Source organism: Macaca fascicularis, chromosome 6, assembly GCF_037993035.2.
Source record: "Macaca fascicularis isolate 582-1 chromosome 6, T2T-MFA8v1.1".
Lineage (NCBI taxonomy): Eukaryota > Metazoa > Chordata > Mammalia > Primates > Cercopithecidae > Macaca > Macaca fascicularis.
Window position 1 is genome coordinate 170227183 of NC_088380.1, and position 72089 is coordinate 170299271.

At 40.0% G+C, this 72089-nt stretch overlaps 1 protein-coding gene across 3 annotated transcripts; it reads left to right on the forward strand.

Annotated features, from left to right (window-relative positions):
* Window positions 1-5620: 5620 nt before the first annotated feature.
* MAT2B (methionine adenosyltransferase 2 non-catalytic beta subunit) lies at window positions 5621-22334 on the forward strand. 3 transcript variants are annotated; one of them, XM_005558464.3, is made up of 7 exons: window positions 5621-5760; window positions 14576-14770; window positions 16446-16560; window positions 16734-16886; window positions 19695-19888; window positions 20734-20847; window positions 21364-22334. In XM_005558464.3, the coding sequence occupies exons 1-7, from the start codon at window positions 5731-5733 to the stop codon at window positions 21532-21534; spliced, it is 972 nt and encodes a 323-aa protein (XP_005558521.1). In that variant the 5' UTR covers window positions 5621-5730; the 3' UTR covers window positions 21535-22334. The 3 variants fall into 3 exon arrangements, with proteins under 3 accessions (XP_005558521.1, XP_005558519.2, XP_005558520.1); XM_005558462.4 differs by lacking the exon at window positions 5621-5760 and adding an exon at window positions 7848-7982; XM_005558463.3 differs by lacking the exon at window positions 5621-5760 and adding an exon at window positions 7903-8073.
* Window positions 22335-72089: the final 49755 nt, after the last annotated feature.

Genomic DNA, 72089 nt, shown 5'->3' on the forward strand with positions numbered 1-72089 from the left:
GTCTCTTCATCTCTAGCCACAGTAACATTCATCCATTTTCCAACCTGTTGTCTCTTCTTTCATTGGGACTTTGTAGTTTTCAAGAAAAGGAGTGAAAGGCAAACTAATTATCTTTAACAAGTGAATAATTATATACATATAGCCAACTGATTTAAATTGTTTAAAATCAATTCTCTTTTCTGGGAGAAACAATTTAAAAAAGTATTATCTTCATATATTTACACACTTAAGAATTTAATGATCTGAGGATAAAACAGATTCATCTATAAGTCATGCTTTTGATTTTGATTATACTGCATTTCATTTATTCATTCATTTATATATTCAAAAATATTTATAAAATATTCATCCTGTGCCAGGGACTGAATTTGGTGCTGGTACACAGAGGAGAACACGACTTTGGCCCTTAAGTTTTTAAATGAAAGGTGACAGATGTGAAGTAAATAATGGTCACATACACCTTTTAAATGCTATAAAATACAGGTATAGGATACTATGAGAGAGGAAAACATGAGAGTCTAATTAAGATTGGGGTGTATACTATTTGAGGAGAAGGGCAGACAAGGAAGGTGGAGTCAAAGATGGGGCACAGATCCTGCAGGGCCTTGTAGATGGGAAGTTACTGAAAGGTTGTAAGCAAGTAGTAAAATAAGCTGATCTGTCTTTAAAGGATTATTCAGTCTGTGGCAGATATCTGGATATGCCAAAAGTGAAAGCTGAAGTAAGTCTTTCCAGTGGCCCAAAAGGCTCTAACAGATCTACAATCTCACACTTCCACTCGCTTCCCTCTCTGGCTTTTTTCCTTCTCCTTCTCCATTTATTATTTATTTATTTATTTATTTGAGACAGGGTCTTGCTCTGTTGTCCAGACTGAAGCTCACTGCAGCCTCAATCTCCCAGGCTCAAGTGATCCTCCCAGTTCAGCCTCCCAAGCAGCTGGGACTACAGCTATGTGCCACTACGTTCAGCTAATTTTTTTTGCATTTTTTTTTTTTAAATAAAGATGGGGTTTCATCATGTTGCCCAGGCTGGTCTCAAACTCCTGGGCTCAAGCAATCTATATGCCTCAGCCTCCCAACGTGTTGGGATTACAGGTGTGAGCCACCTGGCCCAGCTTTCCCTATTTTATTCTTTTTAGCCACACTGGACTCCTTACAGAAGCTTGAGCACATCAGGCTGAGTAGGCCTATCTTCTGTGCACTTGATTCATCTGCCTGGAATGTTCTCTTATATATTTTTGAAGCCACTGAAGGGAGGAAGCTCCCTGGACCTGCTTGCTGGGAAACTGTGTGATGCAGAGATCTGGCTGACTTCTCTGATGTATAGCCCGACTGAGAAGTAAAAACTTTCTAAGGTTAAGCACTGTGATCTTGGATTTGCTACCCTAGTGTAAAACTAGCCTATCTTGACAAATAAACACCATAGTTAACAAAGTAGACAAAAATATTACTTTTTTAATAAAAAGCTTTAGTCTTTAGATATTTTTCAATCTGTTAATTTAAAATATTGTCATTTAATTTTCATTTTCTTGACTACTGGTAAGTTCCACCATGTTGTCCTGTGTGTTTTTGCCTTTTGACTTTTATCAACTGTGAATTGCTTTTCACATTTGATCTTATTTTCCTTCAGTTTGTCTTTTGACTTTGTTAATTATCATTATTGTTGTTGTGCAGCTGTTTACAATAATCTATGTGGTTTAATTTATTGATATATTCCCTTTTGGTTTCTAAATGGCATAATATGCTTATAAAAGGTTTCCTCACATCAAGATTATTTTATATATACTCTTCTCATGCTTTTGTTCAACTTTTTAGTTTAACTTATTTTTAACCATGATAAATGAAACAATAGTTCAACTTTTTAAATTTGTAAATAACTTATTTTAGTATAATTGAATTAGAATCCAGTCTTATTTTTTTTCAGTTTTCACACAAAGCATTGACAGCCTGATTTTTTTTTAATGATCCATTTTAAATTTACTATCTTTATCCCCTAATAAATTTTCATATGCATACTTGAATCTAGCTGAGTTAATCAGTATAATAGTATCTTTCAGACAAATCTGGGAGGTTAAGAGGAAGATTAGGTTTGGGAGACAAGATGATGATAAATTAATCTATTTTAGAATTTCACATAAGTAAAATCATACTTTTTTGTATTTAGTTTCTTTTACTCATCATAATGACTTTGAGATTCATTTACACAGTTCATTTCTTTGTATAGCTAAGTAATATTCCACAGTATGGATATACCACAATTTGTTTACCCGTTCATCTGCTGATGGATGTTTATGTTGTTTCCAGTTTTAATCTGTTTTGAATTAAGCTGCTGTGAATATTCTTGTGTGAGTCTTTATAAACATGTATTTTATTTATCTTGGGTAAGCACCTAGAAGTGGAATTACTGGGTCATGGAATAGGTGTATGTTTTTTGTTTGTTTGCTTTTGGTTTTTTTTTTTTTTTTTGAGATGGAGTCTCTCTCTGTCGCCCAGGCTGGAGTGCAGTGGCACGATCGCAGCTCACTGCAACCTACGCCTCCCGGGTTCAAGCAATTCTCCTGCCTCAGCCTCCTGAGTAGCTGGGATTACAGGCACACACCACCACACCCGGCTAATTTTTGTATTTTTTTTTTTTTTAGTAGAGACGGGTTTCACCATGTTGGTCAGGCTGGTCTCACACTCCTGACCTCATGATCCACCCTCCTCGGCCTCCCAAAGTGCTGGGATTACAGGCGTGAGCCACTGTACCTGGCCAGAATAGGTGTATGTTTAACTTTATTTTATTTTATTCCTTTTTTTTTTCTTATTGTTCTTATTTCTCTGAGGCATACATGTAACTTTATAAAAACTTTCAATTTTCTAAAGTGGTTGTATCATTTTATACTCCCTCCAGCAATAAGAGTATTCTAGTTATTCAAAATGCTTGTTAGTGAAGGAATTGAGAATATGCTATCCCAAAATATGCCACCCTGGCATTTTGACTATTTTAAGTTAAAGACACTTAAAAAACAGCAGGCACAATAAGATCACTGTGACTTTTCTGTTTCTTAAAAGCAGGAGATGACATTCCCGCATGAAAGATGCCCTCCCATACTAGAAGTAAAGTAACATTCCTATCACCAAAGACAGGAAGTGAATGCCAGATAATTCTGTACCAACCTAATTAAAATAACTGATCTTCTAGCCTCAAAAATGTAGTTACTTTTTCACAATTTAGTACTCTGTCTAATTTGGTGTTTAATTGCAACTCTAACTGCATCTTTGGGTCTTCACTTTCTTAGGAAGGACCCATGCCACATAACGCTTGTATAAAATAGATTTGTATGCTTTTTTCCTGTTGATCTACCTTAATTTAATTCTTAAGTCTAGCTGAAAAACCCTGAAAAGACAGAAGTAAAATTTGCCTCCCTTATATTATCATTTGATGCTTTCAGTCTTTAACTTTGGCCATTCTGTTAGGTATGTAATGGTATCTTCACGTGGTTTTAATTTGCTTCTCTAATGTTGAGCATCTTTTTATGTGTTTATCGGCTATTCTTATATCTTCCTTTTTAAAGTGTTGTCCAGGTCGGGCGTGGTGGCTCATGCCTGTAATCCCAGCACCTCGGGAGGCTGAGGTAGGTGGATCATTTGAGGTCAGGAGCTCGAGCCTGAGCAACCTGGTGAAACCCTGACTCTACTCAAAATACAAAAATTAGCTGGGTGTGGTGGCATACACCTGTAATCCCAGCTACCCGGGAGGCTGAGGCAGGAGAATTGCTTGAACCCGGGAGGCAGAGGTTACAGTGAGCCGAGATCATGCCACTGCAGTCCAGCCTGGCAGACAGAGTGAGACTCTGTCTCAATAATTAATAAATAAATAAATAGCGTTGTATGGCAGATCCACCTGACAGCAATAACTTTAAGCCTACCCTGAGAATGACCCTGTGGTCTAAGAAGAATGTGTGCTTGGAGCTAAAGAATCCAGGAATGGCCAAGGCGAATATTCACTCCTTATCGATGGAGGACATGGGAGCCCTTGGTTCATCCCTTGCAACACAAGCTATACAGGTGATGGAGGCCCTTTGTTATGGGTTAAATGGAGGTTGCTAGGTGGAACATGCTAAGTAAAAATGCTATATAAACCATACTTTTTACAAACGGCAGTGGTTCTCCCGTCCACCCACTGCCACTGGACTGTCCTTGTATTTAAGTTCCCTCAATAAACCCTATATCTGGTTCACTGTCTCTGGGTCTTTTCTTCAGCCTCTCATACACGATGCCATTCCTGTTGGAGTCAATAGAGGTCTGACATGACAAATGTCTGTTAAAAACTTCTGTCCATTTTAGAACTTGTTTTTTAAAAAATTATCGAGTTGTGGAGTTAATTGCTCTGAATATTAGTCCTTTTCAGATATATATATATATATATATATAGAGAGAGAGAGAGAGAGAGAGAGAGAGAGAGATTTCCCCTCCCAATAGCAAGACCCTGTCTCTAAACACACAAAAATATTTTTTTAATTAGCTGGTTGTGGTTGTGCACGCCTGTGGTCCTAGCTGCTTGGGAAGCAGAGGCTGTAGAATTACGTGCGGCCCAGGAGTTCCAGGCTGCAGTGAGCTGTGATGGCACCACTGCTCTCCAGCCTGGGTGACAGAGGGAGACCCTGTCTTGAAACAATAAAAATAAATACATTATGCCCAGTTAGCCACTTGGGATCCATCTTGAAAGACTGGCTTTTTCAGGTTCACATTTGTTCACAAATGCAAACACACACAACAATTCTTCATAATTTATATTAATAGATTTCTCTGAATGCCTCTTAGAGTTTACCATGTGCTGTGTGCTCTAAATGAATATAACATTAAAAGTTAGATGATTCTTTTAGTTCAATTCGAATGGCAATTTTTGATGTTCTTAAATTGGTACAGAGCCATAATCCAGAATAGCGGTGCAAAGCTCACTGAGCACATTCATTACCCTTCAAAGTCTTCGAAAACAGATTACTGGGCTTCACTCCTAGAGAATGATTTCATTCCTTAGGTTCTGTGGTGCAGGCAGGTTTGGAAATCACTTATCTAAAAGTCCTTAATGCTTTGTGAAACTTAAGTCCACTCCATCTACCATTTTCTCAGAGGGCAGGGTAGTATTAATGGAAATGACCCGTTGCATTTTACTTCTTGCGTGCTGTTACCACCACCGCCTTTTACTCTCCTTTGAAATAATTAAAAAGCACTGGGAAGGGAAAGCACTGCAGAATTTTACTAAACATAATCTGTTGCAATAAGATGTAACTAAATAAAATGACAGAAAACTGTGCCTTTTAGAACAGGAATCAACTGCATGATCTGTGTGCTTTCCAAAAGCGTGGCTCACTCTTCTTCCGCAAGAGAAAACTACAACCAGTCTTGACAGGAAGTTGTTGGGTTTTTGTTTTTGTTTTTGTTAAATAGTTCTACCAAATAGTTTTGCAAATAGACCCAGGCTTGACTGGCAATTAAACATGAAACTTCTCATTGGGTATTTTCGAGAGTACCACGGGGAATCAGCTACCAGCTTACTGCCATGTGGAAAACTGCACGAGATTCCGGGATCGGAATCAAAATGCTAATTTAAAAGGTCAAGTGAAGCTGCGCCTCACGTTTTGGCGTGCCTGCGCTCTCTGCAGGCAGCAGCGAACAAAGACCCAGCAAGAGAAGGCAGAGGCTAAGACCCATCCCGTATCTGCTCTCCTGAAATAATTCTGGAGTCATGCCTGAAATGCCAGAGGACATGGAGCAGGTAAGAACTAGCAATTCAAGAAATGAAGCATTCTAGAGTAAGAGATGCTTTAAAAGCATTCCAGTGAACGCCTGCTAAAAACAGAATTGTTGTGTAAAGAAAATAGAAACGAGAGTCATTCATTTCCTTAAAACATAACCTCGGGACAAGGAAGAATAAGCCAACTTTAGTTACTGACCTAGAGAACCAGGTTATGAAGAACTCAGCTAAGTCTCATTAGCCGACAAGAATAAAATGCAAGATAGAACTGCAGTTTCATTTACCATTTTAAATGCAATTATGTATATAAAGTTTCTACATAAATAAGGTTTTTATCTATAGTTGTGTGTTCCAGATGTCTTTGTATGAATTTAATCTGCTAACATAACTTTTAGTTTCAGGCTGCTCTCTTTAAATGTATAGACTTCACCACCACACCAAGTTGTACATTGTCTATGTAAGAATAGCGTTGGATTCGCATAGACCCTACAGAAAATGATTAAAAACCATATCCAAACATATGCCCCTAGAACTGTACCCAACTTTTACGGGGAAAGTATCAAGTCAGATTCTCGAAAGTAGCCAAGTTAAACTCTTTCTGTTCCTCAAGACTAGGCTGCTCTGAGAATCAGAATGCTAATTGCACATGCTTGCCCTTAAACCTTCTTCTCGTTGACGAAGGAAGAATTAATTTTCTTTTCTCCCATAGAAAGGTAAGATTACATCATGTGTTGCGACTAGAAACTTGAAACCGAATTCCCAGTTTTTAAGAGAGGAGTATTAAGATGATCTTGGCTGCTCCCCCGGCTCTCCTCCCGCCCTCTTCTTTGTTGTCCCGGGCTTATACTTGTTTAGCGCTGGGGCAGTCCTCAAGGATTCCCTAAATAATGCTAAACTGATGAACAGTAATAGCCTGTATTTAAAAAAAAAAAATCGGAACAGAAGAAACCTCAGGCTGCCTTCGATTACTGTTCTAGAGAAACTTATGTTTACACGAGTGAGGAAATGAGTTTTTGTTGGGGATAGGGGAGAAAGGAAAGTCTCGGTGTTCTGACGTGGAAAAACTTCTTTAAAAGGCTGCTTAGTCTTTAGTTTGAAAATAAAGCAAAAAGGATTAGGAGACGGGGAAAGGCCCTAGGAAAATCCAAGCAGTGGTCACGTTTGTGGGCGACGTTTAGAGCTTGCTATCCTGGGCACACAAGAACCGTTGGACTATTCGGTGCAAAGTTGGCGAATCCTACACGGCCTGTGCCAGGGTTTACTTTCTGCATACATTTCACAGGCGTCCGACCCGGGTGGGGACTTTTTGCGATTTTGAACTGGAAGGGAAATAAGTCGGCATCAGCACTTAGGGCTGATTGACTTTTAAAAGGTGGTAGAACGCCCAGCATTACACGCTGCTGCTTAAAGTCTCGGTGCTTACCAAGGCTGGGCTCGCGTGGCCCAATCCTGCAGTCCCCGAGGCGGTGTTTCTCAAAGGGTAGGCTTGATTCTGGTTAAACCCGTTAAGAAGCCGGACCCTGGGCTCGTTTCTCATTATATAATTATGGGTAAAGTCCAACGACCTGCGTTTTGAAGATTTACCTAAGTAATTCATCTTCCTTTCCCCCACAACTTTTTAATTTTAATTAAAAATAGTTTTACATTTTTGAAATCTCACACACAGGTTTTTTCTTTTTTTAAGCATCCAGGAAGACAAATGGCTCAGACGCCAACCCTTTTCTTTTTATTCCTTGTCTTTTCTAAATCTTTAAAACCCACACCTAGGGCTCTAGAGATGTGTCCATTATGCTCTACCCACCTCCGCCCCCGCCCCCATGACTTTAAAATGCTTTTTATTCTACTTTATATACTGCTCAGTCGATCCTCATGCACTAAGCAGTCTGCAAACTTGAAACTCAAGGCGATGCAGTTCAATCTCTTCCCGAGTCAAGAAAAAATAGAAAAAAAGTAGACGAAGAAAGCACACAAATAAAATCTCCGAAACAAAACCTGAGTTCACTGCCTAAGGTCAGGGCCTTTCTTTTGTGTGTAGCTTTAACCACCGGCGCGTGGGCTGGGGGCGGACCGCGCGTGCCCTTCCTCTTTCTGGGGCGTCGGCAGAACGTGGCCAATCAACGGGCGCGGCTATGGCAGCGGAAGCCGGAAGCGGCGAGCGGGGTCGTTCTGGGCCTAGGGAAGGCGGGCTGAGGGCGTCTGAGCTGAGGCCCGCGTCGATCCTGGGTTGGAGGAGGTGGCGGCCGGTGAGGCTGCGGCGTGAAGACGGCGGGCATGGTGGGGCGGGAGAAAGAGCTCTCTATACACTTTGTTCCCGGGAGCTGCCGGCTGGTGGAGGTGAGGGAGTCGGCCTGGGCGTCTCCGGTGGGAGCGGGGGCGCCGAGGGGAACGAGCCGCCGGGGCTCGGGCGGCTTTCCAGGCGTATTCCGCCAGGGTCAGAGCCTCCCGCAAGGAGTGGTCTCACCGCCACCCTCCCAGCCCCGGATCCGAGGGGGGCGCCACCGAGTTTGTTTATCTCGGCGCACACGGGTCAGTGTTTTTTTCTTCCAGCCACTGCGGCAGGAAGCAAGTAGGTGGAGATTTTACTTTCGAGTTCAGTCTCTGCTCCTGACGGCGAAGAGGTTTTTCAGAGTTGTGTCTGTTTTGATTTTGTTTTTCCCCGTTTCTTCATCTTTGGTTCGTATTCCTCGATCTTACAAGTTCGTAGGTTTGAGAAAGAACAGGAAAAGGTGACTTCACACAAATAGCAGTGCTGGAGATGACAACTTACGGAACTCTTTAAGTTCTCGGCACTGTTATGCGCTTGACGGGCTTTACTTTAATCCTCCACTGTGAGATACTGTTATTGCCTCATTTTAGAGATGAGAAAACAGGCATAGAGGGTGATACATTGGCCCGCGTTCATTCCGTAAGGTTGGAGCCTGGAATTCAGATACAGGTTTGTGTGACTGTCTCGGGCTTTGAACCACTACGGAGTATCCCTGAAGGAAGATTATGATGATGATTGGAAGATCCATCTCTGGTGCCCCTCGCACCCCCGCCCCATCTTGTTCCATTCCACTTAAGGGCTTCCAGCATTAATCTGACAACAGAACATATCCAACCCTGGGGATAAGAACACTGCTATTGCCCAGACCATGTCTTTTGGAGAGAAGAGAGAATATAGGAGATGGCTGTTTTTGTTAATGCAGTTTTCGTGCTTCCAAATGTATTTAGGGTTTAGGGTTTTCAAATCACGTTGGTTCTTTGAGGGTAAAGTTAGGATAAATGGTCTGTTAAACCTCTATGTTCCTAGGTCCTCCAGACGGTGCTGAGTGCATGTTACGTATTGTATGTTTACATTTATATGTATGCATTCGTATGTGTACGTGTGCATATAAAGCTTAATCTACTTTCACAAAAAGAAGTTCAGTATAAAAATGAAAATAGCTTTTCGTGTTTTCCTTCATTAAAAATGAAACAACGAAGAGCTTGGCACAGACTTACTGCTGTCAAAACCTGTAGAATTAAAGCTTACTGACTCATGAGAACGAGAACTGTCTCATAGTTAATGTTAGAGAAGCAGCCTAGAGTGGTTCCTGTTAGTAATACTGTCTGTGGGGCACAGTAGGAGTTAGACCAGTCCCACCTAAGTAGTTAGAGAATCTTAAAAAGTAAAGCCCAGTAATGTTTACTTAAAAGGTCTGTTTCTGGGGCATTAAAAAATAAACATGAAACTGTGCCAAGTTTTAAAGTTTCCAAAAACGACAAGGCATTTACCACTGAAATTTAGGGAAGCCCCCCTCCACATATTAGTAATAGTCCATTCTTTACTTTTCTAGGCATTTTTAGTAGACAGTAATGCAAGTGTGCTACAGTAGAAATCACTGTCCCAGAGAACTGTGTTGGACCACTCAGAAAGAGCCATATATCTCCCATTACCTATACAATTTGGTATCATTGGATTAGAATAATAACAGTAGCTCCACATTTATTTATATGTATTTCATTTTTCAAGAAATGTTTTCTTGGTGTCCATAAATCTGGTCCCTTGGAGTGGTTGAATTCCGTACTTCAAAGTTTAGACAATAAGAGGCAGATACGTTTAGAGTAACTTAAACTGATACTAAATCTACTTTCCCCCGTATAATAAAAGTTGAGAAAAAGTGGACTTCAGGCAAAGTATTACCAACTCTTTATTGTGCCTTGAGTGAACTAGATAGCATTTTGTTCTTTCATTCTGAGTTTCTTAAAGTGTTTAGCCATATCTTCCTTGTGCACAGCTAAAAATAATTTATGGAGTGCAGGTCCAAAGTAGTTTTTAGAGGGATATTTCTTTTTCTAAAGAACGAACCAAAAAGCCCCAACAAAACAGTGTAAGAGGCAGAGTACTGTTTATATAGGAGCTCAAAATTAGAGATATTTGTTTAGCATATTTTAAATTTCGGAGTAATGCTTATTCAGAGGAAAAGTTACCTTGTTTAACTGAACGAAACTATTCGGACTCCTTGTGGTAGGAATAATATGGAAACTGTTAGAAATGTAGAACTTTAAAGCTGAAAGAGCCTTAGTCATTTTGTCTAAATGCCTCCCGCATGTACCAGTGAGGAATTAGATCAATAGAGATAGAATAACTTCTTAACACCAGTTTGTGGCAGAACAGATAAAACTGTAATCATTCATGAAACCAAATATTAGTTCAAAGGATTCAGACAAAATGCAGTGTATTTGACTTGACCAGAGAAGCAAGAAGACTCAGATTCTGGTTCCAGCTTTTTTACTGTAGACAAAACCTTTAACACCGGACTTCTTGTTCCTCGCTTTGGAAATACCTTTTCTAACAAGCTTTTTTTTTTTCCTTCTTGCTCAGTCTCCCAGTCTGGAGTGCAGTGGCTCAATCATTGCTCACTGCAACCTCTGCCTCCAGGGTTCAAGCGATTCTCCTGCCTCAGTCTCCTAAGTAGCTGAGATTGTAGGCGCCCACCACCATGCCCGACTAGTTTTTGTATTTTGGGTAGAGACAGGGTTTCACCATGTTGGCCAGGCTGGTTTTGTACCCCTGACCTCAGGTGATCCGCCCACCTTGGCCTCCCAAAGTGCTGGGATTACAGGTGTGAGCCATGGCACCCGGCCTCAAACTGCTGTTACTAAAAAAACAAAAACAACTAACTATGATTATATACTCATATAACATGTTTTCTTTTTTTTGTTTTTTTGAGACGAAGTCTCGCTCTTGTTCCCCAGGCTGGAGTGCGATGGTGCGATCTCAGCTCACTACAACCTCCGCCTCTCGCGTTCAAGCGATTCTCCTGCCTCAGCCTCCTCAGTAGCCGAGATTACCTAAAATTACCTTAAAAAATATGAAACAGTGTACAGTACCCAGCGGTCAGATGTCAGTGCTGAAGATTTTTATTAAGAGTGCGGATCTGAAGTGCAAGCATTTACTGAAATGAAAATGATACTGCACAACATTCTGTTTGAAAATTAACATGAATAGGCGGGGGGCGCACTGGAGGCCTTACATAGTAACCTAGGGGTATAAGGATACAAAGTTGCATTTTCTCCTGCAACTCCACTTCCTTTTTTAAGTTAAGCCTATTATATTCCCTAAAGAGCCTTATTCTTCTCTATACTTAACACTGCATCAACTCCAAAACGCTCTTAATTATAATAAGATCATCTGGGCTCTTATTTAAGTTGCACTAAGTTAGCAAAAAATACTGCCAAACTATGACAATTCTTAAGATTTATTTTTTTAAATTCATTTAACAGAGATGTTAAAATGAAACAAGTGTACTTCACAGAATCAGTGAAGTACGCAGATCTTAATTCACTGTTTAGTAACTTGTGGATTGTATAATGCTTTGGCTTCTATTTCAAGTTCTCTTTTTTAAGGGGGAAAGATACCGTTGTCATTTTGAGAAAGGTAGATGGCACTTTTTGTTTTGCTTGTATAAGAGAAACAGATTTTTATGAAAGCTTTGAACTTTCCTGGAGTTCAGAGTACCCTTGTCCTCTAAGTGCAGTCTCCAAATCACAATGATCAGCATCACTTGTTGGAACTTGTTGGGATTGCAAATTATCAAGTCCCACCCCAGACCTTTGTGATCTAAAAGCCCTCCAGGTGATTCTGATCCACACTGAAACCTGAGAACCACCGACCTTGGAAACTGTGGTTACCTGTTCTTTGCTTCCCTACGGTGAACTAAAAAGTGAGAAACTCGGAAGAAACCAAATTCTCTCTTTTATAGTATTTTTTCAGGAATCTTTACAGTATTTAACCTGTGTAAATTGTTTTGTCTGTTGTATCTGTACTAGACTTGGCATGTTTTCTCCTCTTTACAGTTCAATCTTTGTAGAGCTGTTTTCTTGCCAAATTTCAAAGAAAATATTTTGTTGGCTGAAATCCTTGTTTTCATAGATCAATTGGTTTAGAGCCAAGTTTTGCAACGCAGCCTGAATGAAATTGCTTTCAACTTTTAAAATGTCTTGAAATTGGTTGAACTAAGGAAAAATAATCCTAAGAATTTACCTTTATACTATCTTTCCCTGTTAGTCTTTTCATTTTAGGTTTTTGATATGCTAGAAATACTTGATTTTGGTGTCTTTTTTTTTTTTTTTAATGTATGTATTCGGCTAAGTCATTTAATTGAGCTAAGGGCTTTAAACAGTCTTTGGTTATTGTATATGTATTTAAAGTTTTTGGTAGCTCAGAATTAGGTGACTATAACAACTCTTGAGATAAAATAACTGGTTTTTTTTTAATAGTAAAAGTTGACTTTATTCAAGATCCTGGTGGGAAACTTGGTGTTACCCGTCTTGGGAAGAAGGGACATTTTTGGAACTATGCTTGGAAACATAGAATTTAAATTGTTTCCTAAATAATGGTTCTTTTTCATTTGTGTGTGTAAGAATTTATTTGTTTCACAGTAGCAACACAGATCTGCTTAAAATATTTTTTCTTATCCTTTGTGTTTATTTATTTTAGCTTTTTTTTTTTTGGAGATGGAGTCTCGCTCTTGTTACCTAGGCTGGAGTGCAGTGGCGCGCTCTTGGCTCATTGCAACCTCCGCCTCCCGGGTTCAAGCAATTCTCCTGTCTCAGCCTCCGAGTAGCTGGGATTACAGGCGCCTGCGACGATGCCTGACTAATTTTTTTGTATTTTTAGAAGAGGTGGGGTTTCACGGTGTTGGCCAGGCTGGTCTTGAACTTCTGACCTCAGGTGATTTGCCCAGCTTGGCGTCCCAAAGCACTGAGATTACAGGCATGAGCCACTGCGCCTAGCCAATTTTAACTATTCTATGTAGGTAAATTTAGGGTTAACTAAGGAACATTTACCAATTTGGTTAAACTTAGAAAGCATTTAAGTGTTGTAAGGACCAAGTTTTTTTTCCTCCTCATAAATTCCTTTGAAATGTTGATTAATTCTCTACCTTGGGTCCATCAAAGTATGATAAATCATTGAGACTTGAAAGAATATTTGGGATTAAAATCTGAAGACCAGAAATGTCAGCTTGTAAATATATTGGCAGATTTGACCCAAATACTAATCAGGCCTTAAAATAGGTAAACTTGGCCGGGCGCGGTGGCTCAAGCCTGTAATCCCAGCACTTTGGGAGGCCGAGGCGGGCGGATCACAAGGTCAGGAGATCGAGACCACAGTGAAACCCCGTCTCTACTAAAAATACAAAAAATTAGCCGGGCGCGGTGGCGGGCGCCTGTAGTCCTAGCTACTCAGGAGGCTGAGGCAGGAGAATGGCGTGAACCCAGGAGGCGGAGCTTGCAGTGAGCCGAGATCGCGCCACTGCACTCCAGCCTGGGCAACAGCGTGAGACTCCATCTCAAAAAAAAAAAAAAAAAATAGGTAAACTTAAAACACATTTCTCTCTAGATACTCAAAGAGCACCTTCAGTCATATCTATAGGAGCAAGACAAATTGTAAAGTCTTACAAACTGAAAAATGTAATGTTATTTACTATTTAGGTATTTGGAGCAAAAGTATAAAAAAAGTTGCTGTTTATTCATTTGGGCATTGTCAATCATAAAACTAGGAAATATAAATCTACATAATTCCTTGCATATCATCTTGTGTTCTTTTCCTTGGGAAAGATTATTATAACTTTTTTTTAATTAAAAAAAATTTTTTTTTGAGACAGGGTCTCACTCTGTCCCCCAGACTGGAGTGCATGTCATGATCTTTACTTATTACAGCCTCGATCTCCCAGACTGAAGTGATCCTCCCACCCCAGCCTCCCAAGTAGCTAGGACTACAGGCATGCACCACCTGTAGCTCAGCTAATTTTTGCTTTTTTTTTTTTCTTTTGTAAGGATGGGATTTCACCATGTTGCCCAGGCTGCTCTCGAACTCCTGGGCTCAGGTGATCCATCCGCCTTGGCCTCCCAAAGTGCTGGGATTGAAGGCATGAGCCACCATGCCTGGCAAAAACTTTTTCTTAAGGGATACAGTTTTTTTATATGGTTTGATTAATCATTGTTCTAACTTTATTTATTACATTTTTAAGTGTGTTTTCTTTTTATTTTAAAAATTTATTTTTATAAATATAAAGTATATTTTTACTTTTTTTTTTTGTATTGAGACAGGGGTCTCACTATGTTACCCAGGCTGGTCTCAAACTCCTGGGCCCAATGGATCTGCCTGCCTCACATTCCCAAAGTGTTGGAATTACAGGCGTGAGCCTGGTGCCCGGCTCTAACTTAACTTTAGAATTGGCTTGCAGATATGGCACATGAACCGAAATACGTAGAATTAAGAAATTTAGGGAACAACGATGGTGACTAATTTATTTGAGAGAATTATTTTCAAAGTTAGTAACTCTTTCTTTCCCCCTTCACCTTTTAGGAGGAAGTTAACATCCCTAATAGGAGGGTTCTGGTTACTGGTGCCACTGGGCTTCTTGGCAGAGCTGTACACAAGGAATTTCAGCAGAATAATTGGCATGCTGTTGGCTGTGGTTTTAGAAGAGCAAGACCAAAATTTGAACAGGTTAATCTGTTGGATTCTAATGCAGTTCATCACATCATTCATGATTTTCAGGTATGATTTAGGTTATTTTAACGTACACATGAACACTATTAAGAATTGTCTGGATGATATAGAAAATATCCTTGCCCTCAAGGAAATTACTATGCTTGAAAGCTCTAAAGCTCTAACTTATTATGCAGTAGCATTTTTTTCAGTTAGTATGACATGGCATATGTAATCCTTAAAGTTAAATTTTGACACGTTGACAAAGACAAATATGAAGCATTTTGTAAAAAGCTTAATGTTTATTTATTTTATTTTATTTTTTTGAGACGGAGTCTCACACTGTTGCCCAGGCTGGAGTGCAGTGGCGCGATCTCGGCTCACTGCAAGCTCTGCCTCCCGGGTTCCCGCCATTCTCCTGCCTCAGCCTCCTGAGTAGCTGGGACTACAGGCGCCCGCCACCGCGCCCGGCTAATTTTTTGTATTTTTAGTAGAGACGGGGTTTCACTGTGGTCTCGATCTCCTGACCTTGTGATCCGCCCGCCTCGGCCTCCCAAAGTGCTGGGATTACAGGCTTGAGCCACCGCGCCCGGCCAAAAGCTTAATGTTTATAGAGTGCCTTCTAAGTAATACTTTCTCTGCAGATGGTTTTCAGATGTTACTGTAAACCTCACAATACTGCAAAATATATCATGTTCATTTTAGAGCTGAGAAAGCAGGGTCAGGTTTTTGGTATCACTGATACTATTCTTCCTTTGACATGGATTTATTAGATACTTAAATCATGTTAATTGCATTAATGATAGCTCTTTCCTCCTGTCCAAATTGGGGGATAAAACTTGTTTTGATTTAGAAACACTTTTGTTTTAATCTGTTTTGTTTTGTTTTTGAGACGTAGTCTTGCTCTGTTTCCCGGGCTAGAGTGCAGTGGTGGAGTTTCAGCTCACTGCAGCCTCCGCCTCCCAGGGTTCAAGCAGTTCTCCTGCCTCAGCTTCCTGAGTACCTGAGACTACAGGTCTGCGCAACCACACCTGGCTAATTTTTGTATTTCTAGTAGAGATGGGGTTTCACCATGTTGGCCAGGCTGGTCTCGAACTCCTGACCTCAAGTGATCTGCCCTCCTCGGCCTCCCAAAGTGCTGGGATTATAGGTTTGAGCCACCACGCCCAGCCTAGAAACACGGTTGTTTTATTTTCAAACGGGGTCTCACTCTGTCACCCGGCGTGGAGTACGATAGATCGATCACAGCCCACCGTAGCCTTGAGTGCCTTGGCTCAAGTGATCCTTCTGCCTCAGCTTCCACAACAGTTAAAACTACAGGCTCACGCCACCACGCCTGGCTGATTTTTAGTTTTTTTTTGTAGAGATTGAGTACCACTATGTTGCCCAGTCTTACCTTGAACTCCTGGCCTCAAGCAGTCTCTTACCTCAACCTCCCAAAGGGTTGGAATTACATGCATGAGCCATCACACCAGAATAAAAATACAGTAGTTGACAGTTTTTTTTTTTGGTTTGTGTCTACATATTATGAAATACTCTTTTCAGTCCCTATAAATATTTTAAGTTTGAACCTTGCAGGGAAAAGAAGCAGCTTGACAGAATTACATTAGAAATTACAATGATTTATTCTTAGTTGAAGGAATGTTGATTTAATGCGCATTTTTCTCTGAATTAATTTTAAGAAGGCTGTAATACCTCTTTCATTTTATTTTGAGTTAAAAAGACATCAATGCTTAACTTCCAGCCCCATGTTATAGTGCATTGTGCAGCAGAGAGAAGACCAGATGTTGTAGAAAATCAGCCAGATGCTGCCTCTCAACTTAATGTGGATGCTTCTGGGAATTTAGCAAAGGAAGCAGGTAATGATGACTTTATAAAATTTTCATAAAATATTAAGTGATTGCTGAGTTTTTAAAAATTAAAGTTTAGTAGATGGTTATTCTTTTTTATATATCATGAAAAACCATTCTAAATTCCATGAAAGAGTAATGTCATGTAAAAATTTAATGGATTTGTCTTATTTTTTTTGTAGCTGCTGTTGGAGCATTTCTCATCTACATTAGCTCAGATTATGTATTTGATGGAACAAATCCACCTTACAGAGAGGAAGACATACCAGCTCCCCTAAATTTATATGGCAAAACAAAATTAGATGGAGAAAAGGCTGTCCTGGAGAACAATTTAGGTAAGATGTAATCTCTTTAGCCCCTGATTGTTTTTTAACACTTTAAAAATCTTTTATACCTATACATATAAATGTTTTTAAATTTAAAATGTTAGTCAATGAATATGACTCATTAGAGAAAATTAAAATATATTTAATAAAAAATAAAAAATTCTAAGAGATAACTACGTGAATCCTTCAAGACAGTTTCCACTATCAGTGTTTACATATTCATCTTTACACATAGAAAACAAGTCAGGTAATGCAAGCTTTTGTAACTTGTTTTCAGAAAACAGGGCAGTATAATAGAGTGAGATATTCTGTTACATGTATATGTATTCTTTTATATGTATGTTATTCTGTTAATACATATATGTATTTTGTTTTTATGTATTCTGTTATATGTGTTAGCATTCTGTTATATGTATGGTGTTTCTTTTTTCCTATATGTGAGTTTGTGTATAATACACATCTCCTTATGTAAAAAGTATACACTCCTTAGAAAAAATGTAAAATTACTAAGAATAAAAATTCTCATAAATGCTGCCTCAGAGAGAGAAACACCAAATGTGATTAAGTGTGGAAGCATTTTTACGTATTTTCAAAAAATGTATGCATGTTGTTTCATAACCTGTTTTTTTCTCCCTCAACATCTTTGCATTTCAGTACAAGTGGAGCGAGCTCTGGGATATCTTACTCCTATCAGTGGCTGCATAGAACTTAATTTAATGAGCCCCTGCACTAAAACTACTGCCTTAGACTGTACTATGGCCTTGAGAAGCAGCCCTAGCATAGAATACCTTACTAACGGACATTTAGGTTTTTTTTAAAGTTTTCTTGTATCACAAATTATTCTGTCGAAATCATCCTTGAATACATTTGTCTCAGTTTATTTCATGCTGCTCTAACAGAATACCAACAACTCAGTAATTTATAAAGAAGAGAAATTTATTTCACACAGTTCTAGAGGCTGAGAAGTCCAAGATCAAGGTGTGAGGATCTTTCTGGCCCTCAAGAGGGCAGGAATGCTGTGTTCTCACATGGCAGAAGAGCGGAAAGGGATGTGCTCCTTCCTTCAAGCCCTTTTATAATGGCATTGATCTATTCATGAGAGCAGAGCGCTGATGACCACCTAAACACCTCCCAAAATGCCCCACCTCCCAACACTGTTGCTTCATAGATTAAGTTTCAACATGGATTTTTGGAGAGGACAAAAGCATTCAAACCATAGCAATATCTAAGTTCTCTTGTCATATAATTTAAAAGAAAATGTTTGATTTGCAGTTAAAATGTTAACTATTATATACCATCAGCAGGGACCATTATATAATCTAAATATTAATGAGTGGTTGTAAAACTAATATGAACGCTCATATACCCTTCACATAGATTCACAAATTTTAATGTTTTGTCACATTTGTTTTATACGTATGCTTTTGCCAGACCCATTGATAATTAGTTGAATTTCATCTCCAGATACTTCACCTTTTATCTTCTAATACCAAGAATGTTCTTTTTTTTTTTTTTTTTTTTTTGAGACGGAGTCTCGCTGTGTCTCCCAGGCTGGAGTGCAGTGGCGTGATCTCGGCTCACTGCAAGCTCCGCCTCCTGGGTTCACGCCATTCTCTCGCCTCAGCCTCCCAAGTAGCTGGGACTACAGGCGCCTGCCACCACGCCCGGCTAGTTTTTTGTATTTTTAGTAGAGACGGGGTTTCACCATGTTAGCCAGGATAGTCTCCATCTCCTGACCTCGTGATCCACCCGCCTCGGCCTCCCAAAGTGCTGGGATTACAGGCTTGAGCCACCGCGCCCGGCCAAGAATGTTCTTTAAATAATTACAATGCAGTTATCATACATTGGAAACTTAACATTAATATGATACTGTAATCAAATACAAATCTATTTAGGAATTTTCTCATTTATGCCAAAAATGTCCTTTATTGCTTTTATTTTTTAATGTAGCATCCAAAGACTATTAATTGCATTTAGTTGTCGTGATAGGTTTTATTTTTAATGATCATAATAATGTAGGATTTTTATATATAAAAACTAGTCCAAATGACAGAAGATACTTAGCAAATGTGTTTTTGAGTTTTCTTCTTTTTTTGTTTTTTTGACACAGAGTCTCAGTCGCCTGGGCTGGAGGGCAGTGGAACACAGCTCACTATAGCCTTGACCTCCTTGGCTTAAACGATCCTCCCACCACAAATGGCTAATATTTTTACCTTTTGTAGAGATGAGGTCTCACTATGTTGCCCAGGCTGGTCTCGAACTCCTGGGCTCAAGTAGTCCTCCTGCCTTGGCCTCCCAAGTGCTGGAACTACAGGCATGAGCCCCACCACACTCAGCCTTTGCTTTTAATTTTATTTTTGAGGCAGGGTCTCACTCTGTTGCCCAGGCTAGAGTACAGTGTTGCAATCATAGCTCATTGCAGCCTCAAACTTCCAGGCTCAAGAGATCCTCTTGCCTCACTCAGCCTCCCAAGTAGTTGGGACTACAGGTGTGTGCCACCATGCTCAGCTAATTTTCATTTTAATTTTTTGTAGAGACGATTTTTGCTATGATGCCCAGGCTGATCTTGAACTCGTGGCCTCAAGTGATCCTTCTGCCTTGGCCTCCCAAAGTGCTAGCATTATAGGCATGAGCCACTGCGCCTGGCCTTGACTATTTTTACATTGCATTGTCACAAGTGAGCTGTGTCATTATGCTTTTTTTTTAATTAAAAGGCAAGGTTTCTACTTTGATATTATTTAAATCCACACCCTTGTATCTTACATCAAAATTTAAGAGCCAGTCAGCTTTAAAATATTTGCTTTTATTCTTCTCTAGGAGCTGCTGTTTTGAGGATTCCTATTCTGTATGGGGAAGTTGAAAAGCTCGAAGAAAGTGCTGTGACTGTTATGTTTGATAAAGTGCAGTTCAGCAACAAGTCAGCGAACATGGATCACTGGCAGCAGAGGTTCCCCACACATGTCAAAGATGTGGCCACTGTGTGCCGGCAGCTAGCAGAGAAGAGAATGCTGGTAAGAAGGATTCCTGAGACCTGTCTTAGCGAAGGTCCACTTTGTCTTTTCCATGCTTGAACTTTCATAGCTATACTTGGAGTGTTACTGAGTGAAAGCCAGAAGTGCTTTTTTAAAACTATTAGACCAAATAAAAGTGGTTTATATATAGTACACTGTATTCATGAAGAATAAAAATAGTATGCTCTTCTGTCTGCATTTATTTCTTATGTACTATAGACCCCATCATTTCTTTTATTGCAAAGTGTTAGAAAACTTCAAAATAATCACCTAATGTCTGTTAAGAAGGTACTCTTTGGGGGCTGGGCATGGTGGCTCACACCTGTAATCCCAGCACATTTGAAAAAGTTAGTATTAAATATAATATCCATACAAAGAAAGATGAGACTGATTTAGTTTAGAATATTAATAGAATGACCACAGTGTTTTAATATATGAGAATTATATTTTGTAATACATAACATGACAATATTTAAGAAAGTTTAGCTCAACTTGAATGGTTCTATTAAGTTTTTGTTTTAGGGTAATTAAAAATACTCATTAAATTGGACTGTTTTCATAAAAATCTGTAATCACATTTTATATTCCCATCAATTAAGTAAAACTGGAGCCTTTTTTTGATTTTAAAAATTCTTAAGGTTTAAATTCTAGAAATTGCTCTTTTGTGTTTTGCTGGGAGTATTAGTAGGAATTTGATTTTAGATATCTTGGTGAGAGCTTTCCAGAAAAAGAGGGTTGCATTTTAGTTCCTAGACCTTATTCTAAATAAGCTTTTTTGTCAAACCTCTTATTCTACTCAACTCAAAAAGTTGAAACTATTGAATTCATTGTGTCATTGTTCTTAGGATCCATCAATTAAGGGAACCTTTCACTGGTCTGGCAATGAACAGATGACTAAGTATGAAATGGCGTGTGCAATTGCAGATGCCTTCAACCTCCCCAGCAGTCACTTAAGACCTGTAAGTACATGGCTTTAAAAACCTCTAGATCCATCGCTATGGTATATATTATTGCTGTGTTGGGTAACTTCATTTCTCAGTACTAATCAAAGTGAACTTTGCTTGTATGCTGGCTGTTCATAGTGCTGCTTTTCTCAAAATTATCATCTATAGAGAAGATCATGAGTATTGAAGTTTGTAGAAAATGTATTATTGTCTTGATCGTGACAGGCATTTGGTTTATTTTTCCAGGGACTATCAAACCAGATTTCTTACGCTAAGAGCAAAAATGAGTAGCAAATATAAAACCTCAAAATGGCCAGGCGCAATGGCTCATGCCTGTAATCCCAACACTTTGGGAGGCTGAGGCAGGAGGATCCCTTGAGCCCAGGAGTTTGAGACTAGCCTGGGCAGTGGAGGGAGATCTCATCTCTGTTTAAAAATATATACATATTAAAAAAAAAGGTCGGGGGGAACAAAGCCCTCAAATATAACCTTTTACTTACTTTTGATTTTTTTGTTTACCTTTCTTTAAAGATTACTGACAGCCCTGTCCTAGGAGCACAGCGTCCAAGAAATGCTCAGCTTGACTGCTCCAAATTGGAGACCTTGGGCATTGGCCAACGAACACCATTTCGAATTGGAATCAAAGAATCACTTTGGCCTTTCCTCATTGACAAGAGATGGAGACAAACGGTCTTTCATTAGTTTATTTGTGTTGGGTTTTTTTTTTGTTTTTTTTTTTTTAATGAAAAGTATAGTATGTGGCACTTTTTAAAGAACAAAGGAAATAGTTTTGTATGAGTACTTTAATTGTGACTCTTAGGATCTTTCAGGTAAATGATGCTCTTGCACTAGTGAAATTGTCTAAAGAAACTAAAGGGCAATGTTGCCCTGTTTGCAGTAATTTTTCTTTTTATCATTTTGTTTGTCCTGGCTAAACTTGGAGTTTGAGTATAGTAAATTATGATCCTTAAATCTTTGAGAGCCAGGATGAAGCAGATCTGCTGTAGACTTTTCAGATGAAACGCATTGTTCATTCTCATAACCTCCATATTTTCAGGATTTTTGAAGCTGTTGACCTTTTCATGTTGATTATTTTAAATTGTGTGAAATGGTATAAAAATCATTGGTGTTCATTATTTGCTTTGCTTGAGCTCAGATCAAAATGTTTGAAGAAAGGAACTTTATTTTTGCAAGTTACGTACAGTTTTTATGCTTGAGATATTTCAACATGTTATGTATATTGGAACTTCTACAGTTTGATGCTTCCTGCTTTTATAGCAGTTTATGGGGAGCACTTGAAAGAGCGTGTGTACATGTATTTTTTTCCTAGGCAAACATTGAATGCAAACGTGTATTTTTTTAATATAAATATATAACTGTCCTTTTCATCCCATGTCGCCGCTAAGTGATATTTCATATGTGTGGTTATACTCATAATAATGGGCCTTGTAAGTCTTTTCACCATTCATGAATAATAATAAATATGTACTGCTGGCATGTAATGCTTAGTTTTCTTGTATTTACTTACCTTTTTAAATGTAACGACCAAACTTCTAAACGAATTGTTCTTTTGTTGCTTTAATTTTTAAAAATTACATTCTTCTGATGTAACATCTGATACATACAAAAGAATATAGTTTAATATATATTGAAATAAAACACAATAAAATTAACACTTGATCCAGAATGTGAACTTACCACCCCATCCTAGAATGTTACAGATACTGTATCTATTTGTGCCAGCTGATTTTTTTTAACTAAAAATTAATAGCTATATAATCTTGTTATATAGTTGACCCTTGAACAGTATGGGTTTAGGGGCATCAACCTTGCACAGTCTAAAATCCACTATAATTCTTGACTCCCCAGATACTTAGTAAAAACCTGTTGACCAGAAGCCTTACTGATAAACATAGTCGATTAACATATTTCTATCTTCTGTGTATTATATACTATATTCTTAAAGTAACCTAGAGAAAATAAATGTTAGGAAAATCTCAGGGAAGGGAAAGTATATTCATTCATTAAGTGGAAGTAGATCATCATAAAGTTCTTTTTTTTTTTTTTTTTTTTTTTTTTTTGAGACAGGGTCTCGCTATGTCGCCCAGGCTGGAGTACAGTGGTGCATTCTCAGCTCACTGCAACCTCCGCCTCCTGGGTTCACACGATTCTCCTCCCTCAGCCACTCAAGTAGCTGGGATTACAGGCGCCTGTCACCACGCCCATCTGAGTTTTGTATTTTTAGTAGAGATGAGGCTTTGCCATGTTGGTTAGGCTGGTCTCAAACTCCTGCCCTCAAGCAATCCACCTGCCTCGGCCTCAAAAATGTTGGCACTACAGGCATGGGCCACCACACCTGGCCTGGATCGTAATAAAGTTCTTTATTCTTATCTTCATATTGAGTAGGCTGAGAAAATTAACTGGGGAAATTTTACTGATACCCGGGTCCTACCCTGGGCTTACTGACATACATTTTGGTAATTGAGGCCTTTTAATTTATTTTTAGATGTTTTCCAGGTGAACCACTAAGTTAAAGCATTTTGTTTTATATTTTAAGTTAACTACATTTCATATAGTGCAAAATTAAGTTTCAGAGAGTAGAAAGTGTAATTCTTCTCTAGCCACCCATTTTTCATCTGTGGAAGAAATCGATGTAGATCAGTTCCTTGCATACATTTCTAGAGGTACTCTGCATATGGAAGAATGTAATCACAAAACACACATGTCCACGCTCTCACTCTCCGCCCTCACAAAGAATAACATACAATTCTCTGAAGTTTTTTTCATTTAGAATTTGTTGTATATTTAAAGAATGTCCTTTTTTTTTTTTGAGACGGAGTCTTGCTCTATAGCCGGGCTGGAGTGCAGTGGCGTGATCTCAGCTCGCTGCAACCTCCGACTCCCTGGTTCAAGCGATTCTCTCCTGCCTCAGCCTCCCGAGTAGCTAGGATTACAGGCACGCGCCACTACACCCAGCTAATTTTTTTATATGTTTAGTAGAGATGGGGTGTCACCATGTTGGCCAGGATGGTTTCGATCTCCTGACCTCATGATCCGCCCACCTTGGTCTTCCAAAGTGCTGGGATTACAGGCATGAGCCACCGTGCCCAGCCAAGAATGTCCTTTTTTAAAAACTTAATTTAAAAATTTCAATCTTGCAGAAAAGTTGCCACGATAGCGTAAAAAATGCTTATATTGGCCGGGCGCGGTGGCTCAAGCCTGTAATCCCAGCACTTTGGGAGGCCGAGGCGGGCGGATCACGAGGTCAGGAGATCGAGACCATCCTGGCTAACACAGTGAAGCCCCGTCTCTACTAAAAAATACAAAAAACTAGCTGGGTGAAGTGGCGGGCGCTTGTAGTCCCAGCTACTCGCAAGGCTGAGGCAGGAGAATGGCTTAAACCCAGGAGGCGGAGCTTGCAGTGAGCCGAGATTGCACCACTGCACTCCAGCCTGGGCGACAGAGCGAGACTCCGTCTCAAAAAAAAAAGGGAATGCTTTTATTTCCCTTTCCAGATGCCCGAGTTGTCAGTGTGAAGCACATCTACCCAATCATTTTCTTTCTACATGCAGACCACATGTGTATACTGAACTATTTAAGAGTAGGTTGAAGATAATGATGCTTCATCGCTCACTTAGTACATAAACCTCAGTGTATATTTTCTAAAAATAAGGATACACATCTACATACCCCATAATGTAATCACAATCAAGAAATTACTATTCAATTGTATAGGATCCCATTCAGATTTCATCAGTTGTTCCAGTTGTCCTTGATAGGTCTATGCAGTCCAAGATTACTCGTGTGTGTCGCCATGTTGCTTTAGCTTCAAGGTGGAACATTTCCTCAGTGTTTGTCTTTCATGGTTTTGACCTTTTTCACATTTCTTTGCACAAGAAACCGTAAGTTGACATCGATAGCCCCAATTCCAGTCTTGTTCCACAGCGTTTATTTTGGCTCTTCCCATGTTTGTGGCACCTTTCTCTGACAGCAACCTAGTTCTCATTTTTTTTTTGAGACAGGGTGTCAGTCTCACCCAGGCTGGAGTGCAGTGGCACAATCTTGGCTCACTGCAGCCTCCACCTCAGTCTCCTGAGTAGCTGGGACTACAGGCATGTGCCACCACACCCAGCTAATTTTTGTATTTTTAGTTTCGCAGTGTTGCCCAGGCTGCTCTCAAACTCTTGAGCTCAAACGATCCACTCACCTTGGTCTCCCAAAGTGCTGGGACTACAGACATGAGCCACAGTGCTCAGACCTCATTTTTTAAAAATTTTTTTATTTTTTTGAGATGGAGTCTCACTCTGTCACCCAGGCTGAAGGCGCAGTGGCGTGATCTCAGCTCACTGCAAGCTCCACCTTCTGGGTTCATGCCATTCTCCTGCCTCAGCCTCCTGAGTAGCTGGGACCACAGGTGCCCACCACCACCCCCGGCTAATTTTTTTTTTTTTTTTTTTTTTTTTTTTGTATTTTTAGCAGAGACGGGGTTTCACCCTGTTAGCCAGGATGATCTCGATCTCCTGACCTCGTGATCTGCCCACCTCAGCCTCCCAAAGTGCTGGGATTACAGGCATGAGCCACCGCACCCGGCCTCGGCCCTCATTATTCTTATATTTATTCATTTGCTTCATTCATCCATAAGAATCATTCTGATGACACTAGCCAAGCCTTCCTCTGCTCCCCACTTTACACAGGCCTCCGCGCCAGCTGATCATTCCCAGACCCATGTGACCTGGCCCTGATGCCAGTGACTACTGGGACCACTGTACCTGGTCAAGGATCCTCCCGACCCATAGAGCACTGCACCAAGAATCACATGTGCCACTATTTACCAGCAGAGCACCAAAAAGAAGGAACTCCTTCCTTTTTTGGCTGCATGTATCCCATTGTGTCAATGAGGGAATCACAATTTAATCTATTGGTGTACAGATGGTCCCTGACTTACAATGGTTCAGCAGGATTTTTTGACTGCAATGGTGTGAAAAGTAATCACATTCAGTAGAAACCATACTTCAAGTACCCATACCACCATTCTGTTTTTCACTTTCAGTTTAGTATGTAGTAAATTACATGAGATATTTAACACTTTGCTGTAAGATAGGCTTTGTGTTAGATGTTGCCCAATTGTAGGCTAATCTAAGTGTTCTGAGCATATTTAAGGTAGGCTAGACTAAGTTGTGATATTCAGTAGGTTTATGTGTATTAAATGCATTTTTGACTTACGATATTTTAAACGTATGAAGGATTCATGAGGATGTAACCCCATTGTAAGTTGGGTATCTGATTGGAATATAAGTTAATTATACCCCTTTGGCAGTCAAATCATCTATCTCATCAACATTAAATATAGCAGTAGGCTGTTTTTTTTTTTTTTTTTTTTTTTTGAGACAGAGTCTCACTCTGTCGCCCAGCCTGGAGTGCAGTGGCACGGTCTCGGCTCACTGCAACCTCTGCCTCCTGGGTTCAAGAAATTCTCTGCCTCAGCCTCCCAAGTAGCTGGGATTACAGGCACCCACCACCACGCCCGGCTAATTTTTTGTATTTTTAGTAGAGATGGGGTTTCACCATCTTGGCCAGGCTGGTCTTGAACTCCTGACCTCGTGATCCACCCGCCTCGGCCTCCCAAAGTGCTGGGATTACAGGCGTGAGCCACTGCGCCCGGCCAAGCTTTTTTTTGTTGTTATATTTTTTGGTGCAGTAGGTTTTAATTCAAGGGTAGGCTACTCAAGATAATTGTTTTACTTGAAGGAAGTATTATGTATAGTGAAAAGAAACAACTCTAGATTCAAAGGTGATTTTTTTCACATGCTAGTAGCAAGTTGCTTTTCCTTTCAGAGCTTGAAGTCGTTTTTAGAGTTAAATGAAAGGAATACCACCTATTTCACACATCTGTCATGGAAATACTTGGAACAGATAGCAAATGTAGCTGTGGACTTAACAAATGCCCAAGGGTTGGGGTATGGGGGAGAAATGGTGGTCTTGTAATATTACCTTCACTTTCAGCTGTAAGATATTAGGAGTTTTCTCTCATAAATAAGATTACTAGTGGTTTTTCTTTGTGATTTTTAAGTATTTTCTAGATTTATTTTTAGTATTTTGGAAATGCATTTAAAAATATTTCAAAGAAGATAAATTATTTTTGTAACTTGTTTTACCTAAGGACTTCTGAAAGTTCTTTTCTGTATTTTGCTACAGAAATAGCCAGAATAGTTGAATTTGTATGCATATAAATGTATCTCTGGAAATTGAATACATTCACTCCATGTATTTACTTGCAAGTGATTTACATGGAAAGATGGCCATGAAACTGCCCAGCTCTGTCTACAGTTAGTTTGCTTTCCGTAGTCCCCATTTCAATTCTAATTTTTGACATATATACACACTACATATTATTGAACAATTTCAATTTCCCCCCAGTTTGTTGTAGATTTAGAAAAATGTTGACTTTGAAATGAAAAATTGATATAAAGGCTTTAAAATGTTTTAATGTGAGATGTTAAAAAGTATTCAGGATAAGTCAAACACTTTGGCATATAGGAGGGCTGGAAATAATTTTTTATTTTCCTTATACAGTGTCACCCTCAGGCTTTATGTGCCTAGAACACATAAGGTCCTTGGAAAGTGGAAAGAAGGATTGATGGTTCTGGCTTTCAGAAGTGTTTGTCTATAGTTAGAATTCACCCTGAAACTAGAAGTCAAGAAAAGAAGAGGAAAAAATAGATGCCATATGATATGATACCAAATAAGATGACACCAATATCTATGTAGTAGGATAACATTTCTCTCAGCAGCATGAGGGACAGTCATCTTTCATAAAGTTAACCCCAAAACATTCTGAATTTTTCTTAATGACCCGTTACAGATCTATGATCTATAACCCACTTAAGTCTGCCAAACCAATTTAACACAGTCTCTGCCTACAGACAGTGTTATCAGACCCAGATTATTTATTTTTAAAAAAATCTTGAAGACTTGTGAAAAAGATTTGAACTTTGGTGAATAGATTGGTTGCATCCCAAACTAAGATTTTTGAAAAAAGTTTTTAATTGTGAAAAGAATAGCGCACACAAGAAAGTACATTAAATGTATGTACAGTTTACAGAATAATGATAAACTCCTGTGCACCTGCTGCTCAAGTTAAGAACATTGCAAGTACCTTAGAAGCTCTGCAAATGCTTTCCCCCTATTGTTTCTGTATTAGGCACAAATTTTTCTCTAGAGAAAAGAAACAATAGGATGTGTATGTGTGTGTGTGTCTGTGTGTCTGTGTTATTTTTTTGGTTTTTAAGAGATGGGGGTCTCAGTATGTTGCCCAGGCTCAAGTGCAGTGGCTATTCACAGGTGCAGTCATAGCACACTACATCCTGGAACTCCTAGCCTCAAGCAACCTTCTCATCTCAGCCTCTTAAGTAGACAGGACTACAGGCATACACTACTGTGCTCAGCTTGTGGCTGGCAGACTGAAAACCAGGAGAGCCAATGTTCCAGTATGAGTTAAAAGGCAGTCTGCTGCAGAACCAGGAAGCGCTGATGTTGCCGGTGAAGTCTGAAGAGTGACTGCTAGAGAATTCTTTCTTGCTTGGAGATTAATCTTTCTATTCTACTCAGGCATTCAACTGATCAGATGAGGCCCACTGACATTATGGAAGATGTATTAGTCCATTCTCATGCTGCTAATAAAGACATACCCAAGACTGGGTAATTTATAAGGAAAAGGGGTTTAATTGACTCAGTTCAGCATGGCCGGGGAGGCCTCAGGAAACTTACAATCATGGCAGAAGGGTAAGCAAATATGTTCTTTTTCACATGGTGGCAGAAAGGAAAAATGGTGAGCAAAGGGGAAAAGCCCCTTATAAAATCATCAGATGTCATGAGAACTCACTATCACGAGAACAGCATGAGGGTAAATACCCCCAAGATTCAATTACCTCCCACTGGGTCACTCCAATGACACATGGGGATTATGGGAACTACAAGACGAGATATGGGTGGGGACACAAACCATATCAGAAAGCAATCTGCTTTACTCAAAATTCACCAATTTAAATATTAATCATATCCAAAACACCTTCACAGACACCCAGAATAATTGACCAAATATCTTGGCAGCGCATGGCCCAGCCAAGTTAATACATAACATTAACCATCATAGTATCATTTTTTTCCCAGAGGTAATCATTATCCTGACTCTTTTTTTTACTTTAAAAAAATTGTAGTAAAATATACATACCATAAACTTTACCACCTTAACCACTTTGAAGCATACGGTTCAGTAGCATTAAGTACATTCACATTGTTATGCATCCCATTTCCAGAACTCTTCATCTTGCAAAATTAAAACTTTGTAGCCATTAACAACTGCCCCTTTTCTCTCCCCCCGCACCTGCTAACTAGCATTCTTCTCTGAATCTGACTACTATAGATAACTCATTCGAGTGGAATCATACAGTATTTCATACAGTATTCGACTTGTGACTGGTTTATTTCAATTAGCAGTAACATTCTTAAGGTTCATCTATGTTGTAGCATGCTGCAATGAACATGGGTGGCAAATCTCTCTTTGAGAGATTCTGCTTTTAGTGCTTTTGGATATATACCCAGAAGTGGAATTGTTGGATCACATGGTAATTCTATTTTTGATCTATTTTTCTGACAGTAGCCATCCTAATTGGTGTGATTTGGTATCCTAATGTTTTGTTGTTGTTGTTGTTGTTGTTGTTGTTTTGAGATGGAGGCTCACCCAGGCTGGAGTGCAGTAGCACTATCTTGGCTCACTGCAACCTCTGCCTCCTGGGTTCAAGCAGTTCTCCTGCCTCAGCCTCCTGAGTAGCCGGGACTACAGGTGCGCACCAGCACGCCTGGCTAATTTTTGTGTTTTTAGTAGAGAAGGGGTTTCACCATGTTGGCCAGGCTGGTCTTGAACTCCTGACCTCAGGTGATCCACCCACCTCAGCCTCCCAAAGTGCTGGGATTACAGGCGTAAGCTACCACACCTGACCGGTAGGCTGACTTTTGTATCAGATTCTGGATTATCTTTATGGTTATTTACAATCTCTGTATGTATCTCCTATACATTATTTAGTTTGAAAAATAGGTACAATCACACATCTAGCTATGGGAAAAAGCACACTATTTCTATTGCTAAGTGACAGTTCCCAGGAGATGATTAACTGAATGTCTTTGGCTTCAGTTTTCCAGAGAGTTTACAGAGCTCCTTAGGATCCAGCGGGCAAAGGCATGAGTAAGTCTTGGAAAAATTAGATCTACCACAGGATGGTACTTTGAACCAGGGACGGGGTGGTCAGTAAGAATGTGGTAAGCAAAACAGAGTTACCCAGTATTTTCGGTTTCTGAGCTAATCATCCCCACATCTGACTCTCAGGCTTATGCTTGGAAGGTAAAATAAGGATTCTCGTGTATTCCAGTCATCACAGCATGGAGAGCAGAGAAGGAACAAATAAGAAGCTGGTCCAGGCTCATCCTGGCATTCTAAGACTTAATGAAAAAAGGTGGTACAGTTGCAGAAGCCCTCTTAGTAATAAGAGGTGGTGCAATTGCAGACACCCTCAACTTACTCTTGTAAGTCATTTTGCCAATCTGGACCTCTTGCCTTGTATTTCCCATCTCTCTTCACTATTGTTCCAGAATTTCCTTTGTCTCTTCTGTATTGGGTCTCCTGTTACCTGTGTTTCATTTCTTTCCCTTTGTTGTGCTTTCTAGTTTTGGCTGCACATCTTTCAGTAGCTTCCTGAGAAAGGCTCCGTAACAGATAAAAATGTGAAGACTCAACTGTGAGTGCCTGGGTATATAATTTTAAGCTGGGTAATCATTTTTCCCCGGAATTTTGAATGCATTGTTCCATTGTGTTTGTGCTTCCAGAGTTGATTTTGTGAAGTCCAAAGACATTATGATTCCTTGTCCTTTGTATGTTTTCCTCCCTTCTCTGGAAGCTTGTCAGATCTTCTCTGTGTCTCTAGTATTCTGAAATTTTACAGTGGTGTCCCTTGTTGTAGTTCTCTTTTCATTCATTTTGCCTTGTACTTGGTAGGTTCCTTCAATCTTTAAACTTAAATCCTTCACTACTTCACTGCTGTTTTTCTCCTATTTTCTTTTTCATTCTACTTTATAGATATCACATCTCCTATTCTGCCTGTAGTGGCTGAATAATGACCGCCTCCCCTTCCCCAAGATATCCATGTCCAAATCCCTAGACCCTGGGACTCTTACAGCATGTCATTAAATTTAAAAATCTTGAGATGAGGAGGTTATCCTGGTGTGTCCAATGTAACAAGAGTCCTTTTAAGAGGGAGGCAGGAATTCAAAGAAGTAGGAAACGTGATGATGGAAGCAAGACGTCGGAGTGATGCAAGGAAGCAGTCACAAGCCAAGGAATTTGGGCCTCTTCTAGAAGCTAGAAAGGCAAGAAAACGGATTCACCCCTAGATCCTCCGGAGGGTGCATGACCCCGACAATACCTTGGGTTTGGCCCAGTGAAACCCATTTCAGGCTAATGACCTCCAGAACAGTAAGACAGTAAACTCATGTTATTTACGCAAGATGTGATAGCATCAATAAGAAACTAATACAAGGATTCTTTGATTTTCATATTTTCTTCCCAATTTTTCAGCTCTATGTCTTTTTACATTCTGAGAGGTTGCTTTGACTTTTTTTTTTTTTTTTTTGAGATGGAGTCTTACTCGGTCGCCCAGGATGGAGTGCGGTGGCGCGATCTCAGCTCACTGCAACCTCTGCTTCCCGGGTTCAAGCAATTCTCCTGCCTCAGCCTCCCGAAAAGCTGGGACTTTAGGTGTGCACTACCACACCCAGCTAATTTTTGTATTTTTAGTAGAGACGGGGTTTCATCATATTGGTCAGGCTGATCTTGAACTCCTGACCTTGTGATATACCGGCCTTGGCCTCCCAAAGTGCTGGGATTACAGAAGTGAGCCACCCTGCCTGGCTGCTTTGACCTTTTTTTTTTTTTTTTTTTTTGAGACGGAGTCTCACTGTGTCTCCCAGGCTGGAGTGCAGTGGCGTGATCTCGGCTCACTGCAAGCTCCGCCTCCCGGGTTCATGCCATTCTCCCGCCTCAGCCTCCCGAGTAGCTGAGACTACAGGCGCCCGCCACCACGCCCGGCTAGTTTTTTGTATTTTTAGTAGAGACGGGGTTTCACCGTGTTAGCCAGGATAGTCTCGATTTCCTGACCTCGTGATCCGCCCGTCTCGGCCTCCCAAAGTGCTGGGATTACAGGCTTGAGCCACCGCTCCCGGCCTGCTTTGACTTTTTAATACCCCTCCAAATTCTTCTACTAAATTCTTTTTTGCTACCATCTTCTTAATTCCTAATAGCTTTTCTTTGTTCTCTGTATGCTTCCTTTTAAAAAAAAAAATTGCATCATTATCATGTTTCATGGATGTATGGGTTCTCATATAGCTCAGAAATATCAATGGTAATTTTGTTTTCGTTGTGTGGAGTTTTTTGTTGTCTTTTATTTTTGTCTTCAGGATGTATGTTTCTTCCATACTGTTTTGTTTTTGGTCTTTTTCCTCACCTCAGTGGAAAACCACTATTCTGGTACCAATGTAAATCGTTTTTACATTGGTAAAAATGTAGTTGGGTGAAGGGGTGGCCTGCCCCTCCACACCTGTGGGCGTTTCTCGTTTGGTGGAACGAGAGACTTGAGAAAAGAAATGAGACACAGAGACAAAGTATAGAGAAAGAAAAAGTGGGCCCGGGGACCGGCACTCAGCATACAGAGGACCCACGCCGGTACCGGTCTCTGAGTTCCCTCAGGATTTATTGATCATTATCTTTACCATCTTAGGAAAAGGGAAGTGGCAGGATAATAGGATCATCCTAGGGAGAATGTCAGCAGTAAAACATATGAATAAAGATCTCTGTGACATAGGTTTAAGGAAAAGTGCTGTGCCTTGATATGCATATGTAAATATCTCCATAAACCTTTTTAGTGCATAAAGAGCAGCATTGCGCTAGCAAGTCCCACCTTTCGCGGCGCCCTAAGGTGGTTTTCTCCTTTCTCAGTAAACAGAACATACAATCGGGTTTTACACCAAGATGTTCCATTGCCCAGGGACGGGCAGGAGACAGATGCTTTTCTCTATCTCAACTGCCAAGAGGCCTTCTTTCCTCTTATACTAGTCCTCCTCAGCACAGACCCTTCACAGGTGTCAGGCTAGGGGACGATCAGGCCTTTCCCTTCCCACGAGGCCATATTTCAGACTATCATATGGGGAGAAACCTTGGACAATACCTAGCTTTCCTAGGCAGAAATCCCTGCGACCTTTGGCAGTGTACGTGTCCCTGGGTACTTGAGATTAAGAGAATGGTGATGACTTTTCACAAGCATACTGCCTTCAGGCACTTGTTTAACAAAGCACACCCTGCACAGCCCAAAATCCTTTAAACCTTGAGTCACCACAGCACATGTCTCTTGCAAGGACAAGGTTGGGGGTAGGGTCACAGATTAACAGCATCTCAAATACAGAACAAAATGGAGTCTCTTATGTCTATTTCTTTCTATATAGACACAGTAACAGTCTGATCTCTCTTTCTTTTCCCCACAGTTGGGAAACCCCTATTGTCATTATTTTTAGGTTTTTCCTCCTGGGAGATTAGATTTCTCAGGCTTCTTCCAGTCTCCTGCGTGGAGGGCAAAGGTCTGACTGCCCATGGCCTGGTAAGTGGATGGAAGAAGCAACCTGAGATACCTACTGTTAAGCTACTAAATGAGAGCGCATCAAGGTGAACTTTTTTTTTTTTGAGACGAGTCTCACTCGGTCACTCAGACTGGAGTGCAATGGCACGATCTCAGCTCACCGCAACCTCCGCCTCCTGAGTTCAAGCAATTCTCCTGCCTCAGCCTCCTGAATAGCTGAGATTACAGGTGCCTTCCACTATGCCTGGCTAAATTTTTGTATTTTTAGTAGAGATGAGGGTTCACCATATTGGCCAGGCTGGTCTTGAACTCCTGACCTCAGCTGATCCACCTGCTGCAGCCTCCCAAAGTGCTGGGATTACAGGTGTGACTCACCATGCCAGGACATGTGAAAGTTTTATCACAAAGTGATGCTAGGGGAAAGAGAAAGCTCACCACATCACTATCATGGCTTTAGGCCAACTGAGCTAGCACCCATGGCTCCTCTCCTGCCATCCACTTCCTACTTAGGGTGATCACATAATTAGTAATGTAGAGGTTCATTGTTAGAACCAAGCTTATCTGTTACAAAATAGGCTTTCTTAAGAATGTGATATTCATCCAGTAGAGGCCTAGTCCCATGATAACAGGGCAAACAATTTTGAACTCCTTGTTAGATTATATTAAAGTTCTCACACAGTTTGAAGTTGCTGCAATTAGCATTCAGCCTGCATATATTCACTCAGTCCTCCTGTTTTCAGCATAGTACCTGCCCATTTACTCCCCAACACACACACCTCAGTCTAGAACCCACATCTCTGTCCAGGCTCAGTGGCTCACATTTGTAATCTGAGCATTTTCAGAGGCTGATGCAGGAGGATCACTTGAGCCCAGGAGTTTGAAACTAACCTAGGCAACATAGTGAGACCCTGTCTCTACAAAAAAATTAAAAATTAGCCAAGCACGGTGGCGCTATGTAGTCCCAGCTACCCAGGAAGCTGAAGTAGGGAGGACCGCTGGAGCCTGGGAGGTCGAGGTCGAGGCTGCAGTGAGCGAAGATGGCACCACTGCATTCCAGGGCAACAGAGCAAGACCCTGTCTGGGGAAAAAAAAGGAGGGGCAGGGAGGGGAGAAAATAGAACCTATCTGCATTGGTCTCTCCAGGGAATAGATGTCCAGTCATCAGAAGCTGTTGGGGAGGGTGTCTGGGAATCTAACGTCACTTTTTCTTCTTTACTCTGTCCCTTCCCGTTTACCCAAGATTTCAGAGGTATCTGATCCCAAGCCTTTTGAGGATTTTCAGAGTAAGTTAGTTTAGTTCTCAATCCACTTCTAGCCAAAATTCACTCTTTTAGGTAGGTTAAATCTCTTACCATTAGTTCCCCTGCTTTTCAGCTTCCAAAATTTTGTTCTGCTGTCTCTTTTCGTGTTCTCTCTGTTCTAGTTGTGTTAGGTCTTTTTTCTTTTTCTTTTTTTTTTTAAATTTTTCCTTGGGGTTTTGTGAGGAAAACAAAATTTGATATATGTATTCAATGCACTATCTTATTATGGAACACCATACCGTTATTGATGTTACAGGCTTGGATCTTGAACATCCTAACCCAGTTTAAGAGCTGAAGCTCTCAGTTTTCTTTAGTTCGACACCTTACATAGCAGTGTGTGATCCTCTGGCTCACTTGAATTGCTGCTCTTTGCCATTATGTCTTTGGGAAAGTTAATTAACTACAACTGGAACACAAGGATCTTAGATACAGTTATCATTTAATACAAATGAAGTACTAAACTAGCCATTTCATTTTTGGCTACTAATAATGGCTGCCTTCACCTGGAAAGAAAATGATGCTGATATTAGTAATAATTCCTATCATGTTTGGAGGAGCTTTTAGTTGAAAAGATCTAAATATTCCTTGAACTCCTGTGGACTTCTTATTACAGACTCTCAAGGCTAAGCTTTAAAATTGAGAAAAATCAATTTTCTGACTCCTGCCAATAGCAATTCTTGGGAGACGATTAAGGGTCAGCCTGGCAGATTAACATTGTTGATCTAAAACAAAGCTAATAATTTTCATCTTTTACCCAATGTTCCAATCAGTGTTCTTAAGTTAATAACGTTAGCTTCCTGAAGCGAGCCTACAGTCTTTATATTTTCCATTTAATTGGATTTTAGCAAGCAGTATTTGAATTTCCATTCCATAATGTGGTGCTGACTAAATGCTAAGTGTAGTAAAACTGGTATTAAATCTCTTGTATTTGGGCACTTTAAGGATGATCTGGGCATGAAAATCGGATATTATGCTGCGGACAGCATGCTAATTTTTTATGTGGCTTTAATAAATTGCCACAAATGGAGTGGCTTAAACAACTCAAATATCTTACAGTTCTGTAGGTCAGTAAGTGTAAGGGGGTAGATGCAGTCAATATTTACAAAAGGATTAAAGTACAATCTTTATTAATTTGAAAATAAAGATTGAAATCTGACACAGGTCTTAGCTAAAATCAAGGTATCTGCAGGCTGCACTTCTTTCTAGAGCATCTAGGGGAGCATACGTTTTCAGCTCATTTGGATTGTTGGTGGAATTCAGTTCCTTGAGTCTCTGGGACTGATGTCCTTGTTTTCATGCAGGTTGTAAGCTGAAGACTCTTCCCACCTTTTGGAGGGAGTCACCTTCCTTACCTTGTGGCCTTGTCCTCAACCCCCAGCAGCAGCAGGTTGAAACCTCGCATCAAATCTCTCCAACTCTTCTATCCCATAGCTCTCTGAAAACAGCATGCATATAGTCTCCAATCTTAAGGATGCTTGTGATTAGATTGGGTACTTCCTGATAATCCAGAACAATCTCCCCATTTGAAGGTCTATTACCTTAATCACATCTACAAAGTCCATTTTACCATGAAAGGTTCTGGGGATTAGGGTATGAACATCTGTGGGGGAACATCATCCTGCCTACATGTGCAGTAAATACAGTTTGTTCTGTAACTAAAAAATGAAGTTGTTTAGAATTGGCAGCTTGAAAATTCAAGGTAAAAACATTCTCCCAAAATAAATACGTGTTGTATTATTTGCTTAAATCTGTTGAAGGAAGATAGCAGAAACACAACTGGCTTTTTATAGTGTACCTTCTCCTCCCAAAATTGGGTTATTTTAGTTTTGGTTTTATCTTTAATCTTTGGTTAAGATTCTTCAAAATAATAAAGATTATACTTTAATCCTTTTGTAAATATTGACTGCATCTACCCCCAAAGTGACAGCCATTACAATAGGGCAGATAAAAATGGAGCAACTTCTTTTTGCTATTGTTAGACACTGACAAAATCATTCAAATGAAAAGCAAATTAAAATGGAGCTACTGAATTGTTTAAAAGGCAAATGTTGCCTTTCTTTCCTATCTCTTACCCAAAAACTTCAGCGTGTGATCCGAAGACAGACTGGCAATATTGTCTACTGTCTTTTAGCATGCTCCAAAAAGCAGCTGATTATCTTGGAAGGGCTTCAAAAGCAATTAAGAAAATCCCTTATGTCAAGTTACATTTCAGACAGGACAAATTAGATGTATGGGAAAATGTCCTGATAAAGTACTCAAGAAATAATGAATCTGTGTACAATTTGTAATTGCTCCTGCAAAAAATTTACAACATAAAAGGGCCTGTTAACCTGAGACTGAGACTGGAAGCTCACTGATGGTTTTTTTTTTTTTTCATTACAAATGCAAATACCTTTTGAAATTGAGCCCAGAGCATTTTTAAATGTCCAAAATGTAATTCAAAACATTGTTTATTACATTTCTGTCTGGGCTCTTCACTGCATCACAAGCTGCTTTGTAAATGCTGACTTTTCAGCCAGCAGGTCTGCAATGAAAAATGGCCGATTGGGCTGGCTGATGTAGAGTGTGTTCTAAAGGGCAGCTCTGCGCCAGGATGAAGGGTAAGGGTTAGCGCAAATGCCACAAAAAGATGGTGATGGATGGTAATTGGAAAGACATTCCAGTTGTTAAGTGTCACTGAGATCGTTGCGTTTGTTTCTACGTTATGCATTAAAGATAGACAGATAACCTTCTATCTGCATAACCCCATCCCTGTAACTACAGAACAATGCAATCTCCATGGATCACGGATAATAAGTTTCTCAGGGCAGGGGTTGGTGGATTGGGCGCTGGAGGCTGGGGATGCTTAGTCAGAACGAGGTGTCATCTAGATAGAGTACTTTTATCACAGTGCTGGGAAATTCAAATGCAATTTTCTTCCCTTATGAACTACTATTCCCCTGTGAGTAAACTGATTTCAACTCTTCTAAGCTACTTGGATTTTTTTCCTCAATTTCCTAACTTTTGAAGTATGGATGTGCTCATTGCTAATTTTTTCCCCCATGATAAACATTAGCAAGTGGGAAGTTATTATAGGGTTATTATACAATATTTATAGACCACTTTTTATTTGTGAAGTTTTTTGAAGGTCTCTTAAATATGAACTGTTTCCAAATAACCTTGGGCTTATTTTTTATCTTGATCCAAATCCCATGGAAGCAAACCAATCATGAAGCTCTCTTAAAAGTCATTGGGAGCCCCAGGCTCAGAACCCAGCTGTGCAGCATGAACTATTAGGCCCAGTGCTGCGGGAAGCTTTGAGTAACTGAGCCACGGGGACTGATGCTCATTTAGGAATCAAAGTTGGTGCTTTGTTTCCTGAAGCCTTTGCCTGAGCCGAGGAAGGTGGAATAAATCCCTCACAGGAGTTCAAATTGTATAGACTTTACTTTAAACACAAATTCTCAAAACAATTCCTTTTGAGACAGTTTAACACAGTGATGTCTTTTCTGTTTAAAGACTAGGGAACAACAACAACAACAAAGCCAATAAAAAAGCAAACTTCAGAGTCTTCATATCCACAGGATGACTCCAATTTCTAAGTTTGTCTTCATTAATGTTCTCTTCCACTTTCATCAGTCCGTGTTCTCTCTTGGCGAGCTTTTTCCAATTTTCATCCACACCATCACGGGTACATACTCTGAAACCTCCCGATTATTTCTGTTATGTCCATCTACCTTCCTCTGCTTTATACCTTGATCATATTCCTTTTTATCTCTCACCAAAGTGTTTTTCTTGATTTGCTCAGTTATCATTTGACATAATAATGGTGCCTACTAAGTACATTTCTAAGTGCTTTACTGGTATAAATTGTGATAAATTTGTGATAAAAATAACCCTATTGCATATTATTATTGTGCCATTTCATAGGTGGAAGACCCGAGACACAGTGATAAGTGTTTGGCCTCTTGTTGTCAGGTGGTGGAGTCAGGATTCATGCCCAGGCGACCTGGCTCCAGAGTTCACACTGCTTACCCCTGTTTTTCACTGGCTCTTGTATTAGGGAGAGTATCAGCTTTAAGGTCAGAGAGACCTGAGTTTGAATGCAGATCCTGACGTTTACATATAAACACCCTGGAAGTTTGACCTTGGGCAAGTTTAGCAACTTCACTGAGCTTCAGTTTCCTCAACAGTAAAACAGATATTTGTGTGAAGAAAACTGAGATAACCCCTGTCAAAGTCCATGACCATGGTAGGTGCTTGATACAATTTAAAATGTCAGCTAAGGCAGGGTGTGGTAACTCACACCTGTAATCCCAGCACTTTTGGAGACTGAATTTGATACCAGCCCTGGCAACAAAGTGAGACTCTGTCTCTACAAAATAATTGGCCGGTGTGGTGTCCCCTGCCAACTGCCACTGCACTCCAGCCTGTCTCTAAAAAAAAAAAAAAGTGTCAGATAATTCTTTCTCTCCTTCAGTGTTCTCAGCTTCATAATTTGCAAAGGAAATTAACTAATATTTGTGTGTTGAAGAAGAAGAGATTTAATATGTTGCTTCTAAGGTAACCTCAGGTATGGTGACTTTTCAGGTTGGTGGACTTTTCAATACTACAAGTCCACCTAGGAAGAGTTACATCTCTGAAATTGGACCAAGTCACACATGCTTGGGTGTACTTATTTTTGATCTGGATCTTTTATATTTCACTTACATGTTCTTGTAAGTGAAATGATCTTCAGGAAATGTTTTGAATGAAGAAATGAAGTGGAGCAGCAACCACCTGCTTGTGGGTTTGTATCATATCATGAAGAGCTGATGGGCTGGTCTGGTGCTCCAAGAATGGCAATGACCCATGGCAAATGCCTGGGCAGAGGCAGCAGTAGAATCCTCCCTGGCCACAGGGCCAGCTGTTTCTGACTGCACACCGTGCAGTGAGAACTTCCCTTTCTAACCTGGACCTTTTCTAGGAACCACACGGGCTGTTAATTTTACAATGGCAAATACAACTGCAGATGGCTGTGTGCAAGATTGGGTTGCAGGATAAACATGATGAGGTACCCACTTTCTGGGGACAAAATGGAAAGCTTTATCTTTTCTGTTACACTTATCTCAACAGCAATTAGAATCACAGGCTATTGCCAAGTTTCAGGTACACTTATTGATATATGATGAAAAGGATATGTAAAATTTGTTGTATTCAACAAATGAGCCCTTCCTCGAATATGTCCTCACATCATTTTTATCATCAGCTTGAACTAATATTTCGCTCTACACCCCTTCCTTTACTTGACTTTTCCCCACGTAAATTTGGGCGTGTTAATCCACAGGCATTTATTGTCTACTCTATGTGCTTTCCTGTGCATTTGGAAACATCAAGAAAAAATCCGCCGGGCGCGGTGGCTCAAGCCTGTAATCCCAGCACTGTGGGAGGCCGAGGCGGGCGGATCACAAGGTCAGGAGATCGAGACCATCCTGGCGAACACGGTGAAACCCTGTCTCTACTAAAAATACAAAAAATTAGCCGGGAGTGGTGGTGGGCACCTGTAGTCCCAGCTACTCAGGAGGCTGAGGCAGGAGAATGGCGTGAACCCGGAGGGCAGAGCTTGCAGTGAGCTGAGATCCAGCCACTGCACTCCAGCCTGGGTGACAGAGCGAGACTCCGTCTCAAAAAAAAAAAAAAGAAAAAATCAAGTCCAATCTTCATCCTTAAAGATCTTGAAATCGAATAAGAGCTAAAGAGCTAAGAATAAAACATATACAAATGCTATACAAACATATTAATATTTTTGGAATGGCTATTTGCAAACTACCAATTATTTAGTTTTTTTATAGGTATAGTCTATGCATAAATTAAGCATATATTTATGTACATATTCCATTTTAAAAATACAGCTGAAAGGATGTTGTACATACTGTTGTATTCCTTGCCTTTTTTCATTGAATAGTATGTTTTGTAGGTCATTTTATAGCTGTACATATGTATCTGCTCCATTATTATTTTATTTTAGCTCTGGGATACATGTGCAGGATGTGCAGGTTTGTTACATAAGTAAACATGTCTCATGGTGGTTTGCTGCACCTATCAACCCATCACCCAGGTATTAAGCCCAGCATGCATTAGCTCTTTATCCTGATGCTCTCCCTCCCCCTGCCGCACCTCCCCCACCCCCCACAGGCCCCAGTATGTGTTGTTCCTCTTCCTGTGTCCATATATTCTCATTGTTCAGCTCCTATTTACAAGTAGAAACATGGTATTTGGTTTTCTGTTCCTGTGTTAGTTTGTTGAGGATAATGGCTCCAGCTCCATCTGTGTTCCTGCAAAGGACATGATCTTGTTCCTTTTTATGGCTGCATAGTATTCCATGGTGTATATGTGCCACATTTTTCTTTATCCAGTCTATCATTGATGGGTATTTGGGTTGATTCTATGTCTTTGCTATTGTGAAGAGTGTTATAATGAACATATATGTGCATGTATCTTTATAGTAGAATATTTATATTCCTTTGTGTATATACCTAATAATGGGATTGCTGGGTCAAATGATATTTCTGTTTCTAGGTCTTTGAGAAATCGCCACACTATCTTCCACCATGGTTGAACTAATTTACATTCCCACCAACAGTGTAAAAACATTTCTATTTCTCCATAGTCTTGCCAGCATCTGTTGTTGTTTCTTGACTTTTTGATAATTACCATTCTGACTGGTGTGAGGTGTTGTCTCATTGTGGTTTTGATTTGCATTTCTGATCAGTGATAAGCTTTTTTTTAATATGTCCGTTGGCGCATAAATGTTTTTTTTTGAGGAGGGTCTGGTCATGTCCTTTGTCCACTATTTAATGGTTTTTTTTTTTTCTTGTAAATTTGTTTACGTTCCTTGTAGATTCTGGATATTAAACCTTTGTCAGATACATAGATTGCAAAAATTATCTCCCATTCTGTAGGTTGTCTGTTCGCTCTGATGATGGTTTATTTTGCTGTGCAGAAGTTCTTTAGTTTAATTAGATCCCATTTGTCAATTCTGGCTTTTGTTGCTATTGCTTTTGGTGTTTTAGTCATGAAATCTTTGCCTGAGCCTATGTCCTGAATGGTATTGCCTAGATTTTGTCCCAGGTTTTTTTTTTTTTTTTTTTTTTTTTTTGAGACAGAGTTGCTCTGTTGCCTAGGCTGGAGTGCAGCAGTACAATCTTGGCTCACTGAAACCTCTGCCTCTCAGGTTCAAGTGATTCTTCTGCCTCGAGTAACTAGAACTACAGATGTGTGTCACCACACCCAGATAATTTTTGTATTTTTGTAGAGAAGGGGTTTTGCCATGTTGCTCCGGCTGGTCTCGAACTCCTGACCTCAAGTGATCTGCCTGCCTCAGCCTCCCCAAGTGATGGGATTATAGGTGTGAGCCACTGCACCCGGCCTTTAATCCATCTTGAGTTAATTTTTGTATAAGGTGTAAGGAAGGGGTCCAGTTTCAATTTTCTGCATATGGCTAGTCAGTCCTCCCAGCACCATTTATTAAATAAGAAATCCTTTCCTCATTGCTTGTTTTTGTCAGCTTTGTCAAAGATCAGATGGTTGTAGATGTGCAGTTTTATTTTCGAGTTCTCTATTCTGTTCCATTTGCCTATGTGTCTGTTTTTGTACCGGTACCATGCTGTTTTGGTTACTGTAGCCTTGTAGTATAGTGTGAAGTTGGGTAGTATGTTGCCTCCAGTTTTGTTCTTTTTGCTTAGGATTGTCTTGGCTATACAGGCTCTTTTTTGGTTCCATATGAATTTTAAAAAAGTTTTTTTTTAATTCTGTGAAGAATGTCAATGGTAGTTTAGTGGGAATAGCATTGAATCTATAAATTGCTTTGGGCAGTATGGCCATTTTCACAATATTGATTCTTCCTGTCCGTGAGCATGGAATGTTTTTGCTCCATTATTTTTAACAGCCTCATAGTATGTCATATGAAAGTCAGTTATTTTCTTTTATTATTACCTTATTGTTTTAACACCAAATGGGTACATTGAATCTGATCATTCACCTTCTCAATCTTGACTTAAATGAATTTTAATTGATTAAAAAAATTGCTCTTAAGGGAGAAAGTGTTAATAACTGAGGATTTTGACATTGATGTTTGGGATATCATTGAAACAAGTATAGGTCTTCTCTCTGTGACTATTTTGAAGGAGATGACATTTAGTTGGATTTATTTTCTGGCTTATTTATTTTAAAAAGCAGCCTTATGAAGTCACAGTCATAACAACATAAACAAGTGCTAAAAAAGCACTGAAGAGCTTCTGAGTATGGAGCAATTGTGGGAGTGATTTTTAATAAAGTGGTGCCCTTTTGTGTCATGGTTGCCATAACAGTAGATGTAATCCCTGCCCCACTGCTCCGTTCACATGTGAAACTGGGGCTTTGGCTTCCTTAGTCTACTTGCTTATTTTATTTTATTTTATTTTATTTTATTTTGGTAAGAATACTTGACATGAAGTCTAACCTCTTAATAAATTTTTGATTGTGCAATTCAATATTATTAATTATAGGGATAATATTGTACAGAAGATATCTAGAACTTATTCATCCTGTATAACAGACTTTATAGCCATCGATAAGCAACTCCTATTTCCCCTTCCTTCTAGCCTCTGGCAGCTGTCATTCTACTCTCTCTTATATGAGTTTCACTATTTTAGATTAATCTTATAAATGGAATCATGTAGATTTGTTTTTCTGTGACTGGCTTATTTCACTTAGCATAATGTCCTCAGGATCTATCCATGTTATCTCATATTGCAGGATTTCCTCTTTCTTAAGCGGAATAATAATTGACTGTATGTATATATCACATTTTCTTTATCCATTCATCTGTTGATGGACAGTTAGGTTGTTTCCATGGCTTGGCTATTGTGAACAGTGCTGCAATGAACATGGGAGTGCTAATATCTATTTGAGATCCTGATTTCAATTCTTTTGGATAAATATCCAAAGATGGATTGCTGGATCATATGGTAGTTCTGTTTTTAATTTTTTGAGGAATCTCTATACTGTTTTTCATGGTGGTTGCATCATTTTGCTTTCTTGCTAATAATGTACAAGGGTTCCAACTTCTCCACATCTTATCCAACATTAGTTGTCTTTTGTTTTTTGAGCCTAGCTATTCTAATAGGTGTGAGGTGATATCTCATGATGGATTTTCTTTGTATTTCCCTGATGATTAGTGATCTTGAACATCTTTTCATATACCTATTGGCCATTTGCATGTCTTATTTGGAGAACTATCTATTCAAGTTTTAAACCCATCTAAAAATCATGACTAATTTTTTTTTGCTATTAAATTATAATAATTCTTTGTATATTTTGGAAATTAACCCTTATCTGATGTATGCTTTACAAATATTTTCTCCCACTCTATAATTGCCTTTTCAGTCTGTTGATTTTTTTCTTTTCTTCAGTCTTGTTTTTACTGTTGTTATTGTTTGTTTGCTTGTATGTTTAAAGGCATCATAAAAAAGAAAATAACATGCTCAGCAAACTTTGGTAATTTCAATTTTTAATACTATAAGAGCTGATGCTTATAATGCTGTCTTAGAAATTCTGAGATGCCTGTATCATTGTTGAAGAAAAACAAAATCTATGCTAGTTTAGGTACCTATATTTTATTCTAAAAATTTTTAATGCATTTAACTATTGTGCCAAGTGCTATCTATGCATTACGTCATTGAATCCTCATGTACATGAGGTAGATACTCTGTATTTCACTGATGAAACAAACTCAGGGAAACTAAATAACACCCCAGTTACACAGTAAGTAGCAAAGATGGCACTGAGGTCTGGTTGTATCCAAAGCGCATATTATTTTTGTTCTGCCACACTACCTCTAAGTCTTTGAAAACTGTGGATCTGAATGTTATACATATGCATGCACACATATACGTGCACATCCACCCACATACAATTACTAGAATAGTAGTTCTGGGACATTTGAGGTAAACTTTTGTTGTAGATAGGGGTTTAGACACCCACACTATAACGCTATACTGGTCTTTTTACTTTAAAAACCTTTTGGCAGCGTTGCCAACAAGTAACCAGCTTCAGTTATATGAATTTTATTTCACCCTTGTATTGTCTGCTTTGGGTTGGTGGTGATGTGATGAGTAGGTGGAAAAGTCATTGCTTAGTGTTCACTATGTGCTATACTAAGCAAAGAACTTTGTAAGATGTACACATGTGGAAGCTCCCCTATATCATATCAAAGCCCGCTTTTCTTGAGGAAAACCTGTGTCATGTGGTTCCTGTAGACTGGGCTCCTCTTCCGTGCCCTGTCCAAGGATGGTCATATTATACTCACCTGGGGGCAGAATACTCAAGTTTCCTGACCAAAAGAATTGGGTCAGGCACAGGCATATGGCCCAAGTTGTGTAAATTTGACTTTTCCATGAGATTTTTGCAAAAGGAAAGGCATTTTCTCTTTATTTTCTTTTTTTTTTTTGAGACGGAGTCTCGCTGTGTCTCCCAGGCTGGAGTGCAGTGGGGCGATCTCAGCTCACTGCAAGCTCCGCCTCCCGGGTTCCCGCCATTCTCCCGCCTCAGCCTCCGAGTAGCTGGGACTACAGGCGCCCGCCACCACGCCCGGCTAATTTTTTGTATTTTTAGTAGAGACGGGGTTTCACCATGTTAGCCAGGATGGTCTCGATCTCCTGACCTCGTGATCCACCCGCCTCGGCCTCCCAAAGTGCTGGGATTACAGGCTTGAGCCACCGCGCCCAGCCTTCTCTTTCTTTTCTTAGGAAAAATAGTAGTAAGGGCAATGATTTGTTGCCATCTTAGCCACCATATGCAGGCTTTTGCCTAAGAATGAAGCTGAGATAAGCAGAGCCAAGAGTTTAAGAGAAAGATTTGAACTCCTAATGAAATCACTTGAACCCTTTGATTCACTACCTTGAACTTTCCAATCACATGAGTCTCCTTGGAGAAAGGGCTTATTCCAGGGCTGGAGTTACAAGATGAGCATAGGTGCCAGAGAGTGAGGAAGTATTCAAAAAATAATGGAGGTGTGTCAAAGGGACACAGGAATTAACTTGAAGGATCTCCCATGGTCAAATCTGGAACAAGTTTAGTAAAAAATATATAACGATAATAATGGATTATAGTACACAGAATAAATATGTGAGTCCATAGTGATATAGACAAATAATTTGAACAAATCAGAGAGATAGGACAGCTCTTCCTTACAGTAGAATTCCAGTAAATACATGTAGGATGCATGGTGGAAATAGAAACTCACCATTTGCTAAACACCACAGTAATAATTATCGCAGGCAATAATTATTGATAGATGCTATAATTAGTGGGTGGAAGTATGATGAGAAATAGCATATCTGCATGGTTTCAACATATCACCCCACAAAATACTGTTTACAAAGGAAAAGTAATTCTTCAGCGGAGAAACCTTGTAAACCAAGTGATCAAAGCTAACGTCCCAAGCAATGAGACATATGGACATGTGTCTATTGATATAACACACTGAGGATGCAACATAACTTCCGTGGTATTCTTACTAAAAATGCATAATCTCAATCTCTATCATGAGAAAATATCAGACAAACTCAAATTGAGATACTTCTACACAGTAGCTGGTTAGTATTCTTTAAACGTTTCAAGGTTAAGAAACACAAAGACTGAGGAACTGTTCCAGATTGAAAAAGACTAAAGAGATACTAAGCCTAAATGCAATGTAGAATTCTTGACTAGAAAAAAAGACATTGTTGGCTGGGCACAGTGGCTCATGCCTATAATCCCAGCACTTTGGGAGGCTGCAGCAGGCGGATCGCTTGAGTCTGGGAGTTCAAGACCAGCCTGGGCAATATGGTAAAAACCCCATCTCTACAAAAAATACAAACATTAGCCAAGCATGGTGGCACATGTCTGTAGTCCCAGCTACTTGGGAGGCTGAGGCAGGAGGATCGTTTGAGCCCAGGATGTGGGGCTTGCAGTGAGCTGAGATTGTATCATTGCACTCCAGCCTGGGCAAAAGAGCGAGACCCTGTCTCAAAAAAATAAAAAATAAAGAAAAGAAAAGTAAAAAGACATTACTAGGACAATTGCCAAAATCTGAATTAGGTCTGTAGATTAAGAGTATTTTATCAATGTTAATTCCTTGGTTTTAATCATTTTATGACAGTTACCAAGTTGATTATATTTGGGAAATCTGGATGAAGGGTTTTTAAAATTCTGTATGATATTTTTACAGTTTTTCTGAGATCTAAAAGTTTTCCAAATAAAAAATTATTTCCCTGTCTTGTCATTTTTAGTTATTTTAGGTTGGATTTCTCTAATCTGAAACAAAAAAAAAAGCCCTAATTTAATAAACACACTTACCTTGTTATTTTACAACAATGCTATAGTGTCAGGCATGAAACTAAGTCTTAGGTAGCTTAAATAAGTTTTCCAAGATCACACAATCAATAATAGAGCAAGGATTTGAACAAATACCTGCATGACTTCAAAATCTTTTTTTTTTTTTTTTTTTTTTTGAGACGGAGTCTCGCTCTGTCGCCCAGGCTGGAGTGCAGTGGCCGGATCTCAGCTCACTGCAAGCTCCGCCTCCCGGGTTTACACCATTCTCCTGCCTCAGCCTCCCGAGTAGCTGGAACTACAGGCTCCGCCACCTCGCCCGGCTAGTTTTTTTGTATTTTTTAGTAGAGACGGGGTTTCACCGTGTTAGCCAAGATGGTCTCGATATCCTGACCTCGTGATCCGCCCGTCTCGGCCTCCCAAAGTGCTGGGATTACAGGCTTGAGCCACCACGCCCGGCTAACTTCAAAATCTTAAGCATATTGTAAAAATAATCAAACAACCAGATAAGTAATCCTTCTTATTTTAAAATTTACTGTATTTTCAAATCTCTACCTTGTTCTGGAGAAGACTTGAGGCAGAATACTTGAAAGCTGGGTCCAGGCTAGGAGAAATAATGGCACAATATTAGTAAATGTTTCAGTATTTGTGTTTTATAAGCATACAAGTAGGACTCAGTAATTATATGGTACAGCAGGGCATGCCAATTAGCCTCAATATGCACTTCCTGTAAAAATAATTAACATTTGACAGACAGTATGGTCAAATAAATCAGATAACAGGCATTTTTCCAATGGGATATATACTTGGTTTAAATCTTTGATGAACTGTTTTTCTATATTGAAGTAGTTTAAATTTAAGGAAAAGCAAACAGTAGGGCATGTTAAAACATCCATTAACTAAACATCATGAAAGGGTATAAAATGCCTCCAGCTGCCAAAAAACAATTAGGCTGCAAATATGCCTTTGGTTACCTAACCGCACATTCCCTAAACATTTAGTTCTAATTAATTTTCTTCATTACACAACAATGCCTCTCCTAATTACACTAGAGAAATTCTATAAACCTACTAGCTATTCGAAGCCTTTATTGCACAAATTATTCTGGCAGGTCCCTATTCTAAGCAAATCCTCACTCTCTAATTTATACGTACCTCATCTAGGAGACATGGTCTACTTAGTAAACCCTTGACAGCCAGGCAAACTAATCCCGTATGTGACCATATTTCAAATTAGTAATTTTAGTGAGATGTACCATCAGTGATGAATAATTGAAAACATACCAAGGTAAAGGTGAAAAGTACAAGCTCAGAAACCATGTAGCATCTGAATTCATACACATGTAGTCAAGGCTTGTGATCCCCGGACTTGCAATTGAGGCTGATTCAAAGAAACAAAATGGTTCTTTTACTGAACTCACAAAGGGTACGTAGTCTTAAGGCACCAGAAGCAATACAGCAAATATAATAATGGAAAGGACTGAATAGACCCATAGAGATTTAGGGACAGGCACAAACCATCACTCAATAAATAAGGAAATCAAACCCAGTGAACTGATACGATGTGACATGCTCAAGGTTTGACATTCCAGTTGGCAGAGCTGTGAGTACAAGTAGGACTCCCTAATTGCCGACCAGAGCTGTCTACACAAGACAGTGTCACTCTAGAGACAATTTAGTTCAATTTATCAGAGCCTTTTAGCTGGCTGGTAACAATGTTTCTAAGTTGGGCAAAAGACAGAGTTCGATCCCTGCTAAGCTATTTTTTATTTCCTTTCCCAGCCACATAAAAGTTTGTGGTCTTAGTTATCAGAGTTTTGGAGGATGGCACGTGAGACCATCAGTACAAATGCATCCTCAGTATTCAAAGCTCAAAGCCAACGGCTGGTATTTTAGCAGCTTCACTTTCTATGCCTAGAGCATGCTGAGTAGTCAACTATTTTGGCCCAAGACTGCGGATTGGCTTCATCGTCTTCTTTTTTTGAAAAATATGAATATTTGCTCATAGCATTAGGTAAAAAAATAACCTAGAGTTTTGCTACTGAAAGTGTGGTCTGTGAATCAGCAGCATCAATATCACTTGGGAGATATTTGCTCCCAAACCTGTAGGAACAGAATTTGCATTTAAACAAGATCCCCAGGTAATTCATACATGCACAGAAGTTTGAGCAGCATGGGTCTCAAGCAGTGGTCCTCAAATTTTAGTATGCGTGCTTGGATTCATCTGGCGGGTACCTCATCCCCATAGTTTCTGGTTCTGTAGGTCTGAGCTGAGGCCGAGAATTTGCATGTCTGATAAGTGTCTCCAGAGGCTTCTGAGACAAAATCTTCAACGCTTCTGGCATTGACTCTGCTTTATCTAAGATTTTGGGGGTGTTGTAAATTGAATTGCTGGAAGTTTTGGGAGCTAAGGACTCTACCAGAGTTGTTGTTCACAGAGTGTGGACTTGTGCAGTTTCTAAAGATGATTCTGGAAATTCTGCATATTTGAGAATAGCAGTAAGTCAGTAGTTCCTAATTTTAGAGAGAGGTTGTTAAGAGTACAGATTCCTAGTCTCTGTCACCACTGAAAAAGAGAGAAAGAAAGAAAAGGAAGGAAGGAAGGAAGGAGGGAAGGAAGGAAGGAAGGAAAAAGAAAGAAAGAGAAAGAGAGAAAGAAAGGGAGAGAGAAAGAGAGAAAAGAAAAAGGGATCACACCAACTTGAGGTTAGTGGGTCCTGAATGAGGTCCAGAAATCTGCATTTTTAATAAACATCCAGACGATTCTGAGACAGGTGGTCAATAGACAGTCCACTCTGAGAAACTTGATTCAGGTGATGGACATCATAGGAAAAGAGCAGGATCTGAGCCCTCTCAGCAGCTGAGTGCCAACCTTCTCCCAATGCTGTGGCAAGTGGTTTTCATAATTTAGCAATTGAAGCAGTTCTAAGAAATCAGTCAACTGGGCCTGTTCCTCACTGATGTCCCAATAGAACTTGTTCACTCTCCTTTCTTAATTATGTCTGGCCAGCAGTGGAGCACTCTGGCCGCCTGCTCTTTAATCTGTTTATCCATCTTAGAACTCCAATTAACCAGGTGCAGCCATCCATCTGGTTAATATGAGGACAAGCTGTTAATTTGTGAATGAAAAAGGAGATATGCAGACAACAAGCAAACTAGCAAGGGCCTCTGGAAGGTAACATTGACTCTAATCTTTGCAAAGCAAGGTGGGGGAACTTCGAAAATTGTTTTAATGAAAGAAGGAATTGCTCTTTGTTAGAGGGAGGGGATACAGAATTGAGGCAGCTCTCGGTACTCACATGATTTGCCCTAGGTCATCGCAGAATTTAGTAACTTTAGCTGTAAAATTGAAAGATAACAGTACTTAATCTTCATCTCAGGGAAGTTAGGAGATGCCATGACATCAAATGAGACAAAACACCTTGTAAAAGGCAACATACGGCCAGTTGTGGTGGCTCACGCCTGTAATTCCAGCACTTTGGGAGGCCGAGGCAGGCAGATCATTTGAGGTCAGGAGTTCGAGACCAACCTGGCCAACATGGTGAAACCCTGTCTCTATTAAAAATACAAAAATTAGCTGGGCATGGTGGTGTGTGCTTGTAATCCCAGCTATTCGGGAAGCTGAAGCAGAAGAATCGCTTGAACCCGGGAGGTGGAGGTTGCAGTGAACTGAGATCTCACCACTGCACTCCAGCCTGGGCAACAGAGCGAGACTCCATCTCAAAAAAAAAAAGAAAAAAAAAGACAACGTACATATTTTTGTTAGTTTTCGTGCAGCATTTCTATTTTATGCGACTATATAGGGGAACTGTTTATGTTTCATGCACACTTGACATTTTACAATAATTGTTTTCTAGCAAGCAGGTCGGACACTTTACTACTTGATAGTCTTCAAGTATGTTTTGTTTCCAATTTCTAAAATCCATAATAGAACAGATTCCCTTGTGCCCTCAACCTATTCTTAAACTTTAGCGTGCACTGGAATCACGTGGAACTTGTTAAAACCCATCTGGCTGGCCTCTTCCTCAGAGTTCCTGATGCAATAGGTCCAAGAGAGGCCTGAGAATTTGCATTTTTGACAAGGTGACTTTCTTAATTATGCTGGTTGTGGACCACATGTTGAGAACTACTGCACTAAAACCACACTTCCCCTGATCATAAAATATAAGCTTCCTTATTTGAAAAGTTCATATCCTCCAGCTGAAATTCCTACTCCTGGTGACCAATGTAGGAAGAGTCATATTCTGGGTTTAGAGCTGAGTGAGGCAGTAGAAAATGTGCACCTGTGACCTTGGATGCACTTGTATTAAAAAAACACTGTGCTAAGCACAATTTCTTTCTTTCCATGTGTTTGAAAACATTTTTAAAGCCTTCCAACTACCCCAGGAGTTTATGATCAAGCTGCTGAGACCAAATAGACCCTATAAAACACTTTGTGAATAATTACTAAGCAAAATAAACTATAAATGCAAAACAGCATTGCCTAAAGTTCCCAGGTGAGAACGCAGTCACATTCCTAAAAGAAGAAATCGGAATTTAAATTCCAAATGCTCAGAAAATCTACTTTATCACTTCATCGTTTTTTTTTTTTTTTTTTTTTTTTTTCAACCAGCTAGAGGCAAACCTCCTGACTTCTGTCCAACCAGAGATGGGGTGAAGCTTAGACCTCAGTGTCTGCGCTGTGTAATTAGATCAAGTTTGAAAATAGTATTCTCAGGGTGTGATCTGTGAACCATCTGCAGCAGAATTGCCTTAGAAACCTATTCAATGAGCGTATTAAAAATGACCTACTGAAATAGAATCTTGGGAACAAGGCCTTGGAAGCTTCTCATTCAATCAGCTCCGCAGATAAATCTTACGTTTGTTTAGTTTGAGAGGACATGCTCCAGAAGCTTCTCCCCAACCCCACCCAGCACATCAAAGTTTGAGATGACCACACTGTCTTTGAGGCAACCCTGTGTGTCACGCATTAATAAGGGGCAGCTGTCCAGAGATGTTTAATTTTCAGTTTGAGCCTCAGTTTCTGGGTAGCTCCAAGGTCCTAACAGGGACTTTGTCCTACCTGTGCTTAGGGGCCTTCCTTTTGCACCTGCGAGGAGCACAGAGCTCCATGCTGGACAGATGGAAGCCAGGGAAAAAAGACTCTGCTACATGCAAAAGAGGAGAGGAATCCAAAGGGAGAGAAAACAATCAGGGCCTGAGGCTGAACAGCCAGGCTGCTTTGGGTTGGTTCCTGGGGAGCTTGACAGTCTAGGTTAAGAGGTAAACTTGCTTTTTGTTGCGTTTGTGTGGGACAGAGTCTCGCTCTGTCGCCCAGGCTGGAGTGCAGTAGCACTATCTCGGCTCACTGCAACTTCCACCTCCCAGGTTCAGTGATTCTCCTGCCTCAGCCTCCCTAGTAGCTGGGATTACAGGCGCCCGCCACCGCATCCAGCTAAATTTTGTATTTTTAGTAGAGCCAGAGTTTCACCATGTAGACTAGGTTGGTCTCAAACTCCTGACCTCAAGTGATCCACCCACCTCGGCTTCCCAAAGTGCTGGGATTATAAGTGTAAGCCACCGTGGGGTGGGGGGGTGGGCGGGATGGAGTCTCGGTCTGTCGCCAGGCTGGAGTGCAGTGGTGCCATCTCGGCTCACCGCAACCTCTGCCTCCCAGGTTCAAGCAATTCTCCTGCCTCAGCCTCCCAAGTAGCTGGAACTACAGGTGTGCGCTACCACGCCCAGCTAATTTTTGTATTTTTAGTAGAGACAGGGTTTCACCATGTTGGCCAGGATGGTCTTGATCTCTTGACCTCGTGATCCACCTGCCTCTGCCTCCCAAAGTGTTGGGATTACAGGTGTGAGCCACTGTGCCCGGCCAGACTTGTTTTTTTAAAGAATCTGTTTTCTAAAAATAATTACTCTTATATTTACCCTTACTCTCTCTAAAGGGTAGGTTACATAAGTATGGGCAGTAAATGTAGTCCTGTGGCCCAATTGTGAGCTTCAGGGTGGGGCAGTCTTTTCTAGAACTTCATCGAGCTCCTTTCTAGTTATGAAATTAATACATATCTAATGCAGACACCTCTAAAATCACTGCTAAGTGCAAAGACATGTAATCACACCAAATTAATCTGATGATAGTTACTGAGTATCTATCAGTGTGGGATTTCAGATTATTAAATAAACAGAACCAAACTCCGCATTTTCTACCTGCCGTGTTCTCCTAGTATACAGTCACTGTTTTTCTACCTTAAACTGTATTCTGTGATCTGATTTTTTAAAATGACTGAATAGCTTCTTATTGTATTGATGTTACAGTTTATATCTGTGGTCATTGATGATAGAGTGTAGTATCCTTTGATGGTTTCCAACAAGATTTCTTTATCTTATACCAGATGGCATTTCCTAGCTCTTGCCTGACAATTAAGGGATAATGTTCTGATGATAGTAGTTGTTACATTTTCCTCCCTCCAGACCAATTAAGTTCTCATTTCATCTTTAGGGGTTCGCTGAAAGCAAATGCAGCATTCCCAACCCCTTGTATTCTATTCATTAATTCTTGTCTTTGGCAAATATTGAAGAAATAGAGGTGATTGAGACACAAACCTTGTCTTCCATGGGTTTCATTCTGATGGAGCCCATGGGCAATATACAAATAAAAATAAATATATAATACAATAGCGAATGGAGATAAGAATTAGTTAAATAGGTCTAGACTTATTACTATTAACTGGAAGGATATTTGTTATATTACAAACATTGTTATAACTGTCAGCAAAGTCTGGGTCACAGGCTGAGGTTACGCATGGTAGACCAAGGGGAGGAGCTCGAGGGCTAACTTCACCTTCAATATCTACACACTTCTCCATCAGTCACTGATGGTCCTTCTGGTTTCCTCTTTTATCTACCACATAAAAAGACTATCTGATTACAAACTTGATGCCTGATAATTTCTAAGTTAGGTGGAGAACATCAGGCTTCCTTTCTAAAGGAGTCATTTTGTTTACAATGGCCCTGCCTTTGACTTGGTGCTGATTGTTTTTGCGGTTTTCCTTTAGTTGTAACCTTATCCTTTTCCTTTCCTTTTTTTTTTTTAATCGATTTAGGGTTTATATTGAGATGGGCAGTGTTGAGTATTTAGTTTCTTTTTTCGAGTTGAGCACAATGATATTTATTATGTATTTCTGGGGTCAAACAAATCAATAAAGGAGGCCAGCAAAAACCCGCCCTTCAGGAGGCTCGGGCTCACTGAATGTGCGTGGCAAAAGCTGGACCTTTATCTCTTAAGAAAAAGGGATGGATCCCAATGCTACCTGACTGCTCTGTCAGACAACGGACGAAGAGAAACCCCTCCCAAAAGTTGTTATGGTTTCTTATTGGACTTTCAGATGTCTGTTCATAGATGAGCTTCTAATTAACCAGAAATCTGTCTCCCACGAAGTCAATAAACATCTGACACTTTTTCAGAAGTACATTTTGGAGTGACTTTCTGGTCATTTTAGAGAGCATTGAAACATAAAAGCATTCCGCTTTCCAATGGAAGTTCTTTTCTATTAGTGTCAAAGATGAAATCTCCATGATCCTTTCTATGTTTCTAAGCAGCATAGCTAAACATCTCAAAGAATTTTCTCATTATTTTTCTGTAACTCAAACCTATGCAAGCTTAAAGGGAACAATAATGATATCTAGGATTGGCTTGTGTAGACTCAGATGGCTTTTGCATATTTTCATTACACATTTATTTAGTAATCAGAAGAAGTTATTTTGATTCTTATATAACCAGTTCCTCAGCCAGAGTAAAGTCAGAATAAAGTGAACTATCAAGCATTATGAATACACCCCTATTAGAGGAAAAGATCCTTTCAGCCCTATCTTTATGGAAAAGGAGTTAGGAAGTGCAAGTTCAAAACTTGGTAAGTCTGACCACTGTAGAATTTCTTTCCTTAGTGTGGAATTGTTTAAATTTTGGGGGGTTAAAAAAAAAGGTTGAATCAATTCTGAGGGATTTTGTGTGCAGTCTTTCTGGAAGAGGTCTTTGCAAGTGTGAAGACCTATCTAGGTAATATCCTTGAAATGGGTGAGGAGGGAAATGATAAACTGAGATGAGATCTTTCAGAAGTGCTAACAGAGCCTCAGACCAGACCATCCATATTAAAACAGGACCTTGGGCTTCGTTTCAGCAGCTTTTGGATACCTTTCAATCTAGATATGTGAGATGTCTGGAGGCTTTCCACAGAATAGTGTGACTGTTTAGGTTCCCAGAAGCTTCCTTTAGGAGGTTAAGCAAGAAGTATATTCTTTAACAACCAAACCTCCTTTTCCTCAGCCTTAATCCCCAGCCACGTTAAACACGTGTTTCCGAACTTTGGATTTAATGCATATCTAAAGACCAGTTTTGTCAAGGATTTACTCTGTCTTCCTTGTGCTCTTTGAGAAACTTAGGCAAGTCCACACCTATTTTTTATAACCTGCCTCACTCTTTACTATTGTCAAGCGTTTCAGCCTTTCATAAGGGAACAACTGTGGTCTCTCTGGATATAAATATTACTGCTGTCAGTGAACTCAAGTCTATTTGTTCAATTACAGAATTTTCTCTGAGGCTGCTCACACCTGTAATGCTAACAGTTTGGGAAGCTGAGGCAGGAGGATCACTTGAGCCCAGGAGTTCGAGATCAGCCTGGCTAATATAAGGAGACTTTGTCTCTACAAAAATTAGAAGAATTAGTTGGGTATGGTGGCAGGAGGATCCCTTAAGCCAAGGAGGTTGAGGCTGCAGTGAGCTATGATTGTTCCACTGTGCTTTAGCCTGGGTGACAGAAACCTTGTCTCGAAAACAGAAAAAAAAAAAAAAAAGGAAAAGAATGAACTCTCTCTAGATGCCTACAATTGAATATTTATGTCCGGTCAGTTATTTTTCCTTTAGCTTCCGGGTGAAACTAGTAGGGGCAGGAGATGGAAATTTATGTTTTTCCTGGTAATAATAATAATAATAGCCTTATGGATACTCATGATAGAAAACAGGATAAAAATTAAGAAGGAAATCACTCACACACATATCTCACACACACACACGCTCATGATTTTATCAAGCAGAAATAGTCATTATTAACATTTTGGCTTACTTTCCTCTGGTCTTTGTTTTAGTAATAATATTGACAGAGCATCTGCCATGTACTGAGTACTTTGCATCCATTGAGAGAGAGGTATTGTTATTCTAAGTTCCTAGAAACCACTATACCACATACAGACTAGAGGGCAATATACATTACGTTCTTGCACATCTGCACACCGTAGTCAACAGACACATAGACAAACATGCATGCATATTATGTTCCTGTGTATGGGTTTCTCTGTACCTTATTTTACTCAACATGCTGTTATAAACATTTAACCATGAAAACAGATAATCTTCAAACATAATTTTTGTTAAGGCATACTATTTCACGCTGTGGATATATCACAATATACTTAGTCACTTCCCAGTTGTTTGCTTTTTGGATTGTTGCTGTTGTTTTCAGCGTGCTTGTTTATTCTACCAAATCAGAACCAAAATATCTATTTTCTGAGGCTTGAATATTTCCAATAAGCATAAAGGCCATTTTTTTTTTGACTGCCTGCAAACTGTCTCTTATATGAGGTTACAAACAGGTTGTAAATAAACAGACTTTGAATATGAACACTTCTAGAAAGAGGAAAGGGGGATTAGAACAACTCTAAAGGGTTGAAAGCCCATCTTGGAATCCAGAGCCAAGTCACACCACAACCCTTTCTCTCTCCTGACACTCTCCATTAATTCCATACACAAATTTTTTCAGGTGGGGGTAACTTCATTTTGATAAAATTATAAGCTTTGAAAATACTTGTAGGATATTGCACTGCATTTAGTTGTCATATATCTTTATTCTTTAGTCTGATCAGCTACTTTTCTGTATCTTTCTTGGTATCAACATGAGGAGCATAGGCCACTTATTTTGTAGAATGTCCTTCAGTTTGGGTTTCTCCAGTGCTTCCTCAAAATTAGATTCAGGTTATTCATTTTTGGCAGGAATACCAGTTGGTGTTTGCCCTTTCTGTGTATCGTTTCTGGAGACTCATGCTATCCATTGGTTCCATTACTGCTGATGTTAACTTTGATTCCTTAAAGTTGAGGGTATATCTGCCAAGGTTCTCTACTATAAAGTTATTATTTTGCCCTTTGTAATAGATAATTTGTCAGGCAGTGTTTTGAGAATATGTAACTATCCTATTCCTCCTTGACCTTCTGCCCACTAGTTTTAGCATCTCCTATTGCTTGGACAGCTGCAGAATGGTGATTTTCTGACTTCATAATTCATACCCATTTATTAGCTGGCATTCTACTATAAGAAAAAGCTTTTCATTTTCCTTTATTTAATACAATTCTGGCACCAAAGCCCTCATTCCTGGTACCTTCATTTAATCACTCACACATAAACATTTATTAATATCGGTACAGGCTCATGGATTCTTATTTTATTTGCTGGTTTATAATCCATTACTATCATTTCTTTTTTTTTTTTTTTAAATGCACAAATTGTGCTCAGATTTGGCCAGTAGGAATCCACCAGGCTGGCTTCTGTGTTTTCTTGGCAGGCCCCCAACAAGTTGTAAGTACTTCTACATGTTGTAAGTTCTTGTGGAGTTTACATTTTGGTAGAAAGTCAGAGAGGCCTTTGGTATAGTTCTATTTTTATTCATTGTGCTCGGTATTTCATGAACTCTTCCATCTGGAAACTTAAGTCCTTTTGTTCTGAAAAATATTAAAATAATTTTCAGTTTTCACTTGAATGGGCTTTCTAATTTTCTTATCTTCACTTTATTTTCATTTCTTTGTCTTTTTTCTCTGATTTCTGAGAGATTTCCTCAACTCTTTCAATTCTGCTGTTTAGATTTTTATTTCTGCTGTCATGTTCTTAACAGCCTTATCTATTAATTTAAAATTAAAAACGATGTCCTGCTTGTGCTTCATTCCCATTAGCTTGCTGAAGATATTAATGAAACTGTTTCATTTGAAATTTTCATTTTCTATATAGTCTTTTTTCATGTTGCATATGTGTGTGTGCACATTGTGAGTGTGTTTTGTCTGCTTATTTTCTTCTTTCATGTTAGATTTCCTTAAATATCTGGTGATCCTTGATTTTCTGTTCGTTTTAAAAAAAATAGATTATTTTTTAGAGCAGTTTCAGGTTCATAGCAAAATGGAGCAGAAAGTACAAAGATATCCACCCCCTCCATCCACACACAGCCTCCTCTACTACTGACAGGCAGCAGGGTGGCACGTTCGTTACAGTTGATGAACTTACATTGAAACATCATTGTCACACAAAGTTTACATTAGGATTCACTCTTGATGTTGTATAATTTTGTGAAATGCGTAATGACGTATATCCACTAGTTTAGTATCATAAAGAATTGCCAGGTGTGGTGGCTCATGCCTGTAATCCCAGCACTTTGGAGGCTGAGGTGGGCAGATCACTTGAGGTCAGGAGTTCAAGAGCAGTCGAGCCAACATGGTGAAACCCCGGCTCTACTAAAAACACAAAAATTAGCTGGGTGTGGTGGTGGGTACCTGTAATCCCAGCAACTCAGGAGGCTTAGGTAGGAGAACGCTTGAACCTGGGAGGCAGAGTTTGCAGTGAGCCAAGATCGCACCATTGCACTCCAGTCCGGGTGACAGAGTGAGACCCCTGTCTCAAAAACAACAGCAAGAAAAAAGAATGGTGGCCGGGCGCGGTGGCTCAAGCCTGTAATCCCAGCACTTTGGGAGGCCGAGATGGTGGATCACTAGGTCAGGAGATCGAGACCATCCTGGCTAACACGGTGAAACCCCGTCTCTACTAAAAAATACAAAAAACTATCCGGGCGAGGCGGCGGGCGCCTGTAGTCCCAGCTACTCAGGAGGCTGAGACAGGAGAATGGCGGGAACCCGGGAGGCGGAGCTTGCAGTGAGCTGAGATCCGGCCACTGCACTCCAGCCTGGGCGACAGAGCGAGACTCCGTCTCAAAAAAAAAAAGAAAAAAGAAAAAAGAAAAAAGAATGGTTTCCCTGCTCCCAAAAACCTCTATGTTCCATGCATTATCCATTCCTTCCCCCAGCCCCTGGTAACCACTGATCTTTTTACTGTCTCTATGATTTTTGCCCTTTCCAGAATGTTACATGGTTGGAATCATACAATTCTGCTCATTTTCAAGTACAGGGCATAAAAGATTAGAAACTGAGAAAGAGAGAGTGGGTATTGTCAACTGTGAACATCACTCCAGGGTGACTTCATCCGCAGTCTTATTAGGCAGCCCAAATATCAGTATCGTTAGGTTTTTCAACTTTGGCTAGTCAGAGAAGTCTTTTGCCATGTTCTGCCCAGAGAATATAATTTGGAGTATCAACATTCTGGGTTCAGGCAGGGAAGAAAGGCTGGGTATCTCAAGTTTTGGTATGTAAGCTTCCTCTGAATTCCCCTGTTTTTGGTTGAGGATCACTGCCTTGGACTCTATTTTGCCTTCTCTGGCCCTCCATGCAGAGTGGAGGAGGGGATCTGTGTATTGAACTACTTATGAAATAGACGCTATCACTTTTCTTTTTTTTTTTTTTTTTTTTTTTTTGAGACTGAGTCTGGCTCTGTCGCCCAGGCTGGAGTGCAGTGGCCGGATCTCAGCTCACTGCAAGCTCCGCCTCCCGGGTTTACGCCATTCTCCTGCTTCAGCCTCCGGAGTAGCTGGGACCACAGGCGCCCGCCACCTCGCCTGGCTAGTTTTTTTGTATTTTTTAGTAGAGACGGGGTTTCACCGTGTTAGCCAGGATGGTCTCGATCTCCTGACCTAGTGATCCACCCATCTCGGCCTCCCAAAGTGCTGGGATTACAGGCTTGAGCCACCGTGCCCGGCTGACGCTATCACTTTTCTAGTTTTCTTTTCTTTCTTTCTTTTTTTGAGACAGGGTCTTGCACTGTTGCCTAGGCTGGAGTTCAGTGGTGCAATCTTGGCTCACTGTAACCTTCGTCTCCTGGTTTGAAATGATTCTCATGTCTCAGCCTCCCTGGTAGCTGGGACTAAAGGTGTGCACCACCACACCTGGCTAATTTACTTTTCTAGTTTTTTAGTCTCATTATTACTCTATGTTCCATGAGGTATCAAATGCCCACAGGCTCCTGTGTACTTTGGGTTCTGATGTGTCAATGCATTTCTTCTTTTATCTCTCTACTGCCGGTTTAGAAAATTCTGTTTTCTAGGTCTGCTAAATCAGTTACCACTTAATCTGTTTTCCAGATCCCAAAATTTTATTTTCACTTTCTCTTCTGTTCTTTTTCCTGATGAGTTTATACCTTTTTCTTTTTCAATTCCTTTACTATTGACATATGAGATTTTAGAAGAGAGAGGAGATAATGTTTGTGTTCTATGTGCTGAATTTTATTGAAAATTTCCTGACACTTTTTTAGTGTTATGTGTTTATTCTTGTGATAATGAAGCACACTCTTGACCAAGAATTCATCTTCCTGCATCATTCATACAATTATAGGGTCAGAAAGGAGACAGATTTCTGTTCAAACAACTGCTCAGCCAGTAGTACCTTTGTGAACCTGGTCAAGTCATTTCATTCTTCAAGCTTTAATTTCCTCTCTTGTAAAATGAAGATTAAACTGGTACTTGTCTCATATGGATGTTTTAAGAATTATCTGAGACAACAGGTGCTAACATACCATCATGATGGCTGCCATGAAGCAGGTGCTTGGGAAATGGCTGCCCTTTACCTCCTGTTCATCCTCCTGCCAGTTTAAGATGTGGACACAAAATGGTCAAAGAATTGTGACATTTTCAGGAATTGAGCCTATTTCTGAAGTGCTGATTTTTGTAAGAGGGAATCTGTAGGTGTCACCTGGAAGTGGCCTTTTGACATTCAAAGTAGAGTGATCCAATCCACAGGTGAGGGGCATGGCAGTCCTGGTGCATTTATTCACTCATTCATTCACTCATGCAGTAATGAGTGCCCATCATATGGGGCATTTTAAAGTAAATATGATATGTCCTGTCAGCGAATCACTAAATACTTCAGGATCTCAAAAAAGGGACGTTCTTTCATAGTAAGACTTTGTAGAATTAACATGTTCTAGCTGGGCGTGGTGGCTCACGCCTGTAATCCCAGCACTTTGGGAGGCTAAGGTGGGTGGATCACCTGATGTCAGGAGTTCGAGACCAGCCAAGCCAACATGGTGAAACCCCATCTCTACTAAAAATACAAAAAGTTAGCTGGGTGTGGTGGTGGGTGCCTGTAATCCCAGCTACTTGGGAGGCTGAGGCAGGAGAATTGCTTGAACCCAGGAGGAGGAGGTTGCAGTGAGCTGAGGTCGTGCCATTGCAATCCAGTCTGGGCAACAAGAACGAGACTCCATCTCAAAAAAAAAAAAAAAAAAAAAAAAAAAAAAAAGAAAAGAAAAAAGAATAAAAAGAATTAACGTGTTCTTTGTATTATCAAATATTCAATATATACTCCAATAGTTTTCATCATTATGCTTTTTTCCCCCAAATAATTGCTCTGTTTATTGACTTGGTTTCCAGATGTGATCTATTTATTGTTTTTTGATTCTGAAATCTCAGTTTTCTTTCAGCTTTTTCCCCCTGGATCACTCTCTCTTCCTTTTTTTCCTCTGTGTATTTGCTTATTGAAGAAACAAGGTAATTATCCCATAGAAAAGTCCCGCATTCTAAACTTGGTCAATGCTTCCTCAAGGTGAGGATTGACTTGTTCTTTTAGTTCCAGTAGTCTCTGTAAGTAAGAAGGTAGAACTAAAGGCACATTAGTTTCTGCGTAATTTCATTTTTTTGTTTTCGGAGAAAATATATTATAGGATGCCATGTAGTTTATGTTTCATCACATCTTGTAATATGTAATGTTTCACTGTTAAGCTTTTTGTAACAGTAATATCAATCAGGATTCAGGTGGTGATGTTCTTATCCTTTCAGTGTAAAGTTTCCCATCATCAGTTTATTTAATTTTTTTTATCATCTCTTGATGACTGGATAATTGTTATGAGTTGAATTGTGTCCCCTCCAAATAGACAGGTTGAAATTCTAAACCCTGGTAACTGAGAATGTAATTTTATTTAGAAATAAGATCGTTGCAGATAAATCAAGTTAAGATGAGGTCATTATGGTGGGTCTAAATCTAATATAACTGGCATCCTAATAAGAAGAGGGAAACACCACATGGAGATGGAAACATGTGGGGAGAGGATCACATGATGACAGAGGCAGGGCTGGGATGACACAGATAAAAGCCAAGGAATACCAAGGATTGATGGGACCATTGACAGAGGTGAGACAGAGACAAGACAGGATTGTATCTAGAGTCTCAGAAGGAGCACAGCCCTGCTGACACCTTGATTTTGGACTTCCAGCCTCCAGAGCTATGACAGAATGCATCTGTGTTGTTTTGAGCCACTCAGTTTGTGTTGGTTTGTTATAGCAGTCCCAGGAAACAAATAGAGTGACCATTACCTGTTTTGGTTATTTTATTGAAAGTTGAGAAACAGTGATTTTTATATTCTATCAATTTCTTTTCTCCATTTATTACCTGGAACTCCTCTGAATATAAATGTTTTCTATCCTTCACTAAGGTTATTTTCGTTGCCTTGAAGTTTATTTACCCTAGATAGGCATAGTATATGCTGACCGTTTTTTTTTCTTTTTATTATAAAATTTCAAAGTAATAAGTTGGTGCTCTAGCAACCTTCAGGGATGTCCACTGAATTTATTTGTTTATCTTGTCTTTCCTTTCTTTCCCTTTTGAATATATTATGGACTTACAAAGGAAATAAGACATTTCCTTATTTAAAAGAAATGTCATTAATAAATTATTCTGCGCCCCTGGGCACAGTTGTAAATGAAATATAGGGTTCGTACCTCTCCCTTGAGTAAAATATATGCTAAGGAAAATCACCTTGTTAGGATGTCTAAGAAAATGCCTTCTGGTGCCCCAGTGAGTGTCTATCTAAGTTCCAATAAGCTCAAAGTTGAGTTTGGTTGAGGTCATTCTCTGAATACCAGTATAATATTGGGTATAATTATTTTACTACTTGTTCTTCAATTTGATAAATTTTATATCTCCTTGGAACTGTGACCATTATACCTGAAAGAGAATTAAACTTATATGTATTGTCAGAAATTCTTCCTATCTCAAAACCATTATGAACTCTGAATAGAATCCTTCTTTTCATGGGGCCAATGAGCAGCAGGATAAAGAATTGCATAGTAGCAACTGGAGATTTGTGATTATTGCCACTTTGTCTTCAAAAACAAAAACTTGAGTATGAAAATTGGTGTATCTGAGGGAAAAGGACAGATTACTTCAAATTATAACTATCCGGGAAAATCCAATTGTATCCTCTTCACTGTGTTTCATCTCTCCTCACTAAATTCAAGCTCCTCTAGAACAAGATGGTGTCTAATTTATCATTATATCCCCCAAATGCTCAGTTTAATGTTTTCACAGAGTAGGTGCTCAATAAATAAATGAATTTAGTTAGAATTCAATGCAATTAAAGTTCCTCAAAAGACCAATATACTTTAGACAAATTTAGAGCAATTTAGAACAAATTTAGAGGTTGTTTTAGAGCAAAAACAACCTCACGTGAGAAGATAGAATGGATCCAATTACGATAAAAAGGATTTATTAACTACATTCAAAATTATGTGGAAGTACAATGATAAAGAAGCTTACAATATAAAGAGGTTATGTTATAACATAGCATCCCATTAGATAAAGAAAAATGGTAGGTAATATTTCAATATGAATTTAAAAAGAAGAATATTTGGTGTGAGGGAGTGTGTGTGTATGTGTGTGTATGTGTGTGTGTGTGTGATGGGCTGTATCAGTCAGGATGCAATTAAGCAAAAAGAAACCATATAAAAATTTCAATGTGAGGAATCTAACATGGAGAACTGCTTACAAGGTTAGATTGCTGAAAAAGCTAGAAGGGAATATTGAGGTATCACAGAGACAGCAACTGTAGGACACAGCTACTTCACCTAGGAACGAGAAACAAAAGATGTGGCCAGGAGTCATCAGTGCCTCAGAGGAGGGCTCAGCCCTCTGAGGAGAGAGCTTTGCTTAGTTTTGGCTGGTGCCTTTCGAAGGAGCTCCGCAGAAATGGTTCTGGGAGTGCTTAAAAAACCTGGAGGCTGGAAGTGAAACTAACTGCACTCTTCAGTACTATTGCTGGGGTGACACTGACACAAACAGCAAGCAAACTGCAGGTGAAATGTTCCTCTCCCTTCCTGTCCTCCAATCTCCCTCTAGTCAGAAATGGGAGGTGTGATGGACACAAAGAGGGGAGCAATAGACACCAGAGCTTACTTGAGGTTTAGGGTAACAGGAGCGTGAAGACTGAAAAACTATCATCTATCAGGTACTATGCTTACTACCTGGGTGATGAAATCATTTGCACACCAAAGTCTAGCAACACACAATTTACCCATATAACAAACCTGCACATGAACCTCCTGCACCTAAAATAAAAGTTGAGAAAAAAAACCCAAAAAAGAAATGTGAGGTATGAAGTCCCAGTCAAAGCATCACAAAGAATATGGAAGAGAGCTTTGAAGTTGGGAGACAAGAGCTTAAGCATAGTTGTATCAGGGAAGGAGATACAGACACCTGCTCTCACTCTTTATGTACTTCTGCATTGTTTGAACTGGGTCTATGGTGACTAAGCCTTACTTACTTTGTTGAGATATGATTCGCATACCCTTTTAAAGTATGCAATCCTGTGGTTTTTTAGTATAGTCACAAAGTTGTGCAGTTACAACCACTATCTCATTCCAGAATATTTTCCTCAGCCCAAAGAGAAATTCCACGTCCTTTAGTTATCACCTCCTATCCTCCTACACTGGCTACCCCCTGGCCTTAGGCAATCACTAACCTACTTTCTGTATGTGTAGATTTATCTATTTTGCACATTTTACACAAATTGAATCATATAATATGTGGTCTTCTTTTGCTTAAAATATTGTTTTTAAGGTTCATCCATGTTGAGGCATGTGTAGGTACTTTATTACTTTTTTTTTTTTGGACAGAGTCTCGCTCTATTGTCCAGGCTGGAGTGCAATGGTGCATGATCTCAGCTACTGCTACCTCCACCTCCTGGGTTCAGGTAGTTCTCCCGTCTCAGCCTCCCGAGTAGCTGGGATTACGGGCACCCACCACCTCGCCTGGCTATTTTTTGTACTTTTAGTAGAGATGGGGTTTTGCCATGTTGGCCAGGCTGGTCTTGACCTCAGGTGATCCACCTGCCTTGGCCTCCCAAAGTGCTGGGATTACAGGCATGAGCCACCATGTCTGGCTGGTACTTTATTACTTTTTATGGCTGAATAATATTCCATTATATGGACATACAGCATTTTCTTTATCCATTTACCTGCTGATGGACAGTTGGGTTGTTTCTCCACGTTGGCTGTTATGAATAATGCTTTTATAAACTTTTATATACAAAATTTTGTGTGACCACATGTTTTCAAATCTATTTGTGATGTACTAAGCAGTGGGATTGCTGGGTCATACGGTAGCTCTATGTTTAACATTTTCAGAAACTACTGAACTGTTTTGCACAGCAGCTGTACCCTTTTCCATTCCTAGCAGCAACGTATGAAGGTTCCAATTCTGTGCATCCTCACCAGGGCTTCTTTGTGTCTGTCTTTGTGATCATTGCCATCCTCATGCATGTGAAGTGATAACTCATTAGGATTTCTTTCTAATAAATAAATAAAATGAAATGATACATTATTAGTAACCCTAGCATCTTTTCATGGGTTTGTTGACCATTTGTGTATATTATTTGGAGAAATGTGTCTATTCAAGTCTTTTACTCTTTTTTTTCTGCAACAGGCCTTTGCTTTGTGGCCCAGGCTGGAGTGCTGTGGTGTAATCATGGCTCACTGCAATTTTGACCTCTCTGACTCAAATGATCCTCCCCACTCAGCCTCCCAAGTAGTTAGGACTACAGATATGGCCACTATGCCTGGCTAATTTTAAAATATTTTGTAGAGATGGGATCTCGCCATGTTATTATTGCTCCTTTTTAAATTGAGTTGTTTGTCATTATGTTCTTGAGTTGTAAGAGTTCTTTATGTATTTTAGATACCAGATCCTCCTCAGATATGTGATTTAAAATATATTCTAACATTCTGTAGCTTGTCTTTTCGCTTTCTTGATAATGTTCTTTGATGCACAAAAGTTTTAAATTATAATGAAGCCTAATTTATCTGTTTATTTTCTTTTGTTGTGTGTTTGGTGTCACAGCTCAGAATCCATTGCCTAATCCAAGCATAAAGATTTATATCTGCTTTCTTGTGTTTCACAATTTTAACTCTCAAATTTAGGACTTTGATACAGTTTGAGTTAATTTTTGCATGTGGATATACAGTTGTTTCAGTATTACTTGTTGAAAAGACTATTCTTTTCCCATTGAATGACCTTGGCACGCTTGTTGAAAGTAAATGGATTTCTGAGCTCTAAATTCTATTCCATTGATATATATCCCTGTCTTTATGCTAGCACCATACAGTCTTGCTTTAGTGTAACTTTGAAGTAAGTTTTAAGATTGAGAAGTCTGAGTGCTACAACTTTGTTCTTTTTCAAAGTGTTTTGGCTATTTGGAGTGCCTTGCATTTCCATATGAATTCTAGGATCAGCTTGTCAATATCTGCAAAAAAAAGGCAGCTGAGATTTTGATAGGAGTTTCACTGAATTCCATGCTTTACTTTTAGGAAAAACACGATTTCCATATTGACCAGAAAGTCTATGTTTTTCAAGATGCTAACTCTCTTGGTAATAGATATTTATTGTAAGCTGTATTAAATAAGCTCAGATTAAAATAAAAATTTTTGTGTCTCTTTTTAGAGCATATAACATTGATAACTTTAAATTTATTTGGGTGCAATAAATATTTGTGTAATTTTGTGAAGACAGGAACTATGTCTAGTGCTGGTCACTGTGTACCCAGGCTAAGTACTAAGCCTAGCAGCCTTTACATAGAGTATGCTCAAAGAATTGTCGAGAAATGGGGACATCTTCTCTAACAAGCCAGGGAACAGGAACAGAAGGATATGTGGTCTGATGCTGTCCAAGGTAGCAGGATACGTTAAAAAAAACTCAGTTTGACCAGACACAAACGTACGCATGGTTTATGATTTCATTTACATGAACTGTTCAAAAATCTGGGGGTGGAATACGGAGTGACTGTGATTGGCATGAGGTTTCTTTTTAGTTGATAGAAATATTCTACAATTAGATTGTGGTGATGATTATTCTCTCTAATTGTACTATAATTCATTCAATTGTACACTTAAAAACAAATTTTATGGTATGTAAATTATATCACAATAAAGCTGTCTGAAGAAGAACTCCAGCTTGAAACTGAGGCCTTAACCAATTTTTAATTTTTATTGAGGAAAAAAATACAGACGAGGCAGGTCAAAGGGGGTGATATTTCACTGCAAAAAAAAAAAAAAAAAATGTGGAGGTGGAATGATTGAAAGGGAGAGTGGAGCTGTACAAAGCAGTTGGGACTGAAGCTCACAAAAAAGGCGATGAGGGATCAAGGGCCAAGATTCCTGTAGGGAATAGGTCTATAAAAGGGCTTGGAATACAAAGTAGAGAAAGGACATGAGGTTGAAGAGAGACTTGGGACTGGAAGCTTAACCCCTCTGCCCAGTTCTTGACAGTGAAGAAACGAAGAAGGTCATGGTCTTGCTTTCCAGCGGTACTAGGGGGACCACATTTGAAATGCTCTGGGGCAGTGCTGGTCACCCTGGTGTGAAAAGACTGTAGCAACTGCCAGAAAAACGTGGCAGTGTGAAAACCTTCCAGTTAGGAGTCATCACTTCGCCATTCACCCTTGTCAGCCCAGCTGCTGGGATGGCTCAGAAGGAAAAGAAATGATCGATAGTGGCCCCTGACAGGGTACAAGGGAGAAAGTAAATGTTCGACAAATGGCTGCAGGTCATGTGGGTCAGGCTCTCTGACTCCCAGTCCTGCTCTTGAACTTTATGATGGAGAGTGTGCCTCTCTCATAGTCTCTAAGTCTAAATCACTTGCACAGCCTGGCAACATAGGGAGAACATGTCTTTACAAATAATGAAAAAGCTAGCCAGAAGTGGCGGCTCGCATCTGTGGTCCCAGCTACTGGGAGGGCTGAGGTAGGAGGATTGCCTGAATGGGGGAGATGGAGTGAGCTGTGATTGTGCCACTGCACTTCAGCCTGCGCAATGGAGTGAGACCTTGTTTCAACGAATAAATAAATAAAAGCAAAATAAATCACAAGTGAAGATCTTCTGCTTTGATACTTTTGTTCCCTTGAAGCTAAAATGGACTTGGCCTTCAAATGTAGTTTTGTTTATTTACAGCGTCAGCTCTCCCAGCGTTCTTTAACATGAGTGATTGCCAGGAACTATGCTAAGATCTTGCCAAGCGTCCTCTCACCAACTTGAAGAGCGAGGGACTGTTAGCCCCACTTTACAGATGAAGGTCTAATCTCAAACATGGATTAACTTGCTGAGATCACACAAGTAATAAGTGGTAGAGGTGGGGGCTTCAACTTGGGTGTGTCTGAAGCCAAGGGCTGTTCTCCAGGACACTTTCCTGTCCCCTCTTTCCAAATATCTACCTATGATGTGAATCTTTACACAGAAAAGTGGACCAGCAATTTTGCCCTCCGCTAACCAGTTGAGTAGTAGGGATTGCCAGTTGATTTTTTGGCAAAGGCTGGCACAGTGCTGGGAGTTGGGGCTGGGCCTTGTCACAGCAGTCTGCAGCCCTCAGATGCTCTGGGTCCAGCTGGTTAGCACCAGCCAGTCAGACAGCATTTTCTAACACTGATTGCAGCTGTGTAGACTTGGCAGCTATGTCAGGCTCCCAAAATAAAAGCTTAAGGGTCTTTTATTTTGTTACCAACTGGCCTGGTTTTGACACTTACTGGGAACAACTAGGCATTCAAATGCTGGGTTGTATGAGCTCAAGTTACCTACTATGCTTTCAGATTATCGCTTAAACAATCACATGCGTGAAATTTAAATCTAGCTCTTGCACCTCAATTCAAACCAGAATGTTATATTAAAAACCTACAGGCTTTGTTCAATCTTGGAGAGACTTTAATTCCCAAGGGGAAGAAAGAGTCCCAGTGCACCTCAGTTCTCCCTAAGGTGATGGTGAGGATTAAATAGATGGCATCATTGCCATTTTACAGATAAGTTGGATCAGAGGGTTTTCTATCTTGAGTGTGCCTGGTACCTTATTTTACATGCGTACATCCTCCACTGAAAATCATTGTTTATTGGTTGAGTCACTGTATAGTCAGGAAATGGGAAAAGGAAATAAAGGTATGATTTATGTAGTTTTAGGTGTACCATTGTTTCCACTCTGGTTCACCATCCTGGGGACGTTTTCCTTTCTACTCTCTGTCCAAGTGTTGAATTCCGCCTACCCTGTGAGACGATGACTAATCAGAAATGACCTCTGGGGTTATCTTGAACTCGAATGGTGCAGAGGTACCAGCTGATGGTGTGGAGCCTACAAATGAATGTGAGAAGCAGCAGGTCTCCCCCCGCCAGTCTCCCTTACAGCAACCCCACAGGAAGGCAGTGAGATGAAAAGCCAGGTATGGACCCTGTGGCAGGGAAGTGTCCAATGTCATCATTAGGTCAGAGAGTTGCACCTCCTTGCTATACAGCTATTTTAATGACATTTTTCCCACTTGATTTCTTCTTCTTTCTGTAAGATAATTCAATATGGAATGAAACTCAGATTGGAATCTGATTTGAACAGAGGTTTTATTATAAGTGGTATTTGTGTTCTTTATTCTCTTTATTTTTATTTGATTGTTTTTAATTTATGTTTACAGTCAGCACAATAAGCCCAATTTTTGTGTTCTTTAAAGTGTAAGTTTTTTTCATATATTGTTCAATGTCATAAATGATTTATAGTTATGAAAACTACATTTTTTAGTCATAACCTTTCAAGCCTCCTTGGGAAAACAGCTGCACTATTGCTTTAGACCACACGAGGGCAATGGTGTCACGTGTAAAAGATGCTCGCCCGCTGCTTTCTGAACAGATGGCACATTTGTTAGACTTCATTGGATGTATTTTTCCTTTATTGAAGCACAGGGGAATTTTGCATTTGCAGGTAGAATGGGGAAAGACAGTTAAAATTTTATACCGTATTTTTATCTCTTTGTTTATGCTGATAACGGTAGCAAAGGCAGTTGATTTATTCTCTTTTTTGCTGTTTTGAGGGACTGGTGTGCTAACAAGCTGAGGTCAGCATTCATTACCACAGTGACCCTGGCAGGAGATGCTCTGTTGATTTTGCATTTCACTGAAAATGTCACAAAGATAATACATAAACCTGTCTTTACCCCCAAACCCTCCAATACTCTTTTGATATGATTCTGATTCTGTTGCTCCTATTGGATTATCTTTGTGATTAATGTTTCTCCACGCCTATTAAGCAGGGAGACTACAGCCAGCTTTCTCTGAGGATACCTTGTGTGACCTTACTTACTCCGTGGTCACGGAAACTCTGAAGTGTTCCTTTCACAGATGGGCTTAGTCCTGCTGGGTTCCTAATGTCCCCAGTCTCTTTGGGTTCTGGAGGTCTTCACTCAGAGCTAACCAGCCCACTCTTCCTAAGGTAGAATAATGCAGGGGTTACACCCAAAGGTAGACGCTACTAGCATCTTTTCTATGGGAATATTTGGTTTGCCGTGTTATACTGGCCTGTCCATTTTTTAAAAATTACTTTTCAACACTTAAGTGCAAAGAATTCTCATTAAAGATCTAGGTTTTTTGCTTTTCTTGAAACATCGGACAGCACGGTATTTCCAGCCTGAACAGCCCCTGGTGACAATCAGCAGAGCCACCTTCTTTGTGGCTTTATGCAGTCACTGCACACACAGATCTTCCCTTTTGTTTTCCTGACACTAAGGGAGGTGCCCTTTGTAATCACGTTTGTACTGTTTTTGTTACAATAAAAAGGAAAATGAGAATTTAATACCCATGCCCGTCTCGAAGGAGAAAAAAATAGAAAGGTATAGTAGGAGAGCCACATGTCTCAAGAAAAAAAAAGATCCTAAATGTAGACCTGCCTGCTGTAGCACTTAGAGAAATTGCCTGGCCTTGCGGGCATTCGATTTTCAGCACCTGGGAGAGCTTCGTCTTTAAAAGTGGGCTGGCCTGGGGTTGTCCTTGGTTAAACCCCAAGGACACTTGAGAGTCCAGTGATCTTTTATCCTGATGGTTCAATGGGGATAACTTCATTTAATCTTACAACAACCTGCGAGGTAGTCACTGTCCTATATGGGTACACTGCTTAGCGCCATACCGGGCACGCATCCAGAGGTCGACCACGCCCTGACTTTTCCTTACCTTTATTTTGGAAGTAGTGGGTTTTAAGGCTGATGCTCCTCGGAGCCTCCTAACCATCCCTCGTTTGGCAAGTTGCAGATACACTGCCTGACTACGCTGGGAGAAAGAGTTAAAGAAGGAGAGCGGGAGGGGAAAACCCTTTGGATCGTGGGCTCTGACCCAGACGCGTCTCCATGCCCACTCTGCAGCCTCGCGGTGGCAGCTGAGCTGCACGTAGCTGGAGGAGGCTGCAGGAACCGACAGGAAATCCATTCTTGTTCTGCAGATACGTCGGCAAAACGCCCAAAGCAAACAGCAGAGGAAGTTTGCTTTAGTGGAGACAAACTCACAACTTTGCTCTTTCAAAGCCTCTGTTTACAAGTCAAAGCCCAGGCTCAGTCGGGCTTTCTTCCCACACTCACCTCCAGAGGTGCTGCCTGCGGGCCTTTCACTACCAGAGACCCGCAGCGCAGCCCGTCCGGGATAAGCTGGGGGCTGCGGCTCGAATGCGGAACCGGTTCTCCAGCCGCTAAGGAGCCAGGGCTGCTCACCCCAGGCCTCCTGAGGTTCAGATTTGG

Coding starts and splice junctions, on each gene's coding strand:
- MAT2B (XM_005558462.4), top strand. CDS start 7,869: ATGGCAGCGGAAGCCGGAAGCGGCGAGCGGGGTCGTTCTGGGCCTAGG. Junction 19,889..20,733: donor TAGCAGAGAAGAGAATGCTG/GTAAGAAGGATT, acceptor CATTGTTCTTAG/GATCCATCAATTAAGGGAAC. Junction 20,848..21,363: donor CCAGCAGTCACTTAAGACCT/GTAAGTACATGG, acceptor CTTTCTTTAAAG/ATTACTGACAGCCCTGTCCT.